Raw genomic sequence first — 51,466 nt, 5'->3', positions numbered from 1 at the left:
ACTTAAATAATACTTAAAGAAAAAATAGAATAAAAGGGAAGAAAATAAGAAATTGGAAAACGAGGTGATGTGAGTGAAAAGTGTATGGAACCTGAAAACATTCTCATTCAGTCTGAATCGAGGAGGGGAGTATATGTATGTGGCTGAAATTCAGCGGGCATGGTGAACCTACACATGGATAGAGTTTGAAATCTAATTTAGACGTGGATATGTGTTTGTGAGTATGGGTCACCTTGCAACGTAATTGTTGTGGTCAATGTGAGATTTTGTGTGTACCATCCATGCGATGGGGAGATCCATTTTACCTCTCATCGACAACGACATAAAGGGCATCACGCGATGGAAACCTAGAGATGAACTTTCGAGTGTATATATATATTTTTTGAGTGTATGTAATGATACTTCGAGGCTATAAATGATATTAGAGTGAAATTAAGACATCTGATCAGAAACATGAGAAATTAGAATGTCCAAAACAATTGTGTAATAAGTAAATTCTAGTTTAAAAAATGGTGAAAATTATAAATAAAATTTGCATTGAAAACATTACCATTATATCTCCCACATGTTGGGTGTTTTTCATGATGTCTTATCTAGGTTTAGAAGAATGAAAATACTTATTGAGTAGGTGAAACTCATTAAATTTCACCTCAATATTTTTCAAAGGAAAAAAAGAGTCAGAACCATTGCTGGACGAGTAGAACTTTTGAAAGTGTTCTAATTCATGTATATTTTGTTCATATTCTAAAAATTATTATTTTATTTTGTTAAACTCTAAATTTTGGGCTCATGTTCTGTATATATAACTGCTGTGTATATCACATGGGATGATATATTTTATATTAAAATTTTGAGATATGCATATGCATATTTTGTGAGCCCATTGTTTGAAAGTGACATGAGTAGGAATTGTGCCAATTACCGAGTTTTGGGGTGTGATAGGTGGTATCATAGCCCACGTTCCTAGAATCATCCTTTGTTCATGAGGTTTTAGAGTTTAAATGTGATTTCTTACAATTTTTGGGATGTTGAGGAGTAGAAAATGTTATATTGGAATGTTCTAATCCGTTCTTTTCTAGATGTAGGGTTGTAAAATGATACATAGACGATCTCTATCAAGGATACATCCCGGTTATATGTCCTTACAGGAAAATATTGATTGGTTGTACCACATGGTAGAGGAGCTTATTAATCAACCTAAGGAAGGGATACCTAGTCCTCTTCTAGTACTGGCTCCGCGTAATCCAGAACCCCCCGTTGTGGATCTAGATTGTCATAGGCAGTTTATGAGACTTAATCCTCTTACCTTTGCTAATATAAAGAATTTTATTGAAATTGAAGGATGGTTGAAGGCAGTTAAAAAGGCATTCCGAGTTTTAGGGGTGACTATTAAGCAAAAAGTGATTCTTGCTACATATCTACTTGTAGGCAAAGCTGACTGTTAGTGGGAGTTCAAACAGACTACTTTACTTGCTCCCATCACCTAGGAACAATTTCTGGGCGTGTTCAATGCCAAATGTTTTTTTTGTGCATAACTTCAACTTCAGAAGGAGTTAAAATTTATGTAGCTAACTCAGGGAAACTTGTTAGTAGTTGAGTATGCTTGGAGGTTCACTGAATTGACTCGTTTTGCTCCGGTAATTATGACTGATGAAGGACATAGGGTAAGGAAGGTCCATTGGGGACTATAACCAAAATTTAGGATTCTCTTACAGTTTTAGAATTGAGTACTTATGATGAAGTCTTAACAAAAGCAACGATAGTGGAAAGCAGACTTAAGGGTTCATCCTCAGGAGCAGACAATTCTAGACCTTCTGTACCTCCGAGAAGACCAACTCCAGTGTTTACTTCACAAAATAAAAGGTCTAGAATGACAATAAAAATATCTCCTAGACCACCATCAGTATCCGGTAAGGTGTTGGCCTACCGTACTTACAAGAAGAATCATGGCGACCAAGAGTGCTATCATGTCACTCGATCCTGTTTCAAATGTGGTAGCCAATAGCATCTGATTCGCAACTGCCCACTTATGATGGAACAGACGAAAGCTCCAAAACAGGGACGAGTGTATACCCTTACTGCATCAGATGCTAAAGTGAATCCAAACATCGTCCAAGGTATGTATCTGCTCTCTAAAAACTTAGCTAGGGTGTTAATAGATCTTGGTTCCACATACTAATTCGTGTCACACACTTTTGTACCATGATTGAGTGTTACACCTATTTATTTGGAGAATATTTTAATGATATCCACACCAGGTGTGAAAGTATTACTTTTTGATGTTATATATAAAAATTGTATAATAGAGATAGCTGGGAGAAAACTAAAGATAGATTTGATACTTTTACAAGTTGGAGATTTTGATGTAATTATATGAATGGATTGGCTAGTAGTTTACTATACGACTCTAGACTATCATAGTAAGAAAGGTGTATTTAATATTTCTAATGAAAAAACTTTTACTTCATCATAAGATGGTGTTATTAATAGTATATTATTAAACCTAACGTGTGGAGGTTGACGTGGTAGGTAATAAAAACAAAGATATTGGTTTTTAAAATGTATTGATAGTTCAAAAATATCCAGATGTATTTCTAGATGAACTTCCACGGTTACTCTCGGACAATGAAATAAAATTCTCTATTGACCTATAACCAAGCACTCAACTTATTTATGTTGCTCCTTATAGATTAGTAAGAACTGAAATGGAAGAGTTAAAAAAACAATTAACAGAACTCCAAAAAAGGACTAACCCGCTCTAATGTCTCTCATTAAGGTGCTCTTGTGACATTCGCGAAAGAAAAAAGATAGAACCAAACAAATGTGCATTGATTATAGAAAACTCAACTGGGTCACAATTAAGAAAAAATATCATTTGCTGAGGATTGATGATCTTTTTGATCAATTGCAAGGGGCTCAAATCTTTTCCAAAATTGATTTATATACAGTTACCATCGGGTGAAAATTAAACATGAAGATATTATAAAGACCACTTTTAGAACCAGATATGACCATTACAAGTTCTTAGTATTACCTTTTAGGTTGACAAATGTCTCGACAGTATTTATGGATATGATGAATCAGATATTTGAGCCATGCGTAGGTCAGTTCGTTATTGTATTTATTGATGATATGTTGATTTATTCAAAGAGTCAAGAAGAACATGCAGAACACTTAAGACATGTTCTGTAAACCCTTAAGAAGGAGAAGTTATATTCAAAATAAAGTAAATGTATATTCTGGCTCAAACAGATTGTCTTTTTAGGTCACGTGATTTCAAAGGACAGAGTATCTGTGGATCAGGCAAAGATTGAGCCTATTATGGGATTAGAATGTCTCACCACTGTGAAAGGCGTCTGTAAATTTCTAGGTATGATTGCATACTATCGCCGATTTGTAAAGAGATTTTTTAAGATTGCAACCCTTCTTACCTGACTTACGAAAAAAGATACTAAATTTGAATGGATTGCAGACCGTGAGAATAGTTTCAGAAAACTTAAAAATCGACTTGTGACAGCTCCAGTATTGGCTCTACCAAGCTGATCGAGAGGTTATATAGTATGCACTGACGTATCAAGCAGGGTTTAAGATGTGTTTTAATGCAACATCATAGAGTCATTGCATATAAGTTAAGAAAATTGAAGAATCATGAACGAAATTACCCAGTTCATGACTTAGAATCAGCAGCAATTGTATATGCTCTTAAGATCTAGCGTCATTATCTGTATGGAGAGACATTTAAAGTTTATACTGACCACAAGGGCCTTAAATCTCTCTTCACACAGAGGAAACTAAACATGTAGCAACGTAGATGGATGGATCTTCTTAAGGATTACGATTGCAAGATATCCTACCATCTAGAAAAAAGAAATGTGGTGGCTGATGTATTGAGTCGCAGGACCTTTGGTATGATCACAAAACTAATAGCTTCTGAATAAAAAACTCTAAAAACTTTATAAGAATTACAATGGAGCATTTAGAAATGGGGAATGCATATAACCAGCTTAAAAATCGAGCCAGTATTGATTCAGAAAGTTAAAGAAGCTCAAAAAGATGACTCTACGATAAGGACCTTGAGGAAAAAAATCGAACAGGGTTTAAGACCTAGCTTTAGGGTTTATGATGATGGGTCCTTCAATTCATAGGAAATTGAAGAGACTCACATTAGAGGAAGCACATAATTCTGGATTTACTTTACACCAAGCATCACCAAGATATATCAAAATTTGTGACCTTAATATGGTGGAATGGAATGAAGAAAGACATATATGAGTTTGTTAATAAATGTCTCAGCTTTTAGAAGATCATGGCTGGACATCAAAAGCTAGAGGGATTACTTCGACCCCTAATAATTCCAGAATGGAAGTGGGAACATATCACTATGGACTTTGTGATGGGTTTGCATAGAATTAAGTTGAACCATGATGCTATTTGGGTGATAGTGGATAAATTAACTAAATTAGCCCATTTGATACTACTAAAAGCTACAGATCTTTTAGACAAACTTGTCAGACTATATATTAAGGAAGTGATTAGACTTCATGGCATTCTGATTTCAGTAGTTTTAGATCGAGATGCTCGTTTCACCTCTAAATTTTAGACGAGTCTTCAGCAGGCTTTAGGCACCACATTATCTTTCAGTACGATATTTTATCTACAAACAGATGGTCAAATGAAAAGAACCATTCAGACATTAAAAGACATGCTTAGGGCATGGGTACTAGAGATGAGAGGAAATTGGGATGACCATTAATCAAATTTGCCTATAATAATAGTTATCAGTCCAGTATTAGTGCAGCTTCGTATAAGGCACTTTATAGTAGACCCTGTAGATCTCCTATATGTTGGGAAAATATTGGAGGTAGGAAATTAATTAGACCTAAATTGGTCAAAGAAACAACATTAAAGATTATCCTACTTAAGAAAAATCTTCAAACTGCCCAAAGTAGACATAAGAGTTACGTAGACAACCGTAGAAGGGGCTTAGAATTTGAGACAAAGGACTATGTGTTCTTAAACGTGTCACCAATGAAAGACATTATGAGATTTGAAAAGAAAGGCAAATTGAGTCCTCGCATCATTGGACCATTCGAAATACGAGAAACAGTTGGGACTATTGCTTACCGATTGACATTGCCACTTGAGTTAGCTAATATCCATGATGTGTTTCATGTATCCATGCTACACAAGTATCACCTTGATCCATCTCATGTACTTGAATATGAAGATATTCCTATTGAGAAAGACTTAACCTATCAAGAGATACCCATAGGCATATTGGATAGACAAGAGCGAGTATTAAAAAACAAAACTATTTCGATGATCAAGGTACTATAATAATATCATACACCAATAGAAGCTACTTGGGAAATTACGGACTCAATATGAGCTTGATATCCTTACTTGCTTTAAAGATATATCAAGTTTGGAGGACTAAATTTTTGTTAAGATGAGAGAATTATAATATCCAAACCCCAAAATAAAAAGATATGTAAATAAATAAATAAAATTAGGATTTATGGCCAAATGAAAGAAATTTTGGAAATTAGGAGGTTTTTGTAAAGTTTAATGATCTAAATGAAAATATATGGAAAAAAGAGGGCAAAAGCATTATTAAATGAGAATGGTTGGGGGAAAAAAGAAATCAAGAGATGGACAGTCCTATCGAACCGTATGAGAGATCCAACGGCTGAAATTTTATTTGGTTTAAATGGTCTAGATTGAACCTTACAAGATCCAATGGCCAAGGAAACGGGTATTTAAGGAAAAAATTAGGGTTTCCTTTTTCATTAAGAAAAGAGGAGCCGAAATGAGAGAGAGGAAGAGAGAAGCCGATCGGGTGAGAGAAGAGGCCAAGATTGAAGAGGATTCGAGGTGAAAAAGAGAAGGGAATGCCGCACAAGGGAGAGACGATCAAGGAAACTAGAAGGAGATAAAGAAACGCGATCGAAGAGGAAATGAGGAGGTATCCCAGAGGAGGAAAGCCGAAGGGAAGGGAAGGAAAGGAAATTGCAGCTGAGAAGCATCGTGTGATGGCAGAATCTGAAGCCGAGCTGCGTGTGACTTTGGTGTCCAAAAAATCGATAAGTTTCGTCCTTTCCATCTCTATTTTTCAAGAATCCCTTTTCATATTTCACACTAATCGGCATGTAGGTGTGAAATCCATCTTCCGAACTTCAAAACAAGGAGGAGTGTTCCCGGGGAACTAAGAAGACGATCCTTGGAGTTGAACCTAAGGTTGGGTTTTCGGAGCATTGCACCCGAGTCAAGTGCATTCATTTTCCTCTTTCAGTGTGTGTTTTTGACGAAATGGGTATTCATGTGTGTGTATGTGTAAGTTCGGTAGCTAGAGCGCTTGCCTTGCCACAGTGAGTGTGAGGATCCTCTTGGGAAAATAAAAAAGCCTCTTCGATAGATTAGATCGAGAAAAATGATGTTGTTTGGCCTTCATAGCACCAAACCGAAGTAGGTGACCTTTCGTTTCCTTTTTCGTTATGGAGTTTTGGGTGATGTCGAATGCTAAATATAAGTATGATTATACGTATAGGTTTTGGAAAGTAAATTACCACACCTATGCAGAAAGCTGAAGTGGTCGTTTGCTGAATACCAAAGAATGAACTTGTTGTGGTAATTACCTGAAATGACCACTATTAGTAGTTTTCGTAGAGTTTAATTCATTTTCATCAATTAAATCTGATTATACTTATGTCTGGTGATTCTAGGCCATTGATCAAGTGGAGTACAATTCATTGAGGGACCTTGGTAAATATTTCCTTATTCTAGACATGGATTGGAATTTTAAAGATTTATGCATGGGTATTCTTAAATTATGTGTGTTTAAAATATAGAACCAATACTGACTTAATTTCTTGATGAAGAATAGAATACGGACTTATGACAAGTGAACTTTAACTTATTTGGAAATTATGAGGAGATGGAAAAGTAGACAAATGAAGGATTGATGAATGTTTGAAATTGTGATAAGAAATAAATTTTAATTGAAAAAGAAACCACTAACAAAGTGAAAGGTTGAGAAAAAAAAAAAGAACATAGTAAACCGAATAAAGTATAAATGAATTAATTACAGTTACGAAACAAATTAACTTAAATAATACTTAAAGGAAAAATAGAATAAAAGAGAAGGAAATAAGAAATTAGAAAACGAGGTGATGCGAGTGAATAGTGTATGGACCATGAAGACTTTCTCGTTTAGTCTGAATTGAATAGGAGTGTGTGTGTGTGTGTGGCTGAAGTTCAGCGGGCATGGTGAACTTACACATGGATAGAGTTTGAAATCTACTTCAGATGTGGATAAGTGTTTGTGAGTGTGGGTCACCTGTAAATGTGATTGTTGTGGCCAATGTGAGATTTTATGTGTGTTATCCATGCAATGGAGGGATCCATTTTGCCTCTCATCGACGACGACATAAACAACATCGCGCGATGGAACCCTAGAGATGAACTTTCGAGTGTGTATATGTTATTTTGAATGTATGAAGTGATAATTTGAGGCTATAAATGATATTCGAGTGAAATTAAAAAATCCTATTAGAAACATGAGAAATCAGAATCTCCGAAACAATTGTGTGTAATAAGTAAATTCTGGTTTAGAAAATGGTAAAAATTATAAATAAAATTTGCATTTAAAACATTACCACTACATCTACCACATGTTATGTGTTTTGCATGATGTCTGATATGGGTTTAGAAGAACGAAAATACTTATTGAGTTGGTGAAACTCATTAAATTTTACCCTGATATTTTTCAGAGGAAAAAGACGAGGTAAAATCGTTGTTGGACAAGTAGAACTTTTGAAAGTGTTTCAGTTCATGTATATTTTATTCATATTCTAAAAATTTTAATTTTGTTTTGTTAAACTCTAGATTTTTGTTTTATGTTCTGTATATATAACTATTGTATATATCACATGAGATGATATGTTTTATGTTAAATCTTTGAGTTATGCATCTGCATATTTTATGAGTCTATTGTATGAAAATGACATGAGTAGGAATTGTGCCTCATTACCGAATTTTGGGGTGTGATAAAAATGAATAAAAGAAATATAATAGTAAAATATTAAGAACTAAATTATTATAAATATCATACCCTGATGCTCGATATGGGGTGCAATTCCTGCTCATACAATCTTTATACAGTAGGCCTACAAAATGTACATATACACATATAAAAAAAATATAATAAAACTTAGCATCCTATTTGATATATACAATAACTATATATATAAAACATGAGGTTAGAATTTAAAATTTAATATAATAAAATAAAACTTCTCGAATATGTACAAAATATACAAAATAAGAACCATTTTTACAAGTTTTACTCGCCTTGTATCGGTTTTGACTCTTAACTCTCATCTGAAAAATATCAAGATGAGATTTAATGAATGTAACCAATTCAATAAGTATTTTCGTCCTCTCAACCCAGATAAAATTTCATGTAAAACACACACATTATGAGACAAATACAATAGTGATATTTTAATGAAAAATTCATTTATTATTTTCACCACTTCACATGTTTAATTTCTAAATTCTCTCGAATATCATATACAATTCTTAAATTTATATCTATATACTTTCGAAAGAACATAGATATACTCGACTATCAATCATTATCTCGAAACATAATCACATACACACGAAAGATCACATATACACTCGAAAGGTCACATATATACTCGAAAGGTCATCTCTAAGGTTATCATTGCACGATGTCATTTATGTCGTCTTTGAGGAGAGACGAAATAAATCCTCCCATCATATGGATAGCACACGCACACAACTCTTACAATGGCCAGAAATGAATGTTTGCTAGGTGACTCACACTTAAAAATATATGTCTATGCGTGGACTAGGTTTCAAACTCTATCCATGTGTAGGTTCATCATGCCTGCTGAACTTCAGCCACACAGATACATTCCCCTCCTCAATTCGAACTAAATGAAAGGGCATTCAAGGTCCATACTCTAATTATTCACAACTCCTCACTTATGACTTCTTATTTATTTTACTCTTATTCTAGTTTCTCTAAAATTTTATTTAACTGATCGTTTCACCACCATAATTTTTTCTTTTCCTTTCTATTTTTACCTTCTTATTTTATTTCTTTTTTTTTTCAAATTTTCACATAATTAGGAATTTCTCTTAATTCCTCAATTCATATCTCATCACAATCCAATAAATTCTCAGTCTTTTGGATCTTTTTTCTGGTTTCATTTCCTTGTAAATTTAAAAATGCTTAGGTTCATTAATCATACATTTGGGTTCTATTTTTTGTCAAAAATTGGGTCAATGTCCGTTCAAATTTCAAAATACATAATTTAATGAAATGCATGCATTTCTTGGAAATTCAAATTTGGTTGAGATTTAGAAGTACTTACACTCCTACGTGTCTTTCCAAATCCGCATGAATGTCCAAATTTTTCTATACACACGATATAAATTAATTAAAATGTTTTAAAATAATAAAAATTAATTTAGTCGAATTAAGGATTCCAATGACCACCCAACGGAATATCTGAAATTATCGGGATCCTCTAATATCCAACTGGGCACCAGCTGAGTAGAAAAAAAAGGATGTGGAAGACTTAAGCGGCAAATATATATATATGTATATGTATATATATATATTAAAAAATAGCAGAAAAAAAGGGATAAAAAAGAAAAAACATATAGTGAAGAGAGAGGGCCAAACGAAATCGAGGCTGAGATAGTGGAATGAGGGGAGGAGCCTAAGCCGCGTGAGGAGGAGGAGTGAGCGGTAGTCGCGAAGGTGGGATATGACGAAAGAGGAGACGTCGCGGGAAGAAAAAGAAGAAGAAGAAGAAGAGAAGAAGAAAGTGAAAAAAAGGGGAAGAGAAGAAGAAAGTGAAAAAAAGGGGAAGAGAAGAAGAAGGAGAAAAAGACAGAAGAATCATGGTTGGGTAGAGAGAAAAAGAGGAGAGAGAGAGAAGAAAAAGGAAGAAGAAGAAAGGAAAAAGAAAGAAGAAAGAAAAAAGAAGAAGAGGAGTTGCTGGAAAGGAGGAAGAAGAAGGAAAAAAAAAGAGACTGGAAAAGAGGAAGAAGAAGACGGAAGGAAAAAAAAGAAGAAAAAAAAGAGACAAAAAGAAAAGAGAAAGAAGAAAAAAATTTTAAATAAGTAAAAAAAATGAAAGGGTGGCGATCAAATATGATGTTAGTGCACCGCATGTTGATTCAATCATTAGCGCTTGACATTTTTTGTGACACACATATGATGGCGCATGATGACGTTGACGACTGGGACTGCGTGTCCCAAGGTAAAATCCGTTCCTCATTACGCGTAATATAGTTTCTAAAATTATTAATAATTTAATATATGTGTTTTCTATTATAAATAAAGAAAACTATTTAAACAGTTTTCGAATTTTTGAGAGAATCATAGACCGAGGTAAAAAAGATTTTTAAAATTTTCTTGATCACACAAGAGGTAAGAATTATGTGTATTCCATATGAAAACATAATATTATACTTATAAATTATAAATGATGTGTGTAAATATAAATTTGTATAAATTGTGTATGTGTATGTGTATGTTTTGTGTAGATTTTAATTGATGAGAACAAAATTGATAAGAGCAAATACGTGAATGTTATGATTTGGTGTGTTGTGATTGTGTATACATGTTTAAATATAAACGTGTGCATATATTGATAGAGGTCGTGTGTGTGAATATAAATATATATTATGTGTGAGACATGTAGTGAGGGTATATATCTGTATTATAATATATATGCATGTATTAATATGTGTGTACACATGTTATACGTGTGAGATATATAACCAATGTATGTACATGTGGAATTTGGGTACACTGCACTTGCTGTGTGATCTAGTGTAGATGTACGATGCACTGTATCTTGTACTTACTATGTGATATAGTACAGGATGATTCAGAAAGTGATTTGAAATATATGGCTCTTATTTATGTGATGATATCGTGTATTGTGTGTGTATTTGTATTTAATTATGCATAGAAATTAAGATCTTAGGTATGAAATAAGTGAATTGAAAATAATAGAGATTTGGAAAGAGTATAGGGTGCAAGAGTCCTGAATACCTACTCGTTTAGTCTAGATCGAGTAAGGAAGTGTGTGTGTGTGTGTGACTGAAGTTCAGCGGGTATGATGAACCTGCAAATGGATAGAGTTTGAAACCTATTTCAGACGTAAATAGGTGTTTGTGAGCGGGTCACCTAGCAAACGTAATTGATGTGGCCAATGTTAGATTTTATGTGTGTGCTATCCATGATATAAGAGGATCTATTTCGCCTCTCCTTCATGACGATATAAACGACATCGCGTGATGGTAACCTAATTAAGCTTTAAAAGACTAAATAATGTGAAATTATGAATCTGAGTAGAGTAATATGTGTGTGTGAGTAAACCCATTTTGGTTTGAGGAATCTGTGAATCTATGAGTGTGATTTGAAAAGAAAACACGAATTAGGTTAGAAGAGTGAGGATTAGAATATATTTTGTCTTATGATTTATTTTGTTGTATATTTTGATTGTGATGCTTGTTTGAGATTTGAAAAGAGAACACGAATTAGGTTATAAGAGTGAAGATTAGAATATATTTTGTGTTATGATTTATTTTGTTGTATATTTTGATTGTGATGCTTGTTTGACATTTTCTTTGATTATAAATATTAATATATTTTACATATTGCATGAGTATATATATTTAAGTCTCCGTTATAGAATTATTTTTTTTACTGAGCTCGTGAAGCTCACCCTAACTCACCCCATCAAGGTTAGAGGAAGTCAAAGATCAAAGGAAGATGACGAAGAAAACCTTGTTAGTTTCTATTTTAGATTTATAAATTAATTTAGGTACCTCAATTATGTGTAAACAAATAATTATCCAGTTACAAGGGATGTGTATTAAAGTGTAGTTCCGCTACATATTTAATATTTATTTGTTTCACTAGTTGAAAATATTGTGCTAACATCAGTACCTACCGACATTGGGGTTCGGGATGTTACAGGTGGTATCAGAGCACACGTTCCTTAGAACCATCCTTTGTAACATGAGGCATAGAAACTTTAGGAGGTCCAAGACTTGTAGAACTTAGGAGTTAAGAGATGCTTTAGACATTGTCTGAAACATTTTTCAACATGAAAAGTTCGATGACAGTATTCTAGAAACCTAACAACATGAACTATATAAGGTACTTTCTAGCAAACTTAGAACTAAACCAATTAGGGATTCACCATGAGGTTAACAAATGATGATAGTTAATCAACCACCGTCGTCGAACTTCATAGGTGTCAAGAAAAACTATCAGAGACTTAACCTTTTATTAACCTATTGACCCCGTAGAGTCAAATGACAGCAGCTAAGCTCTTTAGAAAAAAATATTTAATTTCTTTTAAGATAATAAAGTAGTTCCTAGGGGAGGGGGATCTCCCAACTGAGAAAATTTTTTCTTGGAGTGAGAAACATTTTCCCATTGGGAGCCAATGTCCTGATTCGAAGATAAATTCCCATCCAAGTGGAAGCCTAGGGAATCTCACCCATGCTACCACAAAGGTCATTGCATCGTTGTTGATGGAGAAAGTCGACGTTCATGGTTGCACTGTTAGGTAGTGTTTATAGATAACTCACGAACCTCCGTTGAGTGTATGCATGAAATCATTGGGGTTAGTGAATTTTGCTTAGTCATTGTTCATACCAATGAGTTGAAAGGTTCATGTTGGTCTCCAAAGGTTCTGGAGGCGGCCAAGTAAGGCACAATAGCTAATGGCTCTGCTCAATAATCATATAATCACACGGGTTTTCATGGATTGAGAAATGCAGTTATGAATTCTGTTAGAGAATGAAATTGTAGGGAGATCATTTTCCAAATTGATAATCATGTCCTCATCTTTAATCTTAGGATTTTTTTTTCTTTTCGAAATACCTAATGTTTGTAAGTTTGTTTCGAAATGAGACTCTTTCGCGACTCCAAGTACCATTATCCTTCGTTCCGTCTCTTTTCACTTCCACACAATCCTCTTCTTCGGTAACAACAATCTCTATGTCTTTCGTCTCATCCATTTCTTCATCACCTGTAGATTATGCCTCTTCATTCACATTCGTTCCTAAACCAGAGGCTTCCTTCCTTATCCTTACCTTTTTGGTTGATCGTGTTAATAGTAACTTAATTATTTGTTGAAGATATTTTATTTTTGCAGAGTTTTATGATTAATACTTTGATGGTTGCTAAGTTTTAGCATTTTAGTTCATGTTAGTAGGATTATTACTTCATATTTTATAGGAATTATGGGTTAGTTGTTTATTGATTGTAATGTCTATTTATAGGCTAATTTGCTATCACTTTAGATAAACTTTTAAGTTTAGTTTCTGTTTTCTTATTCTATCAATCCTATTTATGCAATCTATTAAGTTTCAATCAATAATGGTACTAGAGTCATAAGTTTCTAGTTCGTATAAAAAACACAATAGGTTTTCTTTTACTGAAATTATTATTGTCAGTTGCATTTGACAATTTTGTATGACCTATAATTCCTCGCTTCAATGGTCACTATGATTATTGAAGCATGTTGATAGAAAATTTTCTCATATCTAAAGAGTACTAGTAAGTCGTTTCAGAAGGGGTTCCAAAACCAACAATTGGAACAACTGTGTCTGATATGCAAAAAACAAAATTGAGGGATTGAAGTTGAAGGACCTCAAGGCAAAAAATTACTTATTCTAGGCTATTGATCATTCAATCTTGGAGACCATCTCATGCAAAGATACCTCTAAGCAAATCTGGGATTCAATTAAAAAAAAAAATTTAGCAGGGAGGTTTTCTGAATGAGAGCAACATTCCCTAAATAAGAAAAATCCTTTAAGTAGAAAGAAAATCCTTCGAGTGAAAAAAATTTTAATATAAAGAAATTCTCAAAATGAGAGAACTCCCAAATAGATATACTTCACCTAACAAATTCTAAGCTTGATAGGAGCCAAATGACGATTTAATTTTTCTAGGACTTCTCCTTGCATCCTTCTATGAAAACAAATACCCTCACTGTTCTAAAATTCTTTTCTAACTTCGTTTAGAGACTCTGATAGTAGTTCTGGATCCTAGAAAAACAAATAGCCAGATCCTTAGGAAATAAACTGTCATTCTACAAATTGAAATCAAACAAAAATATAATTAGAATTCTCTTTTCTAAGAATTTTAGTACTCGTAGGAAAATTCCGTAGGTGAGGGATATGGTTGTAGGAGTTGTTCTCACATCCAACTATTCAGAAAATTTTCAATATGCTTCTCATCAAAGTAACGCAACGAAAGCGTGATGAACCACCATCACCACTTGATTGGAACCTAAGTTCCTAAATGACTGTGCTTATAAAATTAAATTCCAAAGAGAAAAGAAACAAAGTCCCTAAAGAAGTGTTCTGATAACATAATCATTACAACGAGATTTTTTTTATTTATAAAAATAAGCTCCCTTACAATGAGGAAGAAAATCACCCTTAAACCTACAAACTTTCACTAGTAAGAGATTAAAAAAAAACATCAGAAGATAAAACGATTTCGTTATAAAAATATGTCATAATCACTCTAATTTGTTGACGAAAATATCAATAGAGTACATGGATGGTTATTTTGAGTTCTCGCAAATGAAAATTTTGAAAGATTAAATTTCTTAGGAGGAGAGGAGATTCCCACACGAGAGAAATTTCTCCAAGTGACAGAAATTCCCAACATAAATAAACATTTCTCTAGTGAGAAAAAAACCTCTCTTAATATAAATTTTCCAAAGTAGGGAGATGAGTGATTCCAATTGCTTGACGAATAATTTGGAGGACCAAATTATTTTTGAGGGGAGAGATTGTAATATCCAGCTGGGCACCAGCTGAATCGAAAAGAAGAAAAAGATGTAGAAGACTTAAGTGGCAAATATATATATGTATATGTATATGTATATGTATATGTATATGTATATGTATATATATAAAAGAAAATAGCAGAAAAAAGGGGACAGAAGAAAAAACAGATAGAGAATAGAGACGGCCAAACGACATCGGGGTCGAGAGAGTGGAGTGAGGGGAGGAGCCTAAGCCGTGTGAGGAGGAGGAGTAAACAGCAATCGCAAAGGTGGGATGTGGTAGAAGAGGAGACATCGCGGGAAGAAGAAAAGGAAAAGAAAGAAGAAGAAGAGAATAAGAAAGTAAAAAAAAAAGGGGAAGAGAAGAAGAAGACATAGAAGAATCATGGTCAGGTAGAGAGAGAAAGAAGAGAGAGAGAGAAGAAAAAGAAAGACAAAGAAAGGAAAAAAAAAAGAAAAAAAGAAAAAAAGAAGAGGAGTTGCGGGAAAGGAGGAAGAATAAAGAAAAAAAAGAAGTTATGGGAAAAGAGGAAGAAAAAGAAAAGGAAAAAAAAGAAAAGAGAAAGAAAGGAAAAAAAGGAAAAAAAAAGAAAAAAAAGAGAAAAAAAACGAACAAAGAAAAAATTAATTAAGGAAGAAAAATGAAAGGGTGGCGACTAAATATGATGTTGGTGTGCCACATGCGATCTCGTTCCACCGCCGCTCAAACCACCACCAAAACACGAAAAACAGAATTGTTTTACCTTCAGTATGAGTGATTCGACCTCGGCTTAGCTCCCAATCCTCTTATCTCAGTCATGTCGTGGCTCTCTAGCTTCCAAACCTGCAGACACACACATGAATACCCGTTTGGTCAAAAACACACACCGAATGAGAAAAAGAATGCACCTAGCTCGTGTACGATCCTCGAAGAACCTGAACAATCTCAATTTTGGATTTTACTATCACACGGTGCTCCTCGGTCGTGATTTCCCTTCCTTCCCTTCTCTTTGGCTTTCTGCCTCCGCGACTCTCTCTCTTCTCCTCCCCCTTATGTGGTTGTTCTTGTCTTTCCTCATCCTCCCACTCGACCACACTCTTTTTCTTCCCTTCCTCTCTTTTCTTCTCCCTTCCCCTCTTTCTTTCTGGCCTCTTTCTACTTTCCTCTCTTTTTTCTCTCTCTCGGCTTCTCTGCGCGACACCTTCTCTTCCTTCTCTCCCTGATCGCCCCTCTCTTGTTATCCCTCTCTCTTTTTTTACTTCTCTCCCAAATGAAGAAAACTTCAATATTTTTTTCTCTTATACCCGTTCTCCCAGCTGTTGGATCTCATAAGATCGATCTGGGTCGTTTGTTTTCTTTTAAGTCTCCTCCATCTAATCTTTTTTAGCGGTCCGATCTGTGCCGTCTATTTTTCTGATTTTCTGTGCCCCTTCCACTTTCCCTTATTCATGTCTCTAAAATTAATTAAAAGCCCCATAAATTTGAAATTTTCTTTCATTTATATCCAAACTCTACTGTTATTCTTTATTTACATTTCTTTTCTTTCTCTGTTTTCTCTTTAGGTGGATATTAAAATTCTCATTTCCTTATAAAAATTTGGTCCTCCAAATTGATATGTCTCTCTAGTGGGTGAGAAAATTGAGTTCGTGTCGAGTCTTTAGTTTTTCAAGTAGCTTCCGCTGGCGAATGATGTCGTCAGAGTACCTTGACCATTGGAATAGTCTTATTCCTTAATACCCGCTCCTATTTATTCAATATATTTATGGGTATTTCCTGATAGGACATATCTTCCGCAATAGGAACCTCTTTATATTGAATTATATGCGATGGATCAAGATGGTATTTATGTAACATGGATACATGAAATACATAATGAATGTTAGCCAACTCTGGTGGCAATGCCAATCAGAAAGCAGTAGATCAAATTCTCTCCAGTATTTCGAATGGTACAATGAAGTGAGGGCTAAATTTGCCTTTCTGTTCAAATCTCATAAGACCTTTCATTGGTGATGCTTTCAAGAACACATGATCCCCTATTTCAAACTCTAAATCCATTCTACGATTATCTGCATAATTCTTCTATCTACTTTCGGCAGTTTGAAGGTTTTTCTTAATTAGGACAATCTTGGATATAGTTTTTTTAACTAATTCATGTCCAATTAATTTCATGTCCTTAATTTCTTCCCAACACATAGGAGATCTGCAGGGTGTACCATAAAGTGCTTCATATGGAGCTGCACTAATACTAGACTGATAGCTGTTGTTATAGGCAAATTTAATCTAGTGTAGATGGTCATCCCAATTTTCTCTCATCTCTAGTGCACAAGCTCTAAGTATATCTTCTAATGTCTACATGGTTCTTTCTGTTTGCCCATCCGTTTGTGGGTGAAATGTTGTGCTGAATGATAAAGTGTTGTATAAGTCCTGTTGAAGACTTTTCCAAAACTTAGAGATAAAATGAGTATCTCGATATAAAACTACTGATACTGGAATTCCATGAAGTCTAATAACTTTCTTAATATATAATATGACAAGTTTATCTAGAGAATCTGTAGTTTTTATTGGTAGAAAATGGGCTGACTTCGTTAATCGGTCCACTATCACCCAAATAGTATCATGGTTCAGTTTGATTATAGATAAACTCATCACAAAGTCCATAGTGATGTGTTCCCACTTATACTTTGGAGTTGGTAGAGGTCGGAGTAATCCCCCTGGCTTTTGGTGTTCGGTTTTAATCCTCTAAATGTGAGACATTTACTAACAAATCCAGAGATATATTTCTTCATCCCATTTTACCAATACTGAGGTCGTAAACTCCGATATATTTTGGTGATGTCCGGGTGTATAGTAAACCTAGAATTGTGCACTTCTTCTAAGAGGAGTCTCTTCAAGTTAGGGTTATTAGGAACGCACAACCTTCATTTGAATTGAAGCAACCCATCATCGTGAATTCTGAAGATAGACCTTAAACCCTGTTCAATTTCTTTTTTCAAAATCCCTATATTAGTGTCAGTTTCTTAAGCATTTTTAATTTTTTAAATCAATACTGGCTCGATTCTCAAGTTAGTTATATACATTTCCAGTTTGCGAACACCCCATTCTAATTCTTGTAAGGTCTCTAAAGTCTTATATTCAGAAGTTACTAGTTTTGCAATCATGTTGGAGATGTTGCAACTCAGTGTATCAGCCATCACGTTTCCTTTCCATAGATGGTCGAATATCTTACAATCCTAGTCCTTAAGAAGATCCATCCATCGATGCTGGTGCATATTCAATTCTCTCTGTGTGAAGAGATATTTTAGACTCTTGTTATCGGTATGGATCTCAAACATATCTCCATACAGATAATGATGTCAGATCTTAAGGGCATGTACAATTACAGCTAATTTCAAGTCATGAGTGGGGTAATTTCATTCATGATTCTTCAATTGTCTTGACCCGTAAGTGATGACTCTGTAATTTTGCATTAACACATATTTTAAACTCTGCCCTGACGCATCAGTATATACTGCATAACTCCCTAATCCACTAAGTAGTGTTACTATTAGAACCGTTAAATGTTGGTCTTTGAGTTCTCTAAAGCTATTTTCATAGTCTGGGGTCCATTCAAACTTAACATCCTTCTTAGTAAGTCAGGTAAGAAGGGTTGTAATCTTAGAGAATCCTTTCATAAATCGGCGGTAGTACCCACCCGTACTCAAAAATTTTCGGACACCCTTTACCGTAGTGGGACGTTCCAGTCTCAAAATAGGCTCAACTTTTTCTGGATCCACAAATACTCCGTCTTTAGAAACTGCATGACCCAAGAAAGCGATTTGTTCGAGACAAAATGCACACTTACTCCATTTTGCATGCAACTTTTCTTTTCTAGAGTTTTCAGAACTTGCCTTAAGTGTTCAACATGTTCTTATCAACTCTTCGAGTAAATCAATATATCATCAATGAATACAATAACAAATTAATCTAACCAGGGCTCAAACATCTGATTCATCATGTCCATAAATATCGTTGGGGCATTTGTCAATTCAAAAGGTAAGACCAAGAATTCATAATGGCCATACCTAGTTTGAAAGGCGGTCTTTGAAATATCTTTGATAGTAATTGGATCGTAAATCAATCTTAAAAAAGATTTGGGCCACTTACAATTAGTCAAAAAGATTATCAATTCTGGGCAAATGATATTTATTCTTGATGGTGACCTAGTTTAGTTGTCTGTAATCAATACATATTCGCTTGGTTCCATCTTTCTTATTAGCAAATGTTACAAGAGCACCCCAATGAGAAACACTAGAACAAATGAATCCTTTCTCTCGGAGTTATGTTAGTTACTTCTAATTGTTCCATTTCAGCTCTCACAAGTTTGTAATGATAAATGAAGATTGGTTAGGTGTCTAGTTGTAGATTAATGGAAAATTCTATTTCACAATCCGGAGGTAATATTGAAAGTTCGTCAAGGAATACATCTGGATACTTAGGGACCACCAACATATCATAAAAATCAATCTTTTTATCTTTATCACCTACCACGTCAACCTTTACATGTTAGGCTCAATAAATTATATAATTTAAATAATCATACTATATGGTAAATAACAACGTTCAATTACGAAGTAAAAGTTTCTTCATTAGGGATATTAAATACAACTTTCTTGTTATGACAATCTAAAGTCGTGTAATGAGTTGCTAACCAATCCATTCCTATAATTACTTCAAAATCTCCCACATCTAAAAGTACCAAATATATTTTTAATTCTCTATCAGCTATCTCTGTTATACAATTTTTATAAATAACATCATAAAGTAATACGTTCGTGCTTGGTGGGGATATCATCAAGATATGCCCCAAATAAACAGGTGTAACACCCAATCTTGGTGTAAAAGTGTGTGACACAAATGATTGTGTGGAACCAGGATCTATTAACACCCTAGCTAAGTTCTTAGAGACAAGATATATACCTTGGATGACATTTGGGTTGGCTTCAACATCTGATGTGGTAAGGGTGTACTATCGTCCTTGTCTTGGAGCTTCTGGCTGTTCTTTCATAAGTAAGCTGTTATGGATCAAATGTTGTTGGCTATCACACTTGAAACAGGATCGAGTGACACGATGGCATGACTAATTACCATGATTCTTTCCACAAGTGTGACAGATCAGTGCCTTACTAGGAGTTGATGGTGGTTCAGGAGATATCTGTGTTACCATTTTGGGTCTCTTATCTTGTGAACCAAGCCCCAGAGTCGGCCTTTTCAAAGGAACCAGGGGTCTAGAACTGCCTGCTTCAAAGAATGAGCCACTCAGTCTACTTTTTACTATTTTTACTTTCGTCAAAACTTGATCATAAGTATTCAATTCTAGAAATACAAGAGAATCTTGAATCTTTGGGCATAGCCCCCACAAAATTTTTTTTGCCCTCTGCCCTTCATCAGTCAATATGGCTGGAGTAAAACGGACTAACTCAATAAATCTTCGAGCATATTCAACTACTGAGAGGTTCTCTTGAGTTAATTGTATGAATTCTAACTCTTTCTGGTATCGAAGTCATGCTGGAAAGTACTCGGCATTGAATGCCCTCGAAAATATCTCCCAAGAGGTGGGAACAAGTAAAGTAGTCTGTTTGAATTCCCACAAACGGTCAGCTTCACCCACAAGCTGGTACGTAGCCAGGATCACTTTCTGTTCAGAAGTCACCCCCAAAACTCAGAGTGACTTTTCAATTTCTTTCAACTATCCTTCAACTTCATTAAAATTCTTGGTATCAGCAAATGTAGGAGGATGGAGTCTTAGGATCTCTTACTGATAGTCTAGATCCATAACAATTGGTTCTGAATTTTATGGAGCTGGTACTAGAAGAGGGCCAAGTATTCCTTCTCAAGGTTGGTTAGTAAGGTTCTCTACCATGTGGTACAACTGGTCAATATGCTCATGTAAGGACATATAATTGGGAGGTTGCTCCGGTGGAGTCCGTTCACATATCATCTTACAACCCTTTATTCAGAAAAGAATGAATTAAAACATTTCAAAATAGCGTTTCATACTTCTCAACACCCCAATAGTTGTAAAAAATATCATATTTAAACTCTAAAACCTCATACACAGAGGATGATTCTAGGAATGTGGGCTCTGATACCACCTATCACGCTCCGATACTCGATATGAGGCTCTATTTCTGCTCATGTTATTTTTATGCAGTGGGCTCACAAAATATACATATACTTATATCAAAAAAATATAATACAACCTAGCATCCCATGTGATATGTACAGTAACTATATATACAAAACATGATATCAGAATTTAGAGTTTAATATGACAAAATAAAACTTCTCGAATATGCACAAAATATATAAAATAAAAATCTTTTTTACAGGTTCTACTCGTCTGGCAGCGGTTCTGTCTCTTCTTTCTCATCTGAAAAATATCAGGGTGAAATTTAATGAGCTTCACCAACTCAATAAGTATTTTTGTTCTCTCAACTTAGATAAAATTTCATGCAAAACACACAGTATAAGAAAAATGCAACAGTGATGTTTCAATGCAAAATTCATTTATTATTTTCACTATTTCACATGCTTCTGATCAAATTTCTGAATTATCTCAAATATCATATACAATCCTCAAATGTATATCCATATACTCTCGAAAGAACATAGATACACTCGAATATCAATCATCATCTTGAAACATAATCACATATACACTCAAAAGGTCATGTCTAAAGTTTTTATCGCATGATGTCGTTTACATCGTATCGAGGAGAGGCGAAATGGATCCCTTCATCGCATGGATAGTACACACACACAAATCTTATAATGCTGCAGAAGGGACGTTTGTTATGTGACCCACACTCACAAATACCTTTTCACACTCACATTAGGTTTCAAACTCTATCCATGTGCAAGTTCACCATATCCGCTGAACTTCAGCAACACACACATACTCTAATTATTCATAACTCCTCACTTTTGATTTCTTATTTATTTTACTCTTATTCTAATTTCTCTAAAATTTTATTTAACTGATCATTTTACCACCATAATTGTTTCTTTTTTTTTTCTATTTTTACCTTCTTATTTTATTTCTTTTTCTTTTTCAATTTTTCACTTAATTAGGAATTTCTCTTAATTACTCAATTCATATCTCATCACAGTCCAATAAATTCTCAGTTTTTTGTGTTTGTTTTTTGGTTTCGTCTTCTCATAAATTTACAATTTCTTAGGTTCATTGGTCATAAATTTGGGTTCTATTTTTTATCAAAAATTGGATCAGTGTTCGTTAAAATTTCAGAATTTATAACTTAATGAAATGCATGCATTTTTTGAAATTCAAACTCGGTTGAGATTTAGAAATATTTACATTCTTATGCGTCTTCTCGGATCTGCTCGAATATCTAAATTTTTCTGTACACACGACATAAATTAATTAAAATACTTCAAAATACTAAAAATTAATTTAATCGAATTACAGGTTCCAATGGCCAGCTAACAGAATATCTAAAATTATCAGGATTCGTAACCGGAAAACCTTTCAGCTCCTTATTCGGAGGATCATATTTTCGTTTTCAAGGGAGATTTTTCAGCTTCCCGAACAATGAATCGAAATCCCAAAAGGGCGATTCTGGCCTCCATTTCTTCAGCTTCCACGGTGGGTGGGTTTCCCCATTCCTAAGGGAACCTCCTTGGTTCCCATGTGGGTGGGTGGCTCGGCCGAGCCCATGCGACCAGCCGACATTGGTCCTGCTCCACCGCTGCTCAAACCACCACCAAAACACGAAAGCCTAATGGTTTTACCTTCGATTCGAGTGATTCAGCCTCGGCTTGGTTCCCAGTCGTCTTATCTCGGTCACCCCACATCTCTCTAGCTTCTAAACCTGCACACACACACACACACATGAATACCGGTTTGGTAAAAAACACGCACCAAAAGAGGAAAAAGAATGCACCTGGCTCGAGTGCGATGCTTGAAAAATTTGAACAACCTTGATTTTGGATTCCACCGTCATACGATGCTCCTTGGTCGCGATTTCCCTTCCTTCTCTTCTCTTCGGCTTTCTGCCTATGCGACTCTCTCTCTTCTCCTCCCCCTTGCGCAACCATTCTCAGCTTTCCTCCTCTTCCCACTTGGCCACACTCTTTTTCTTCCCTTCCTCTCTTTTCTTCTCCCTTCCCCTCTTCCTTTCCGGCCTCTCTCTTCTTTCCTCTCTCGGCTTCCCTGCGCAACACCCTTTCTTCCTTTTCTCCCCAACTGCCTCTCTCCTTCTCCCTCTCTCTTTTTGGCTTCTCTTCTAAATGAAGAAAATCTCTAATCTCTTTTTCTTTTATACCTGTTCCCCCAGCCATTGGATCTCACAAACTCGATCTGGGCCGTTCGTTTTCTTTTAAATCTCCTCCATCTGATCTCCTCCAACGGTCTAATCTAGGCCATCCATTTTCCTGATTTCCTTTGCCCCCTTCCACTTCCCCTTATTTATGTTTTACCCTATTTTTTTTTATCTACTTTCATTTAAATCTCTGAAATTAATTAAAAGCTCCCTAAATTTGAAATTTTTTTTCATTTACATCAAACTCCACTCTTATTCTTTATTTACATTTCTTTTCTTCTTTTTTTTTTTCTCTTTAGGTGGATATTACAATAAATACCAAATGTTAAGAACTAATTTAATAATTCACAGTAATTTTTCTATAATTAAAAATGTTTAAATTCCATAATGGGTCTTTTTATGAAACTGGGCCAACAGAAAAAATAATACGGTCCAATTGGATCCCAACCTTAAGCAAAAAAATTTGTGAGGGTCTGTCACAAGCTCACCCCAATGGCTTCCATCTCCTGTCTACCAACTCCCGCCAAAACATCAATCTCCTCCATCTCGCCTATCCTGCGCACGCCCTTCGTTATTCTGTACCCTGTTCCATTTCCCTTCCCGTCTCTCTTTTCCTCCACATTTTCTTCTAAGTCCATTTCCGCAGGGCGCTTATCACTGCCGCTCAGAGCTTATCGTCCCCATAAATACGCCTATCCTGATCCTATCCCCGAATTTGCAGTCGCTGTAAGTGTAAATGTATCAACGACACACTCCTCTATATAGAATTTTGTTATGTGTATCTAATTGTATGTATACTTTTTGTTGCTTAATTACATTTGATTAACAGGAGACTAAGAAGTTCAAGGCTGAGCTTTGGAAGAAGCTCTCAAATGACAAGGAGACATTTGGTGATGAGCTTCATACTGTCGTCGAGGTTTGTGCACAGGTAACTTTTTCACTTTCAAATTTTTGCTTCGTATTAAATTTATTTGTGGTCATTTTTTGGGGGGGGGTTCTCATTTCTCATGATTTATTATGAGATATGCTGGTGTTCTAGTTTGGCAAACAGTCTTAACTAGATATTGGAACATGAAATATATTTCACTGATAATCAGGTGCTTTGATCTAGAAAGTGAAATTAATTACTTAAGAGAAATCGTGATTATAAATGTGTTGATGCTGCTTGTTCTGTATCGGAAAGAAACTTTTGTTGAAGTCAGTTTGCAAATAAGCTGGAACAGAATCGTGTCACTTCTCTTTGTGGTCAAGAAACATCTTATAATTAGCCGTGTCATTGGTTTGTGGTCCAGAGGATTTTTATATGGGTTTATCTGGTGGGGTGGACCATTAAATTTAGGATTGGATATGTGTGTAAAATCTTGAGCATCAAGTACTTGAGAAAATGTCTGATTGAAGTTTTGATTCACTTATCAACAAAGTTCTACCTTATCTAGTTTTTTGGTAAAAGAGATTTCAGTAAGTGGAAAGTATACCAAGTTGTTTTAGTATTTTCGAGAAATTATTTTTTGTTTTATATCTGATCTACTATACATATACATACTATTATTAATTATAAATATATGTGAATGTAGGAATGGAAGTTAAGAAAAAATTATATGCCAAACGAAGTCTTAGTTTCACACTGAAAGTATTTCCTTTTGCAGCATATTCTTTGCCTTTAATCTTTAGTAAAATAGCTCTCAGCCAAACTGCAGAATCAGTTGAACTTTTCTTTTAGAAGGCTGTTTGCTGCGTGTTACACTATTGAACTATTTTCATCAAATAGGCTCAGACTACTGATTCTGGTGTTTGTATTCTAACTGTACACTGGCTTCTTTTTTTCTAGCGGAGCATCATTGACATTATACAGAAGCCCCTTTTTGTTTAGCATAATTTTCTGTGCATATGAAGATTCTTGCAGCACACTGCTTGCATCTTAGTGTGACAATTAGGAATTTAGACATCAGATAGGGCATTATCATAAATAATGTTATTTCCTTTTCTTTATCATACATGTCAAATATGTCTCTATATTTGACATGAAATTATTATCATAATTGTGTCGTTAAGAAATTTGAGGTGGCAGAACTTTATTTTCTTCAAGTTTTTGCCTTTATGTTTGAATTATATTCAAATTTTATTGTTTAGAGCATGCAAATTCTCCCTCTCTATATCTCTCTTCTCTTATTCTGGACCAAGAAGGAGTCTGTAGATTTCATTTGAAGATATGGGAAATGGGAGTTTTTAGTCAGAAATGATGAATATTTTCTCGTGGACATTTCAACTTTCAAGGAATGTAGGGTTCAGACTCAACACTTATCCTTATGCACAGATAGTCAGTGTCTTTACACTAAAGTAGAAACTATTGCATTTACGTTAGCAACAATACCATTATGATCTAGCTATGACCAGCTTAATTGTGTTTGAATGTGCTCATTGATATTTAGTATCAATACAATATGTGGTCCTAGGCTTGAATGTACATTGTACTTAATTAATATTTCCATTTTGTCTCATGTCAGTATGGGTGTTTCGATTTTAGTCCAACCACTTCCAAGTCCAACTGTTAAGCTGATAAATCTAGATACACTATGTAACTCCAATTAATGCATACTATCAGTTGGAATATTCTCTCATATAATTTTTTTATACATTTTCATTGAATTGAATGGAATACAAACAAGCCAAAGACATTTGGCTCAATTGGTAAAATCTCTTCCTATTATTTGAACCAAAAGAAGAAGGAAATCTAAACATGTGAAGAGGGTATTCTTGGTTTTATATGGTGACAATATTATCTATTTCTAGTAAACTGGAAATCATAAATGCTTATAGTATTTTTTGTTACGTATGCCTCGGTTCCAAAATTAGTTAGAGCATATACAAAAACGTACCAGCAATAAGAAGAGACATGCCTAAGCATTATAAACAAATTGCTGATGCAGTCTACATAAAAATTGAGAACAGTTTGTTTATACCTTTATTACTAGCTAAAACGACTCTACTTCCCCTTAAATGTGTAATATGCCTATGTTGGACTTCAAAGAAAAATTGGTTAGCTTTAGCTTTTCTAGTTTTAGATTCTAAGGAATGTTGAAGCCTAAGGTAGGGTGAGCGATCCTAGCAGTAAGGAATATGGTTATAAAGCGATTCCAGGAAGGAAAATCAAAAGAAGATTGTAGAGTGGTTCTCTGGCTATTTACTAGCACTTGCTGTATGTAGAAGGGACTGCTGTAGAATTTAAATTCATTAGTCCTGATAAAGTAGGCATAACTGTTCTTGGGAGAAGTAAAAAAAAAAAAAAGAAGAAAATCACTTGTTTTAAAATGGATGGTTGTCTTGAGTTCCGGAGATATAGCTGAGCTTAAAAAAGTCTTGATTTTTTGCATCTTCCTCGTGTATATCCAATTTCAGATCTCTAATTTATCTTAAGTTTAATGAACCAAGCACATCATCATCACTCCAGGGAGAAAAGTCCAACTTGTCTCCCTCCCTCCCCCTCTTTCCCCCTATAACTTATGGGCCATACAACAGGTTGAGAATGGGTCTTTGTCAACAAGAAAAAACCTTAATTTTAGATTTTTTTTTTTTAAATGGAGGAATTTGCACAATTCCACCCTTCCAGTGCCAGTGGTCCGCAACCCAAACATAAATTCTGTAGGAAGTATGGTTTTCGTCAACTTGTCAACTTGGAAAGGATTCAATGCTAGAACATGCCCTGCATTGCCCACAGGATTTCCATGCTCCAGAAGAAAGAAATTACCAATTTTCGGACAGCTTCTATCATATTAGTTTTATTTTTTGTGCATTTTTTGGTCCAGTGCTGCGATTGTCCTTGTTATGCTTTTTAAGCACAAAGCATGTTCATTTCTAATAGAAACGTAGTAATCTCTCATGAAAAAAACTAATCTGTTACGTTGGAACCAGATATTCAGTGATTTCCTGCACAAGGAATACGGAGGACCTGGAACCTTACTGGTGGAGCCTTTCACTGATATGTTGGTTGCTTTAAAAGAAAGGAAATTATCTGGAGCAGCTGTCGCTGCTCGAGCATCACTGTTATGGGCTCAAAAATTTGTTGATCAAGACTGGGAAGTTTGGAATTCAGACAATCTAATCTAATTTCCCCATCCATGTATTTTGGCATTAAGATGGTCTTAATTTCCACTCCTCAAGTAAATTATCTAGTACTCACGAAATATATGGTGACTGAAAAATCTAATGGCAAAAACTATTTGTAATGCAATGTAAGGTGCATTTCTTTTTTCCTTTTTTCTTTGAAGCTATACAGATGTCTTATTTTTAAAGAAGTTTGCATTTGGAAGCTGTGATCGGCAATGACACAGAAATCTTCACCCTGAACTCTATGGTTTTAGTGAATATATATTCCATGCTCGAGTTCATTTATGAAGATCACCGGTAGAAGAACAGGCAGATCATTGCACATCTCTAGGATCACTTTGAATGTTGAAACTGAAGCTTGAAAGCACCATCACATGCTAGCCTCAGAGATGCTTTGCAATGAGGGCCGCCACGATTTTGGTCTTGTGGAAGCAGTGTTTGTGGATGCAGTTCTTGGACGGTGTCTTTCCTGTTTCTGTGGCTGAAATGTTTGACAGGTTAACATGTAAGACAATGTGGTTGATAGTTGCCCGGTAAAATGAAGTAATGAAAATATCATTAATTTATTTAACTTTTATACAGTTAAAATTGTTGCTTTACTGGTTTAATTCCTAAATTTCTCTTTTACAGGTAACCAAGGTTGCATTTTCACAGGCAGAAGGATGGCACTGGTGTTGAAGGAAACCTCATCTATGGCAAGAGAAATTTGCCATAAGAGAAATTTTTTTTGAGAAAATCATTATCTGTTTCGTTTGGCCAATTGAGTCGTTTGAGAAGAAGAACTAACTCCCATAAGCAAGGAAATCATATTTTAACTTGTGCAGTAATGGATAATTAGATTAAATTTCAATCTCCTCCCCCCCCCCCCCCCCCAAATCCGTCAGTCTCCTCTCTCTCTCTCTCTCTCTCTCTCTCTCTCATCTTTGTTATGCAGAAAGTCTTGAAAGATATATGTACCTGGTGGGCCTTTTCCATGGATGAGTTTTGTGCTGCTTGATCACTTGAACTCTGCTCATCTGTTGTTGACTGTTGTTTACGTACAGATTCAGATTGTTTCTTCATCTTCGCGTGCTTCTTTGCGTGCAAGACCTTCATAACCTCTGCGAACAGAAAAAGAGGAATCAGAATGAGTACTTGTTGGCCTCCGAGAAAAAGATAGGTAGATAGAGTAAACAGCCGAAGTAGAGAGGTAAGAGGTTACACAAACCTTGAGAAGTGATAAGCCTGTAAGCATGGCCAAGAGCGAGAGTATCTGTCGGTCTAAGAAGCTTGACACGTGTGTACCGTATAGTTTTCTGCTCCTGATCCTGAGTTTCTTGCTCTGATTGTGAAACAGGCAAAGGGATGATCAAGGATACATAATGACCGGGATTTGCTCTCATGACCTCACTGACTGTAACAGGCCAGTAGAGTCTGTCAATCCTTCCACTCGGATGCTGTATGACCAGAGCTGCAGCGTCTATGGCCTGGCAATTCCCCATATTCAATAATGGAAGATAAGAAAGGAGAGGGAGAGGGAAACAAAAGTCTCTATCTATACAGATGGGAAGGAAGAGAATGGGAAGGCAGCAGGGTTCAAATAAAGCACAAGGGGTCTTACTCAAACAGGCCGTCTCTCACTTCCCCAACTAACTTATTCTACGTTGAGTCAATTTAATATCAAGTTGACATTTGTAACGGCCTGGTATATATACTATTACTTAAACGCATATTTCTTATTTATAAAATATATATATATATATATATATACATAAGAAAAAAGGGGAAATGGAGATTGGATTTGGATATTATGTAAGCCAATGGTCACAGGCATCCAGACCTCGGAAACTGGTGAGAGGTCCACGTGGAAAGACGTCAGATGTTGGCAGCTTGGAGTCTTGGACTGGCATACTCGGCGTTGTCCACGGTGACGGGTCAAGGTTTGAACTATTTGATATTTAATATTTAATAGAGAGAGAGAGAGAGAGTTTAAGAATAATAATAAAACGTAATAAGTCGGTGTTAATTGATTAAAATGATAATTTAAATGTAAAACTTTAGGGGGAGGGGGGGGGGGTAAAGATTTAATGGTAGATTGGGTAAGAGAATAAATGGTGAAAGAAAAGAGAAAAGAGATGATGGAGAGACAAGCCCCACCATCTTATCCGGGTAAGCCATGGCCTTTTGCTTTCCAATCCCATCCAAATCCTCAAACATAAAAAGTTCTCGATTTCATTGACGAGGAATTTCATTCATGTCATCATACTACCCTTTTCCTATTGTTACTTTCTTTTTTCTTTTCTACCCTTAATTTTATTTTATCCATTTTCAAATTTATCATCATTAATAATAATAATCATGTTCTTACCAAAAAAAAAAAAAAGTAGAGACATGGAAATTTTTTGCTTTAATTTAAACAAAATGGTTATCCACTGATTTGATCATTGTTTTTTTTTTATTTTATTGTATTTGATTATTATGTTGATTTAGAAGAAATAGAATTACTTCTAAATTTTCATCCAAGAGAAATAGAATTACATATTGATAGAAAAAGAATTAATTAAGGATGGAGTAAGAATCCAATTAATTTTTGTAATTTTGTAATAAAAAAGGCATTTACAAATAAAGGGAAAAAAAATAAAATTCCCAATATATTGAGTTATGATGGAGTCACCAACACAACAGGCATATATATAATTGTATAATAGAGAATAATTTGCTTATGTATCGATGGATAAGAATATTAAGAGAGGGAATAATATGTGATGGATTGCTCATAATTATTAGTATTGGGTATATGCCAAATTAGGGTTTCTCCACTTAATTTTGAACTTGCTAATATTCTGCGGTGATTGTCCTTGTTTAAGTTGGATACTCCATTTTGAACTCAATAAAGTCTCACCCACTATCTTTCTTCCATGGAATAATTTAAACATCAAAGCACTAACTTTTTTTTTTCTTTTGTAATAGCTCCAACTTCCGATGCAATTCTCCATTGAATTCAAAGCTAAGTGATCATATGTCCTAACTCTTAATTAGCACATGATCTCCTTTATTTCTTGATATCTATAAATTTTTTTTTTTTTTTGTTGTAATATCTAGGCATATGTTATATGCAATGAAGAGACAAGATTATATCAATCTTTGTATGATATCAATATAATACTTGGTCCGAGCTTCTTTTATTATGGAGTGTGTATAAAGCAATATTGAATAAATCCATTTGTAATTTAATTAAGTAAAGTCTTTCATTAGTATTGTAAAAGCCCGAAACTTAAAAGTAATAAAAATATAAATTAAATGCGGAAGTGAAATAATAAAATTTAAAATTTACATTTTTTACAGAATAATTTAGAATGTCTAATAGGGATACGAAAATATTTCTTTTAAAAGAATAAAAGAAAATCAAATAAATAAATAAAAGACAAATAACTGACCATTTTATGACGACCTTCACTAGCTTCTGAAGGGAGTTTAGGTTGTGAACTTATTCACAACCCTCTTGTTGATCGGGATCTAGGTCTTGATTTTCTTGATCTGAAATAGTCAATGAAATGGTGAAGTACACTAACCTAGTAAGAATATCATACTACTCATCGATATATAAATTAAAAGTTGGTAAAAATCATAAAAACAACCAATTGAGTTCTTAATTTATATAAATTCATTTATCATAAGAAAAACCATTTATTGCATATATTTACTGTTACGAGATTTTTAAAATCGATTTATACATATATAATAATTTAAATAACATCTCAATCTCATTTTCAAGTGAACGATAGCAATAATTTTCTCTTTTATTTACCTACTGATATCCTTGGGGGCCCATACGGATGTCTCACTATACGTGAATCACTATTCAACATTGTCAACTAACCGGTCGTACTCATACCTCGTTCGATATGAGTGTCAAAAATACCTCGTCCGGTATGATGGTGAATCGGGCTGTCTCCATACCTCGTCTAGTATGAGCGCCAAAAATACCATTCATCGATACCACATCCGGTATGAGACAACGTTCACGGTAGGGTTCTTTATGTACCTGGTCCGTCCACCATCTCTCGAGATATTTAATAAAACTATCATTCATTAATTCACGTAATCAATCAATTTTTCGTTTGCATATTAATTTCTAATTTCACAAATCAACCTTACATCAAGTAAGACAAGTAATATATATATCAAGAAAGTACAACTGAATCATTCAACCATTTCAGTATATCATCATATATTTAAAGCTGTAAATTCAATAATCAGTTACACAGGACAACAAATAAATAACTAACCAGTTCTATCTCCCTTCGTAACCTGTAATTATTCTCAAAGTTTTTTAAATTATACAAAATACCATATTACCGATTATTAAGCTTCAATTCCATAATATAAAATAAAATGAAGAATTCTAACCCGAATCAGTGTCCGAAACATCAAACTTTTTACTGCACCTACTAGCGGTTCTCGGGTTTTCAAAATTTTTATGCAGAGACTAAAACACGTTTCATGTACATAAAAATACCCCAAAAAACCCAAAATCGGTGTTAAAAACCTTTTTTCAGCCAATTTTGAAATTTCGATACGGCGTGCTCCGACGACGGCGACGGCGATGGCACCACTGCCCGCAACGAATATTTACCTCAGTCTGATCGTTTTTGACTAGTTTTATACTCATCAATGAGAGAAAACACGTTAGGGGGCCTCATTTGGCAAAAAAAAATCAAAAAATAAAAACCTACAGGTGGCGGAATTTTTCAGTGCGGCGGCTTCGCCAGCTCACATTCACGACTTGGCATTTTTTTTTGATCAACATGTAAAAGACAGAACGATGAACATAATTGTGAAAAAATCGTACGAAACAGAAAACTGGAAAGGGTTCACTAATAGTGGTTTTAGGTTTTGCCCGCGGCGGCATCGTCGAGCTTTGCCCATAGTTTCCAGCTCATCCACCATTTTTTTTCTTTCAATTTGGCTATGGAGGTGTTCACAATCAAATTTCGAGTAGATAGGAGAATTTTTACCTTTTTTAGCTGTCGAAAGTGGCTCCAGCGCAGCGACGAGCGGCGGTCGACTGTCTTCTCTAGCGACTGTTTCTTCTTCTCCAGTGGGAGAATAGTGGCTAGGGTTTGGATTTGGTGTGATGCGAGATATATATACCTGTCTCGCTTAAATCTGGGTCGTTTATCACATTTGATCTCGACTGTCTGATCACGTTTAAAGAAAAAATGAATCTGCACATTTCATTACGATTTGATCTCTACTGTCCGATCACATTTAAAGAAAGAACAAATCTGGACCGTTCATCGTATGTAATCGCGACCGTCTGATCGCGCCAGAGGAGAGAATGAATCTAGACCGTCCACGCGCGGGGGAATGTATCTGGGCTGTCCAATCGTGGGCACGCAGTTTGCCAGCGTGGCCTCTCGCGTGGCACCGAGTCAACATGCCTTATCACGTAGTGCGCTCCAGTTCGTCAGGACTGTTGACTGAGGGTCCTACGTGGTATAATTTTTTTTAATTGCGTTTTGACCTTAGTTTTCGATTTTTCTTTCAAAAATACTATCCGAATCTAAATTTTCACCACTTTTATCCAAAATTATTTTCAATTTCATTCTTAACCTATTTTTTTTCCTAATTTCACATTAAATAAAAACTTATTAATTTCAAAATTATATTTTTATATATTTTTTAAATTTTAAAATTAATTTTGGGCTAAATTTCGGGTCCGGTTATTACAACTCTCCCCCCTTAAAAGAAATTTAGTCCCTCAAATTTGTCTCTTTCTCACTCAATCAAATAGTTGGAAATACTGGATTGTGAAGTCTGATTCTAGCTCTCATGTGGCCCCTCTCTGTGTGTGATTCTGTCATAGGACCTTAACGAAGGAAATTTTTTAGTTGCGGAGTACTCTGCTCTTTCGGTCCATAATACCCACCGGTACCTCCTCATAAGACAGATCCTCCTGGAGTGAAATGGGCTCGTGGGCCAAGATATGAGAGGGGTCCAAGTTATATTTTCGTAGCATGGACACATAAAAAATATTATGGACCTTGAATAGTTCTGGAGGTAGTGTCAATTTGTAGGCGGCGATACCAATTCTGCCTAAGATTTCAAATGACCCAATAAACTTGGGGATTTAGTTTCTCCCTCTTGCCAAACCTATTGATTCTCTTGAAAGGAGTGACCTTAAGGAACACTCAATCACATTTCTCAAATTCTAAATTTCTCCTCCAAGTGTCCGCATAACTTTTCTTCCGACTCTAAGCTGTCTGGATGTTCTTCTTGATCTTAACTATTTTGGCTGTAGTCTCCTCTATAAGATCTGGGCCGAACAATTTTCTATTACCTACATCTTCCCAACAGATCAATAATCTGTATGGGCGGCCATATAACATCTCATATGAATCCATGTCAATACTTTCTCGGTAACTGTTATTGTAGGTGAACTCTATTAAGGGTAAATGATCATCCCAATGGCCCCTGAAGTCAAGAACATAAGCTCGGAGCATATCTTCCAGTGTGCGGATCGTCCTTTCTGATTGTCCATCGGTCTGAGGGTGGAATGCGGTATTAAGAGATAGTTTTCTTCCCATGCCTTACTAAAAACTAGATCAGTATCGAGAAATAAACCTGGGGTTCCTGTCGGATACCACTGTCCCTAGCACTTTATGTAACCTGACTATCTCCCGAATATACATTCTTACTAGCTTGTCTAAGGAGTCGATCATCTTGATGGCCAAGAAGTGGAAAGACTTGGTAAACTAGTAAACAATCACACAAATGACGTCATTTTTCAAGCGTCACCTAGGCAATCATATCACGAAATCTATTGTGATGTGTTTCCACTTTCACTCCAGAATCGATAATGGTTGTAAGTAGTCTACTTGGGCGTTGATGTTTTGTCTTGAATTGTTAACACACCAGACACTTGGAAACAAAGTCGGCCACCTCTCTTTTCATCTCGTTCCACCAAAATCAGGATCGCATACTTTGATATATCTTAGTGCTTTCAGGATGCGTGGCAAACTTTGAGCTATGAGGCTCTGTCATGATGTCCCTTTTAAGCTTACTGCCACATGGAACACACACCCTGTCCTGAAATCTAAGCAACCAATCGGTAGAGACTCAAAATTATGAATTTACTGCCTGTTCTACATCTTTCCTGAGGGCTACTAGGGTGAAATTAGCAGATTGAGCTTTTTTTATTCTCTGGATCAACTTAGAATGAACAGTTAGGCGGGCTAAGCATGTAACTCTCTTCATGTCCTAAAGTCGTACTTGTTGTGCGGTCCCTATTATCTTGCATTCTGAAACCATTATGTGAGCTAATATACATGTACTTTTTCTGCTACGTGCATCAGCTACCGTGTTGTCCTTACCCGGTTGATACAAGATGTTACAATCATAGTTCTTGAGGAGTTCTATCCATTTACTCTGACACATATTGATATCTTTTTAGAGAATATGTGTTTCAAGCTCTTATGGTCAGTATAGATTTGAAAAGTCTCCCCATACAAGTAATAGTGCCATGTCTTTAAGATATGGATAATCGAGGCAAGTTCTAAGTTATATGTGGGGCAGTTTTTTTCTATGGCTCTTCAACTGCCTAGACCCATAGACTATGACATTCCCATACTACATCAGAACATAACTTAATCCTAGGTAGGAGGCATCACTATAAACTATATATCCACTTGCTCTGCTCGACAAGGCCAATACAGGTCTAGTAGTCAACCGCTTGTTTAGTTATGAAAAACTCCTTTTACAGTTCTCGTTCCACTCAAACTTGACGTTCTTCTTTGTGAGCCGAGTCAAAGGAGTAGTTAGGCTAGAAAATCTTTCCACAAACCTGCGGTAATAACCTGACATCCCCAGAAAGCTACGAATCTCTTTGACTAAAGTTAATTTTTTCCAGCCGAGTATTACCTCAACTTTTTCATGGTTCATTGACACTCCATCCTTTGATATGATGTGCCCAACTTAGGTAGTATGCTCGAGTCAGAATCCATACTTACTCAACTTTACATACAACTTCTTTTCTCTGAGAAGCTACAAAACCTAAGTCAGATGGTGAGTGTGTTCCTCTCTACTTTTTGAATAGACTAGGATATCATCGATAAATACAATGACGAACTGATCCAAGAATTATCTGAAAATTCTATTCATCAAATCCATGAAGATGGTTGGTGCATTAGTTAGTCCAAATGGCATGACCAAGAACTCATAATATTCGTACCTGATTCGAAAAGCTTTTTTAAAAATGTCTTTTGCCTTGATCTTTACATGATGGTAACCTGAACACAAGTCTATATTGGAGAAGACTTTGACGCCCTGTAATTGATCAAAAATATTATCGATCTTGGGGAGGGGGTACTTGTTCTTGATCGTGACCCTGTTCAATCATTTGTAGTAAATACATAACCTTAATATCCCATCCCCCTTCTTTGAAAATGTGACTCTAGCACCCCAAGGGGACACACTATATCGGATGAAGATATTATCCTGTAATTCATTAATATATTTTCTCAGTTCTCCCATCTCAACATGGCTCATGCGATAAAGGGCAACCGAGATAGGCTGGGTGTCTAGCTGAAGATTTATGGTGAATTCAACTTCTCTATCCATTGAAAATTCGGGTAGTTTATCAAAAAAACACATCCGGGAAGTCTCGAACTACTGGAATCTCTCGAACATAAATTTTTTTATTAGGTTTGTCTAGTTGGAGAAAACAATCGAGTTAAAGCACTTGGTAATACGAAAATTGTCATGAGGGAATGATATTTAAAAAATTTTATTAATTTGTAAATGACTCTTCATTATGAGTGTTCAATACGAGTTTTTTGTAAAAATAATCTATGGTGGCGTGATATGCCGCTAGGTAGTTCATTCCTAGGATTACATCAAAGTCGTCTGCGTCAATCTCTATCAAGTCCACACTTAATTTCTTATGTGCTATATTTATGATACATGTTCTATATATAACCTCTCCTAATAGTATCCTACTCTCAGGAGTAGACACAAACAACACAGAATCAAGTCTTTCAGGTAATATATTCAAGTTTGGTGTAAAAATATGTGAGACATATGAATGTGAGGCACTAGTATTAATCAAAACATGTGTAAAATGATCGTAGATAGTGTACGTACCCTGTATCACGTCTGGGTTGGCCTCTGTATCCTGTTGAGTGAGGTTGTAAGCTCTAACCTGCATGGGAGGTCTTGTCTGGTTCTGATTCCTCGGGCATTCTCTCGCGTAATTTTGGGCACTCCCACATATATGACAAGTATTGTTGAGGCGATAATAGGGTCGGTCCCCATGATCCTTGCCACAGTGTTACAAGTCCTACCGTGTCATGTTGCCGGAATCTGATAAGGAGCCTGAGTCACTAACCTAGGTCTCTTGTTCTGCTGAACAGGTGCAGTTAGTGCTGGCCTGTAATGTGTAACTAGGGGCCTGAGGTTCCCTACTGCTAGAGGAAAGAAGTGAAGATTCTTCTCCACTAGTTGTGCATTGACTAGAACTGCTGAGTCAATACTGAGCTCGAACACATACAATTACTATCTAATCTCAGAACGGAGGCCCCACTTGAACTTTCTTGCCTTTCTACCTTTATCCATCATACTCTTAGGAGAATACCAACCCAAATCTAAGAACTTTCGAGCATATTCTGACACAGTCATATCACCCTGGACCAGGTGTGCAAACTCCATTTCCTTCATATGTTGGAGATGTTCTGTGAGGTACTTTATCTTGAAGGCCATCAGGAATTGTTCTCAAGTGACTGGAACGGGTAGGGTGGCTTGCTTGAGTTGCCACCAGTAACCTGCCTCTCCCACCAGCATGTAGGTGGTAACTATGACTCTCTGTTCGGGAACCACCCCAAGAGTCGTGAAAGCCTTATTTGTCTCAGCTAACCAATATTCAGCCTCTTTAAAGGAGGATGCCCCTACAAAAAAAGATGAATTTAGTTTTTTATACCTCTCAATATAGTCTGAGTCCATTATGGGTATAATTAGGTCCAATGGAAGAGGAATTGGATTGCGTTGGGGAGAGACTGGATGGCCCTGTGTGGTATTGGATGATACGGTGGATGCACCGGATTGTACTATGGTGGTATCGGGTGATGCGATTGGGGCACCAAACTATATTATAGTGGTGTCGAGTGATGCAGTTAAGGCACCGGACCATACTGTGGTGGTGTCGGATGGTACTGTGGAGGAGCAGAGTCATACTGAGGTGGCTCATGATCATCCCACTGCATGGGTGGCTCAAACTGTGGCAGCAGGGAAGGGTCAATTAGCTCCCTCATTTCCTCCCGGGCCTGCTGGGCAGCGATGAGTCTCTCCAGCCTTTTAAATAGTCGGTCAACATCCTCTCGAAGCGAACCCTTTCGAACTGCTCGGTTTAGTGGAGGTCTTCCTCTCCTCATTTATCTGTACTTGCATTTCATAAGGAATAGTTAAGTGATAATTCATTTTTTTGGTGTTTCCTAAGGTTTTTGTGTAATGAATGGTTCCGACGAATGCGGCTCTGATACCCATTGTAAAAGTCCGAAACTTAAAATATAATAAGGTCATAAATTAAATACGAAAGCAAAATAATAGAGTTTATGGTTTACATTCATTTCACAATAATTTAGAATACCCAATAGAGTTACAGAAATATCCATTCTAAAAGAATAAACGAAAATCAAAGAAATAAACAAAAGACGAATAACTGAGCATTTTAGAACGACCTTCACTAACTTCTGAAGGGAGTTCGGGTAGTGAACTTATTCACAACCCTCTTGTTGATCAGGATTTGGATATTGGTCCTCTTGATCTAAAATAGTTAATGAAAGGGTGAGTTATACTAGCCCAGTAAAAATATCACACTACTCACCAATATAAAAACTGAAGGTTGGTAAAAATCATAAAAATAACCAATACAACTCTTGATTTAAGTAAATTCATTTATCATAAGGAAAAATCATTTATTGTATATATTTAATGTTGCGAGATTTTCAAAATTGACCTATATAGATACAATAATTCAAATAACATCCTAATCTCATTTTCAAGTGAACAATAGCAACCAATTTCCCTTTTTATTTGCCTACTGGTATCCTTGGGGGCCCATTAGGATGTCCCACTACACGTGAACCAATGTTCAACATTATCAACTAACCAGTTGTCTCCATACCCCGTTCGGTATAAGTGCCAAAAATATTATCCCTCAATAACCCGTCCGGTATGAGGGTGAATTGGGTCATTCTCATACCCTGTCCGGAATGAGCGACAAAAATATCATTTCTCAATACTTGGTTCGGTATGAGACAATGTTCACAATAAGATTTCCTATGTACCCGGTCCTTCCACCATCTCCCAAGATATCTAGTAAGACTACCATTCATTAATTCACGTTATCAATCAAATCTCTATTTGTATATTAATTTTCAATTTCACAAATCAACTGTAAATCATGCAAGACAAACAATATATATATCAATGAAGCACAACTGAATTATTCAACTATTCCAGTATATCATCATGTATTTAAAGCTATAAATTTAACAATCAGTTACATAGGACAACAAATAAATGACTAACCGATTCCGACTCCATTGGTAACCTATAATTATTCTCAAAATTTTCTAAATTACACAAAATACTATATTACCGATTATTAAGCTTCAATTTCATAACAGAGAATAAAGTGATGGATTCTTACCCGAATCGATGTTCAAAATACCGAACTCTCTACTGCACCTACTAGTAGTCCCCGAGTTTTCTAAATTTTTCTGTGGAGATTAAAACACGCTTCACGTACCTAAAAATACTCCAAAAAATCTAAAATTGGTGTTAAAATTTTTTTTGGCAAATTTCAGAATTCCGGCATGGTGGCACCACCGTACTCCGGCGACAGCACCGCCACCCGTGGTGACAGTTTGCCTCAGCCTAGCCATTTTCAGTAAATTTTTATCGGTTTTGACTGATTTTATACCCATCCTTGTGAGAAAATACGTTATGGGGCCTCAGTTGGCCGAAAAAAGTCAAAAAATAAAAACTTACCGGCGGCATAATTTTTCGGTGCGGTGGCTCTGCTGGCTCACCTTCGCGGCTAGGCATTTTTCTTCGGTCAACTTGTAGAAAACAAAACGGTGAATACAATGGTGGAAAAATCGCACGAAACAGGAAACGGAAAGGGGCTCATCGGAGACGGTTTTGGGTTTTGCCCGCTATTTTTGGCTCATCTGTCGTTCTTTTTGCTCCGATTTGGGGGTGTTCGGAATCAAATTCCGAGCTAATAGGAGAATTTTTATCTTTTTTGATAGTCGGAGGTGGCTCTGGCACGGTGGCAGTCGGCTCCCTTCTCCGGCGACTGATTCTTCTTATCTCGCGGGGGGCTGGCGGATAGGGTTTGGGTTCGGTGTGATGCGAGATATTTATACCCGTCTCGCTTAAATATGAGCCATTCATCGTGTTTGATCTCGACCATCCGTTCGCATTTAAAGAAAAAATGAATATGAGACGTTTATTGCGATTTGATCTCTACTGTCCGATCGCGTTTAAAGAGAGAACGGATCTGAACCGTTCATCGCGTTTAATCGCGACCGTCCGATCACGCCTGAGAAATGAACGGATCCGGACCGTCCACGCGCGCGGGAACGCATCCGGGCCATCCAATCGCAGGCACGAGAATTGCTAGCGTGTCCTCTCGCGTGACACCGAGTCAGTGTGCCTTACCACGCGGCGCGTTCTGATTCATCGGGGCTGCTGACTGGGCAGTCTTACGTGGTGTAATTTTCTTTAATTGCATTTTGACCTCCAGTTTCTGATTTTTCTTTCAAAAATACCATCTGAACCCAATTTTTCACCCATTTTTTTAAAAAATTATTTTCAATTTCATCTTCAGCTAATTTTTTTTTTCTAATTTCATATTAAATAAAATTTTATTAATTTTAAAATTATATTTTTATATATTTTTTAAATTTTAAAATTAATTCCGAATTAAATTTCGAGTCCGAGTATTACAAGTGTGGTGTGTGGTGTGTTGTGGCCAATTGAACTATGAAATATTTTTAAATACCAAATGCAATGTTGAAAATCTAACATATATATATATATATATATATATATATAATAGAGGAAAGAACAAAATCAATTTTTGTTTTTGTTTTTTTTTTTTAAATTGCCTCTTACCTACTATTTGTAAGTTTTGTTTTTAAATTAATTGGGTATTGGGTTAAGGATAAAACTATAATGCCCTAACATAATTAAGATAGTAAGAAAGAGACAATAATATTGATGGTTGTCTTTGACTCTTGCAAATCTTGGTTAATTAATTAAACTAGTATTTGAATCCCAAAGCTAATTAGAAATTTCTCTTCCATGGATTTACATGTGTAATTAATTAACATCTTTTCTGATTTCAATCTTTGGTCGGTTTGTGTAACCCCATGTGAGGTGTTGGATATTTTTGGTTCACATATTAAATGATAAATAACACCATTTCTTCTCCCTGTAGCTATTAAATAATTTCTTCATCAGGGTTGCTTTTCCTTAATTTGAATATAAAATGATGGAATATATTAATTTGAATATTAAACAAGTGGATGGAATTCAAGCTCTATAGTATTGACATATTGCAGTATAATTTGTGGGTCAGCAAATTTAGGTTTTGCATTCTTTGTCTGTGGACTGGCCTTTGAACATTCTAAATTTTTTATAATTAAGGACACTGCCCTACCAAACAAGGGGTTTGGAAGGGAGCATTGATCAGAGGGCAGGTTTAATTTGTATATTTAGCTATTTTTATTTGTGGAGGATATGATTTTTAAAGTTGCTTTCTGCATCTACAAAACAATACAATACAAAAAAATCAAGAACCATCCATTCATATATCGAGTGTATATAATAATTTTTTAAAAGAATGTCTGGAGAAATATTGTTGAAGGTCTAGAGGACAACAGAGGAAAAGAAAGAATAAGAAATTTATGATATCTGTATTTGTTTGGTAATGTTTTCAAGTATAAAATTCAATGTATTTAATTTTCATACAGTATCCAGTACAATTGGTACACCAAACTGGGGGGGTATCACTGCAAAATACATATATTAGAAGACAGTTTTAGTGTTGACCCATAATTTTATTTTAGTTTATCAAGACTGGGTAATTAAGCTCAGAAAACAGGTGATTGAGAATTTAATAATGATTGATGTCAGTAAATTTTAAATAAAAAAAAAAAGTAAAAAAAAAAAAATGTGGACTAATAAGTCAAAAATGTAGGCTGGTGACATCCTCTAAACATTTAATCTTTAAACCCAGTACCATTCTTGTTTAATTTTAAAATTTAATTTGAATTAGTCATAACTTATACGTGTAATAAATATTAAATTAATTTTATTTATCATCAACTTCAAAATAAAAACTTTATATCTACATTTATAAAAGAAATAACAGAAAAATATATAAATTATATATTTAAAATTAAAATATTTCTCGTTCAAAAATTTACCACATTCTCATGAAATTAAAACTTTTAACTAAACTTTATCCTAAAACATTAATAACACAAAAAGTAAGTGGACATAAACTTTTAGTGTGAGTGTGTGTGTGTGTGTGTGTGTGTAGTACCTAGGACAGTTCAATAATGGAGGCAACAGTGGATTTGAGTTGTAATGTTCATCCAAAAATGGTATATTCTGTATTAGCTAATGGAGCATTTTGATGGTCCTTAAAACTCCCATAAATAATTAATATTCATTGGCATTGGATTACAGCTAGTGCAGAAGAAGAACTTTATTATTTATTTTGTTTTTTTTAAGGTAAAAGTAGACTGAGTCACCATGTAACATATCATGTCTATGTGGTATCACCATACAACATATACATATAATCAAAATTCAATTATGTGTCCAAGGTTCAAATAGATGGGCAACTAAACTCCTCTGGCCTGTAGTGCAAATATCATTCAAAGCACTTTTATCTTCTTTCTTATATGTATAGATCTGCACTTTTTCTTGAACATACATACATACATATATATATATATATATATATATATAAATTGAAGATACAGGGTCAGCTTTATATGTATATTTCTTTGGCTATATCATGACCACGATGTTAAAGTGGGAGTGACTTATTAAACCATAATGCGGTCAACGTGTGGGTGACCTGCTCGAGAAGTAATCATATATAGACATTAATTACAATCATTACACACTATCTCACCCTTAAAGTATGTATTCAGGAGAGTTCTTCTTTTCTTTAAATTTTTTTTTTAAAAAAATAATGTGTTTTAATAATTAGATATGATGGGTACATGCACTAATAATAATAATAATAATATAACCATTAATATCATCTTTTTCTCAATAATAATACATATAAAATGCATAAATCAATTTGAATCCATTATATAGAAATATAAAATTATTAATCATCCAATCATATCTGATATTGTATGATTACATTAGACCATGTTTGATTATGTCCACACATTTTGAAAAGAAAATGTTTATAAAAAAAAAAAAAAAAAAAAAAAAGATTCATGTGCGCTGCCCTAATTTATTTCACATTAATGGTAATATAATGTCTTATTTCAAAAATTAAGAAAAACATAGGAGACTAATCAATTCAATTAAAAATATAGAGTAATAATTGTAATTACAGAGTGTTAGTGTTAATACATACTAATCCAAATTAAAAGTTGAATTGGGTAATAGCAAAAAGTATAAAGAAGAACAAACCTCATAAAGTCTAATATCTTTAGTATTTGATATTAAATCCAATAACAAAAGTAAAAAAGAGAGAAAGAGAAATAGAAACCTGGGTATTAATCCTAAACTTATATTTCCCTGTTCAAGAAACCCAATTGAGAATTTTTCAATTATCTCTAAATAGTGTATGCCTACTGATTTTAATCATAATGTAATTCATTAATTTAAGTGTTTGTTTCAGTATCACCATAAAAATACACTTCTACAAAAATTTATTAATCTCTTTATAAAGATTAAAACAATAATTTAATTTTTTTTATTTTAATTATTCTTCAGGTCAAATTGATTCTTATATTTTTAAAAAGTTTAATGACTCACTATTATTATATTTAAGTGTCTAAATATCAAATTTGATAACGTACGACATTTTTTTAATATTCTATCAGTATATATTAAATGTCACGTGATATTTAAATCGGTGAATTTGACGTAATTTTTTTAATAAATTATTTTTTAAAATTTATGAATCGATTTAAACTTATTTGTATTTAATTTTTTATTGAATATTATATCAGATGTTGTATAATATCTAACGTACTATTCAATTTATATAGTAGTCAATCAGAATGTCACGTATCATCAAATTTGATACATCATAATAAGAAAATAGATTAAATCAAAAAAAAATTAAAAATATAAGAACTAATTTAACTTAAGAATAAGACATAAAGTAACTTAAATAAAAATTAATAGTATATCAATTAAATTGTTATTTTAATCTTTTATAAAGTTTAGAGGTTAACAAAAAGATTAAAACAATTCCTAGTATGAATAAGTGAGACTCTTTTCGAGGTTTGGTTAAGAACAAAATTATCCTTAATGATTTGGACATTATTTTTTTCATCTTTTTTTTTTAAAAAAAAATAATTCATTTCATTTCAAGTTTGTATTTATAGTGGATAAGTGAAAACTAAGATCTAAATTTTTTAAAGTATATCTAATGACTATTTTCGTGTAAAATATAATTGTAATGTAAATCAACCTATACAAGTTAATGTGTTTGCAAGTTAAATTGATTATTTTTCTTTATAAACCAAAAATGAACTATAAAAAATTATATTAAAATTTCCTCTAAAAAAAAAAAAAGAAAAAAACATATCTTCTTCAATGTTCAACATTCACCTTCTCTTCTCTTCAAAGTTATATAATTTTTCTTCAATACTCAAAATTTTAAATTAACCTTCGTAAAAACTTCACTCATCTTAAGAAGTTGGAACATAATTTTCTTGATCAAAAGCATTTTTAAAATTAATTTTTTTAGATAGTTCATGCCTCTAACCTTCTTGCTTGATGTATCGATTTAGTATATTAAGTGTTTGCTGATTATGCAAATTAATGCTTTAAATTTAACGAAGAAGCATTACAAATAACCAACAAATTAGTGCTAAAACACATAAACAAGAAAAAGATAGATAAACCAAAATGCAGTTTATGAATTAAACTTTTCCACTTTATTTTATTTGGGAAGGTAATGGAGACATGATTTCGTCCATGCTTGAAAAAGCAACATCACATTATGAAAAAAAAACTTGTTCAATTCTTTATATCTTCTTTTACCCACTTCAATTTGCCCACCAATTTGAATATATATATATATATATATATTTTAATGTGGGTATTTGCTTAATTATTTGATTAGAATCAAGTGAGAAGGTGTGTTGTATAGATATATGTTGAAGATTTTAATTAAGGACCTCAGGCAAATCCCACTAGCTAGAAATAAACATTGATATATATATATATATATATGTTGTTTGTTTTCTTCATTATTAATTCATGTATTTGAGCATATTTGTCATGTTATTAGAGTGTGGACAATTAAGTGGCGTACAATTAAAGACCAAAAACATGCACTAATCTTTTGACATTTACAGGCAAATTCATGCACATAGGCCTAAAAAGATTTCAACTTTAATCTACCCTTTGTTTTTCTTGTGTGTATGATTGATGATTGTAATGGGTCCTCTCTATTTTTTTATTTTTATTTTTTGCATGCAACGTATATATATATATATATATATATATATACATACATACATACATGAATAGTAAAGGTTATAGTAAATTGACAATTGACAAGAATTATTTAATGGGTTTTGGCCTGTGAAAAAATAAGAAACAGACAGCACGATTCATGGCGGTCTGCTTGTCACCATGGTTGCTTTGAGTTGTATGGAATCATGCAATTTGGTTGCCTCTGTTTTTCCAGACATTAAAAGATCATCATGACCCAATCTCTCTCTCTCTCTTCAACATCTGCTTCCATCACGTGTTCTCCTTTTTTTATAATTAAAAAAAAAAAATTTATCAATCAATTTTTGCGTAATATATCATTTTGCCGACGGAAATAATTCTTATTAATTGAAAAAAATTCTCTCTCCCTCTCTAATTCAGATATGCTTAAATTCAATTTACGATGCAATAATTTTGTTTTCCTTAAATTAAGGAATATATATTTTTTTCTTTATTTTATGAATAAAAAATGTTGTTCTTCATGTGGGTTTTGTCGTCTTAATTTCCGCCTTGTTAAATATCAAGATGGGAAATTTTTTTTACATGTTTTCTTTTAAAAGATTATTTTATATTAATTTAATTTAATTTAATTTATATTGTTTAAATAAAACAGTTCATGAATTAACTCAGGAGTCTCGTCTCTCTTTTTTATTTATCATTAGTAAATAAATTAATTAGTTGAATTATGTACCGTTAGTGAATAACATTTTTGATACATTTGTTCAATTTTAAACTTATTAAGATCAAGACGGCACATCATGTGATGTGTAACGATGTTAATTGGATAAATAAACAAAATATTTAATTAAAAAAAAATCCAATAAAAACTAGTTTAAATCTATTGAAACTTTGATTAGAGTTCAATACATACATATATGGGCTGGAATACATACGGCCCATTATTGGAGTTCAGGTCATTTGTTTCTGCATTTGCTTGAAATATACTTTATGAAATTTTTTAGTATCTCTCCATATATTATACATTTTGGTTTTTAAAAGATTGAGGATTTGGATTTGGAAAATGGTTTATTTTAATTTGATCAACAATCACCTAACGTTGCCACTTGATTAAAGCACGGAAATTTAAACTCAAAAGCATAGGTTAAACATGTAAGAAAATTGCTTTTATATTCAACAAATTAATTTAGAGGGTAGATGGTGCAAGACTTGTGTGTGAATTAACCATGTTCCTTTTACACTGAGAATGTAAATTTTGTGGAGAGCTTACTCCATCGGTAACAGAAAAAGGTCCAAGTGTAGTAACACCCAGAATGAAGTACAACGGGGGAAACTTCAATTTACTGACTACTGTCCAAAAATCACACTGATGGGAAGAATTTGTTGAGATTGAAAGGCAAAGAATAGAATTCTTCGCTTCTCGTATCTGTTTTGAACGACCGGAATCTGTCCCACCAGTGCATACCTCGATCCTTCCTCGTGCTGCTGTCCTTTCCGTGCATTGTCACATCTAAGAACATAGCCAGAAAGCCGGCAACAAATGCTTCGGATGATAAAGGTACGTTTATCATGTCATTGAACTGCAAAAACCAGGAGAAGTTGAAACAAAAAAATCATTAATCCTCCCACTCTTCGTGTTTTTTTTTCCTCTTTTTTTTTGCGTAGAAGAGAGACACAATAACTTTCAAACTCAAATTATTAGCCTTAAATAAATTTAAACTCAAGTTATTAGTATATTACTTCAACTTTTATACGAAACTCAACAATTACATAATCTTCTTAATACGGAATTAGAATATTGAATATATTGCTTACCCATCTTGCTCCAGTGTGAACTGGGCCATAACCATTAATTGCTGTATACTCGTTGAAGTATTGTGCTATTGACAAGCCCATGAAGACAGAAAAACCTAGTACAAACTTTGTTCTGAAGCTATTTAGGTTGCAGAACTGAAGGAAACTTAGCCCGGCTGAACCTGCGTGTGATAGATAATCAAGGACTGACTCTCAGGTACTTCACATGGAACAGATTGATAATAAGTTTTCAGGATTTTGCAAGACATACCCACATACGCAAAGAAAAGACAATATAAAGCTGCTATGATCGGAGCAGGAATCGAAGCAAAAACAGCCCCAAATTTTCCTGTTTATCAAAGGACATGAATTATTGATTAAGCATGGAAAGAAACAGTGCATATAGGGAGAGGATGGAGAAGTATAGAAAAAATCTTCAATTGTTGATAACCAACCAAGGATGGAGAAGAAAATCATGAAGCCCGCTGATATTTGAACAACCCTTCGACTACCAACAAGTGTCAGTGCCAACAAACCAGCATTCTCACTGCCAAAAGAAATATTCAATGAGATGGATCAACTTCATATCTTGGTAGGCGACAAGTTTACAGATGAATCTTACACTGATACAGATGATCCAGTTCCTGTTCCAAATATTCCAGAGAAAAGAACGCCAACTCCCTGCAATTAGGAAAAAATATTCAGATTAGGGAAGACAAATAAGGGACAGGGGACAATTTGCAATTACCAAGACAAACCGAGACATCACAGGTCTGGTTCGATATTTAACAAGTTTGACTGTAGAAATCCAGTGACATCCCAGATGGTGATACCTGCCAACCAATCCCACGGCTGAGAACAGAAGGTGGCAATGGAGTTGCACTTGCATACCTTGATACAGCAATGAAAGCACCAGTCGACTGTAAAGTGAAGAAGGAGACATAGGAGTGAATCCATCTTAGAAAATTATAGACCAATTATGTAATTGGAAAACTGTAAAAGGCAGATTGCTGCACAAGTATTTGTATCATTCCATGACCGTGTACCATAGGAATTACTGGATTCCACTCCACTGATGAAATCACAGAGAAATTTCACAACTATATCGTTCTTGAACCATAAAACGAATCTCAAAATTAAGAGGAGCATGTCACAAGCACAAGAGTAAACAAACCTCCACGAGGGCAACAAATGAAGCAGCCATCATTGCAAAAGCCTCTCCGGCATCAAATGAAGGAGCTCCCCATTGAAAAGGATATGGAACTCTTATCCTGAAGTCAACAAACAATTAACCGCAATCAACCAAAATGATTCCCCAGAGTTTAACATGGTAATGAATTTAAAGATTCAGCTGCCAGAATCTTATGAACTCTGATAAGCAATATGACTTCATGGGGAAGCCTCACCATGGAGCAGCACCAATAAGCCCAGCACGATCAGTTCTGCAGCTTATTTGAGTTTTAGGTCCTGAGTTCTTATATGCACCACCCACGGTGAGTAGATGTGCATAAATCCAAACAATTACCACCGAGAATATAACAGCAAACCGATCAAACACATGCCTCTCACCACGTATCATATGGGGTATATACTGTTAAATGTCGTACAATTGAATTATTAAACGAGATCAGGATTTGCACCTGGTATGAAATGTTTACCAATCATGCAACAGGAGACACAAATGCAAATAGAAACCGAAATCACCTTTGAAAATAATATGAGAAGGATGATCTGTGGCAGGCCAATCTCCACACACTTGGCAAGCTAAAGTCCCAAGCAATAACAAATACAAACAATTAAAGAGGACACAATCAAAACGAACTCAAGTGACGGGGTCCTAACGTTATCTCAAATGTGAAATATACATACCACAGGAAAACCAAATTCATACAACCCGAAGCCGGACAAAGCAACCAAAGGAACTGCAGATAGTGGACTCAAGAACCTGGAAAAGAAAACAAAAACAAATCTGGTGCTAATTGTTTGAATGTCAATCAAATTAGGAAAGAAAATTTACCTCGAAACCAGAGAAATGCAGGGACAGTAAAAATGAGACTCATCAGACATTTGATTAAACAGAACTAATCTTGAAAAAGAGTTATAATGTAACCAAGGATTGAGGATTCCAATTGAAAGAAAAATATTAAGAAACCTTGCAACATTTCGCCATAGCCCACTAAAGCCAACGACAATCTGGAGTGTAGAGGCAACTATAAGAGCACCCTGGATTCCACGCATTATCCTCTCAAATTTCTGCAAGTCCATAGTAAAAAGATAGAGAATTTAGAACCTTAGGATCAGAAAAACCAGAAGTTAGTAAACAAAATAGTTTGAATTTTAATGAAGCAACCTCCTGAGGATTCACAATGTCACTGTACCGACCAGCCAAGATAATAGAAATCGTCGTTGGCACGTAGGTGTAAGAACCTCCAATTACTGCAGGTAGACGAGTTCCAAAGAGTGTCTGGAATAAAGTGTTTAATCCAGCCACAAACAGGAGCGTCTGAACCACTTTTGCTTTCTCCTCCTGCAGATGATCTCAAATATTATATCTGTGCATTACTGAAAATTTACCACATAACAGAAAGAAAGAAGATCATTTGTTTGATCACTGAAATTTTCTTGAAGGCTTACATTTCCACCGCCCATCTGTGGAACCAGAGAGCTGGGTATGAGTACAGTGGTCCCAAGCATCACCAAGTAATGTTGAAAACCAAGTAATATAGCCTCAGCTGCACACAAAAACAAACCCACAAAATATATTCGATTAATTGCACCAAGAAACAAACACATATTTATTAATAAGATAAATATAGATAAACCAAATAGAATCAGACCAAGCAATAGAGAAATGCACTGTAAATCCGCAACACAAGTACAGCAATCAACAAGGAGGATCCAGAGGAATAAGAAATGAGAAGTTGAACGTAAGATAATTATGGCGATAAATAAGAAACTCACGCCAAGGAGGGGGACTGGTAATGCAATAAGCAATGTTGGGCAGCTGATCTTTGACTGGATGTGGCTGCAGCTCCTCTTGTTTCGGCGGCGGCGCAGCTCCTCCACCTCCACCTCCACCACCCGCCATGCTTCCCACCGAGACCGGCTGGACACTTCAGTTAATCCTCACACAGCAGTCCCGAATCCCCAATCTCTCAAACGCCAACTTGAAAGAGAAGAAAGACCAAAACTCGGACGTCTCAATCCCCAGAAACACACAAAAAAAATCAACTTGGGCTAGGCCGGGCCCCTCGTTCAAAAACGTATCCGATGAGAGCAACAGCTGATAACAAAAGCTGAAAAAAAGCAAAGAAGACAAGATAAGCTTTGAGAAGCAGAATCACAAGATAAGTATTGCAGTAAAATAAAAAAAATAAATATATATACGCATATACCTACACCCGTCTTGAAGAAGATATTAAAATAAAACAGAAAGCAAAAGAAAAAAGAAAAGAAAATATTATGAAATGGGTAGTAAGGGTGATGGTGGTGTAAGCGTTTTAGAGCAAAAAGAGCCACTTGGGACGCAAGAAACCTAAAGCGAGCGTGAAGAAGAAGAAAAAAGGTAAAGCAGAAGAAAAGAAATGAGAGAGAGAATGCGAAGAGTGTTAAAAGCGAGAAAGAAGAAAACCAAAATTCCTGTGTGGTAATACCGAGGGAATCTCAGGTACCTCCCTGTTCTTCCTACTGCATTTCCCTTTTTATTAATTTTTTTAAAAGATGGGTTAACATTAACAACAAGAACAGCACTTTTTATTCAACCACGTAAAGTTAAAGCCAAATGTAGAAAAGCATATTAGATCACCGTCAACTTTACCAATCTCAGTAGAACCCTCTTCTGGTATTAGTAATTAATTCTGTATTTTCTTTTCAGAAAGCATTAGTAATTTATGGTGTATTCATAAAAAACCAACATTAATGAAACTATCACGCTTCCATATGATACCAACAGTCTCCTTCAAAGTTCCATATACATATATATATATGGAGAGAGAGAGAGAGAGAGAGAGAGAGAAGAAAGGTCTGAGGTATGGTGTTTCACCATGTACAAGAATTGGATTTGAGATTTGAGAGCATAACTTTTTTGGAGAAAGAGAAGCATTATATTTAGTGGAGGAAGAGAAGAGTGGTCCCTTCAAAATATTTGTGAAAAAGCAGGTGACTTGTCGTTTTGGGCTGAGATGCCACTCAGCAACCCCTCCGTCGACATGGACAAAAAATTAATTTGTTAATACCCTTTTTATTTTTGTTAAACAAGAATTTACACATTTAATTACTTTAGATTATATATACACATTAATTATAATTTAAATTAAATATTATTATATGTTTGGAGAAAAAATGTATTGAAAATTGGTATCTATTTTGTTATCGGTAGCTTATTCTTCACCTGACTGAATGCAACAAATACTAATAACTCGAACCAGAGACGAAGCTTCCTTTTGCTTCCAAAAAAAAGGAAAAGAACATTTGATGTGACCAAAGTTTCTTTAATCCATCTGCAGCGCGTTACAATGAAAACGATGGACAGTCGTCTTGGCCAATTAAGAGGCGACACGTGGCAGAATATGAGCATGAAGAAGACAAACACAGTTACTCTTCCCCGCCTGGTTATTTTGGTGTTCATCATGACTGAGATTGACCAGAAAGGAGTTGCTTATTCTTTTTCATTTCTTGTGGAATTGGTGTTG

The 51,466-nt window shown here is 34.9% G+C and overlaps 3 protein-coding genes across 10 annotated transcripts; 1 reads left to right on the top strand and 2 right to left on the bottom strand.

Annotated features, from left to right (window-relative positions):
* Positions 1 to 22,259: 22,259 nt before the first annotated feature.
* LOC110822876 (uncharacterized) lies at positions 22,260 to 28,750 on the bottom strand. Of its 3 annotated transcripts, none has more exons than XR_015813940.1 (4): positions 28,477 to 28,750; positions 28,227 to 28,369; positions 22,788 to 27,750; positions 22,260 to 22,715 (listed from the first exon to the last, which is right to left on the bottom strand). XR_015813940.1 is itself a non-coding variant. In XM_022053109.2 (3 exons), exons 1-3 carry the CDS (start codon positions 28,748 to 28,750, stop codon positions 27,640 to 27,642), a joined length of 528 nt encoding a protein of 175 aa, XP_021908801.1. In that variant the 3' UTR covers positions 22,260 to 27,639. The 3 variants fall into 3 exon arrangements, 1 of the variants encoding a protein (XP_021908801.1); XR_015813941.1 differs by having other exon boundaries at positions 22,824 to 27,750; XM_022053109.2 differs by having other exon boundaries at positions 22,260 to 27,750.
* On the top strand, positions 23,658 to 28,978 carry LOC110822875 (protein PLASTID REDOX INSENSITIVE 2, chloroplastic-like). Of its 5 annotated transcripts, none has more exons than XM_022053105.2 (4): positions 23,658 to 23,891; positions 23,995 to 24,093; positions 27,075 to 27,774; positions 27,900 to 28,978. In XM_022053105.2, the coding sequence occupies exons 1-3, from the start codon at positions 23,658 to 23,660 to the stop codon at positions 27,267 to 27,269; spliced, it is 528 nt and encodes a 175-aa protein (XP_021908797.1). In that variant the 3' UTR covers positions 27,270 to 27,774; positions 27,900 to 28,978. The 5 variants fall into 5 exon arrangements, with proteins under 5 accessions (XP_021908797.1, XP_021908796.1, XP_088065523.1 ...); XM_022053104.2 differs by having other exon boundaries at positions 23,658 to 23,903; XM_088209397.1 differs by having other exon boundaries at positions 23,658 to 23,903; positions 27,075 to 27,812.
* Positions 28,979 to 46,134: 17,156 nt separating this feature from the next.
* LOC110822720 (nucleobase-ascorbate transporter 7) lies at positions 46,135 to 50,766 on the bottom strand. 2 transcript variants are annotated; one of them, XM_088208965.1, is made up of 15 exons: positions 50,593 to 50,766; positions 49,737 to 50,071; positions 49,410 to 49,507; positions 49,126 to 49,302; positions 48,928 to 49,028; positions 48,645 to 48,720; positions 48,480 to 48,539; positions 48,182 to 48,366; positions 47,950 to 48,046; positions 47,609 to 47,695; positions 47,398 to 47,456; positions 47,231 to 47,322; positions 47,047 to 47,124; positions 46,797 to 46,957; positions 46,135 to 46,561 (listed from the first exon to the last, which is right to left on the bottom strand). In XM_088208965.1, exons 2-15 carry the CDS (start codon positions 49,861 to 49,863, stop codon positions 46,343 to 46,345), a joined length of 1,617 nt encoding a protein of 538 aa, XP_088065091.1. In that variant the 5' UTR covers positions 49,864 to 50,071; positions 50,593 to 50,766; the 3' UTR covers positions 46,135 to 46,342. The 2 variants fall into 2 exon arrangements, with proteins under 2 accessions (XP_088065091.1, XP_088065090.1); XM_088208964.1 differs by lacking the exon at positions 50,593 to 50,766 and adding an exon at positions 50,171 to 50,307.
* Between the last annotated feature and the right edge of the window lie 700 nt (positions 50,767 to 51,466).

Source organism: Carica papaya, chromosome 8 (assembly GCF_054855325.1).
Source record: "Carica papaya isolate Zhongbai chromosome 8, ASM5485532v1, whole genome shotgun sequence".
NCBI classification, from domain to species: Eukaryota; Viridiplantae; Streptophyta; class Magnoliopsida; order Brassicales; family Caricaceae; genus Carica; species Carica papaya.
Note: the sequence above shows the minus strand (reverse complement) of the source record. Positions and strands in the feature narration are given on the sequence as shown.

Excerpts from the sequence above, each read along its gene's own strand:
- LOC110822875 (XM_022053104.2), top strand. The coding sequence starts at position 23,658 with ATGGCTTCCATCTCCTGTCTACCAACTCCCGCCAAAACATCAATCTCC. Across the intron at positions 23,904-23,994 it reads CAGTCGCTGTAAGTGTAAAT|GAGACTAAGAAGTTCAAGGC; the intron begins GTATCAACGACA and ends TTTGATTAACAG. Across the intron at positions 24,094-27,074 it reads TCGTCGAGGTTTGTGCACAG|ATATTCAGTGATTTCCTGCA; the intron begins GTAACTTTTTCA and ends CGTTGGAACCAG.
- LOC110822876 (XM_022053109.2), bottom strand. The coding sequence starts at position 28,750 with ATGGGGAATTGCCAGGCCATAGACGCTGCAGCTCTGGTCATACAGCAT. Across the intron at positions 28,370-28,476 it reads CAGGCTTATCACTTCTCAAG|AGGTTATGAAGGTCTTGCAC; the intron begins GTTTGTGTAACC and ends TTCTGTTCGCAG. Across the intron at positions 27,751-28,226 it reads CCATGGAAAAGGCCCACCAG|CCACAGAAACAGGAAAGACA; the intron begins GTACATATATCT and ends CAAACATTTCAG.
- LOC110822720 (XM_088208965.1), bottom strand. The coding sequence starts at position 49,863 with ATGGCGGGTGGTGGAGGTGGAGGTGGAGGAGCTGCGCCGCCGCCGAAA. Across the intron at positions 48,540-48,644 it reads ATGAATTTGGTTTTCCTGTG|CTTGCCAAGTGTGTGGAGAT; the intron begins GTATGTATATTT and ends TTGGGACTTTAG. Across the intron at positions 47,125-47,230 it reads GATTTTCTTCTCCATCCTTG|GAAAATTTGGGGCTGTTTTT; the intron begins GTTGGTTATCAA and ends TTTGATAAACAG.